The 72,089-nt window shown below is 35.3% G+C and overlaps 2 protein-coding genes and 1 long non-coding RNA gene across 4 annotated transcripts in view; 2 read left to right on the plus strand and 1 right to left on the minus strand.

Annotated features, from left to right (window-relative positions):
• Positions 1 to 14,053: 14,053 nt before the first annotated feature.
• On the plus strand, positions 14,054 to 44,506 carry LOC121415032 (CREB-regulated transcription coactivator 1-like). Of its 2 annotated transcripts, XM_041608090.1 has the most exons (10): positions 14,054 to 14,163; positions 24,817 to 24,902; positions 29,491 to 29,546; positions 34,562 to 34,614; positions 35,007 to 35,235; positions 37,346 to 37,471; positions 37,898 to 38,209; positions 40,019 to 40,375; positions 41,025 to 41,175; positions 41,803 to 44,506. In XM_041608090.1, exons 2-10 carry the CDS (start codon positions 24,851 to 24,853, stop codon positions 42,015 to 42,017), a joined length of 1,551 nt encoding a protein of 516 aa, XP_041464024.1. In that variant the 5' UTR covers positions 14,054 to 14,163; positions 24,817 to 24,850; the 3' UTR covers positions 42,018 to 44,506. The 2 variants fall into 2 exon arrangements, with proteins under 2 accessions (XP_041464024.1, XP_041464025.1); XM_041608091.1 differs by lacking the exon at positions 37,346 to 37,471.
• Positions 44,507 to 45,493: 987 nt separating this feature from the next.
• On the minus strand, positions 45,494 to 50,360 carry LOC121415033. Its single transcript, XR_005969945.1, has 2 exons — positions 47,913 to 50,360; positions 45,494 to 47,674 (listed from the first exon to the last, which is right to left on the minus strand). It is a non-coding gene; the product is annotated as an uncharacterized LOC121415033 (long non-coding RNA).
• A 17,906-nt stretch (positions 50,361 to 68,266) lies between these two features.
• The window catches only part of LOC121415034 (rho guanine nucleotide exchange factor 28-like), a 65,776-nt gene continuing 61,953 nt past the window's right edge, over positions 68,267 to 72,089 (plus strand). The window contains exon 1 of the mRNA XM_041608094.1: positions 68,267 to 68,723. Within this exon, the coding sequence (XP_041464028.1) occupies positions 68,699 to 68,723 (25 nt within the window). The 5' untranslated portion in view covers positions 68,267 to 68,698. The remainder of the gene's footprint in view (positions 68,724 to 72,089) is intronic.

Consider the following 72,089-nt stretch of genomic DNA (forward strand, 5'->3'; position numbering starts at 1 on the left):
ATTTTTTATTTGTGAAAAGTAACTTCATGCTATAAATTGCTTCACTAATGTGAAAGCTTTCCAGAAAAGTAATATTTGATGTGGCAATTTTCCAGGTGAATTCAAATTGTTATCGGAAGTAACCAACGGCAGGTGTCCTAAATGCATTGTTCCAATTGATATACATTATTTGAAAACAATGATATACTAAATTATTGTCAGAGAGAAATAAAAAGAGGTCATTGTACATTAGTACATGTACTGTAGGCCTATACTCTTAACATTTGAATTGGAATATTAATTTCCAGATGCTAATCAGCATTGATTAATGTTGGCACTCTACAGTTTTATAAAGATGGAATAAGAAATTTATATATGTATACAAATCGATTGAATAGAAATCGTAGAATTGGAAAACAGTATGAATGTATGCTTTCCCAAAATAACTGTGTGTGTTTTGTTTTTTATTCTATTCTAGCCTAAGAAATTGACTTAACGCATCCATTTTCTTACAAGAATGCTGTTCTCAAATAAGATTAGCCATTACTACCTGTCAGGAATCATACTTTGCCCTCATTGCCCCATCTTGTTTGTAAAGCAAAAATGTCTTCATTTAATGCATCAATGACACTGAAAGATCATAAATATGATTGGAACAATGCTACGTGCAGTAAGAGCTCTATCAATAGAAAGAGACTCTTTTGTTTGTTTAAGCTGAAAATAGCTCTTATCTAAATAGAGTAATAGGAATAGGGTACTTTGGTTGTAGAATGAAGTCAAGGGAGAAAGATAGAAAAGAAAGAAATGAATCTATACCCTGTATACAGTGTATACAGTGCGTATCGATAAAAAGTTTACACTTTGAGAAAGTCCTGGGAATAAAGAAAAACAAGATACAATATGGAGGAAAAAATGTTCTTGTAGTTAGATCTCATTTATCAGATGAAAGTAAAATTGACAGAATGTTACAGAATTTTGACAAAATTGTGTACTTACAGCTGTAAACTTCTCTAAACCTGAATTTGCACATACAGTTGGAACTTGTGCTCAATTTCTCTCAACCCACATGTTGATTCATGTGCCAGATAGAGCCTGTGCTCTTATACCCCTTTCAAACCGACCTCTTCATTTTTCCCTCACGCGAACTTCTCCGGCACGCATTCCTCACTTCCCCGGCGAGGAAAAAATGTACCCTTTCGCACTGACATCTCTTCCCCGGCGAAAGTTGAGGGGTGATTTGCCCGGGCAAAAGTAAGTGCAGACCTGGTGTCAATAAAATCGCACGCTTTTTTAGTTTGAATTTTAATCAGACTCTTTCCTTATTAATTGCAGATACCTAGTTGATTTTATCAGTGAAGTTTTGGAGATGACGGCTGGTAAACACTTTTCAGCTGATCAGCTCAATTGGCACGTGCATGCGGAATTAGAACAGACAAAAAGAAACTTGTAAACATTGCCTCTTACTGATTACAAAAATGTGTTAAAAATATTCTAAATTACAACATATTTTAGAAATATTAAAGCAATACAAATTCAATCAAAGTATTTTGGTATTTTAAGCAAATTTTCTGCATGTAAAATAACACTTTTATAATAAATATCATTAGTGATAAAAAATTAGGTTTGAGGGTTTTTAACTCTATGGAATGATCGAATCAGTCATATATAAAGCAAGGCCTTCCCATAGAGATATATTACTAGCTTGCTGGGCCTTCCACATTTAGCCACAGAAATAAAAGCTAGCTAGCGCGCAGAATCTCAGTTAAAGGGAATTTCGGGGAGAAAATTTTTTCCCTTTGACGTCATTAAAAAGGAGAAGTTCTCAGGTTAGATTTCATACTGGCCTTTTCACCGGCAAACTTCACCGGGGAAACAGTTTCACCGGGGAAGTTCTCCACTTCTCAAGGTGGAGAAGTTTGCCATCAAAGTTCTCTTGTATACCTTCCATACTGGACACTTTGCCCTTTGCTGGCAAACTTCACCGGGGAAAAGCCCAGTATGAAACTTATGAAAGGGGTATTAGACCAGCATCTAATTTGAAACGAGAGAAAGAGAGAGAAAGAATAGAAAAGTAAATGTTATTTCTGTCTATCAATTAGTCAGTGTGGTGTATATAACCAGACAGATATATACAATCACCAATGATTTCTACTTCAATGAATCTGTCAACATTAGGTGGTTTCAAACCGCCTCGATCACAAAAATCCGCGTTAAATTGCCAGAACTTTTTAGGCTACAAAATACCCATTAATTTTTCCTGCATTCACACCGCCCCGAAACATACCTTCGGGATAAGGTTCCTGAAGTTCTGATTAGCAGGCAAGGCACAAGATTCAAAATCACTAGCCCAGCAGCCACCCACAGCTCCTGCGCCCAACCACACGCTGGGCTAAAAGTTCCCGTAAATTGCTTTCACATTGCCAAAATACCTGCGACCTTGGAAAAATCCCAGCGAAAGTTCTCATAATTTGGCCAAGTACCTACTATTTAGCGGGTATTTTCTTTGGGGGAAATTACGCATAGTTTGCTTTCACATTACCAAAATACCTGGTATTTTCTGATCGGGGTAAATTTCCCGATCAGAGAATACCTGGATCTGACGAACTTCGAGGCGGTCTGAAACCACCTATTCAGAGCTTAACAAGTAATGCTTGATAAAAGTCAAGGAAATATTTTTTATACCTGGCTTGTGAAAAGTTGGTATTCTTCCATTTTATATGCATGCTTTTTGTGAGGTACATGGTCTGGATGTATGAGTCTGCTTAGATACTGTTTGTTTTTTATTTAGCTTTTAAACTGACTTTTTGTTTGTGATAAAGTAAAAATGGATATTGCAATCTTTCTTTCTTACTATGCTAATTATCCCCTTGCTGTTGATTGTAATGAAAGTTCAGGCAGTTAAACATCCTTTTTTATTACTTGTGATGTCAAAGCAAGGGCAAAATAGCCCTATTATGGTTCATTAGATCATAAAAACATTTTTTCATGAATTTACTGCTGACAGGAAAGTCCTTGGATACAGATGAATTTGAATACATTCCTGTTTGTAAAGTAGAAATAAAAACATGATCATAAATCTTAGTAGAATCAAGATGAATAGATAATACATGCATATTGCTCTGCTCTATCATTGGGCTTTGGAACTTCACTTCTTCTTGTAATCTCCCCCGGGGGGGGCTCAGTATATAATGCATAGTGGGTATGTGCCGCGGAGTGTAGTGTTGGGCGCGGACGCCTTGAGTGGCTGCTGAGCTAGTGATTTTGAATCTCGCACCTCACTTGCTTATCAGATCATTCTGCGCATGCTCGTAACTTCAGGAACTTATCCCAGAGGGTATGTTTCGGGGTGGTGTTAAAGCAGGAATAATTAATGGGTATTTTTTAGCCTCAAAAGTTCTCGTAATTTAACAAGGATTCTCATGATCGAGGCGGTTTGAAACCACCTATATTTACTTTTTCAGGATGCCCTCACAATGAAATTATGATTAGCTGAAATGAAGTGGGCCAGCAATTCCAGGTTGTACCATCTACACGTATTATATGTGCAGTCCCGTACATTCATTTCAGTGTGCAGTAGATGTGACTCACTTCAGAAAAATAGCTTCATCGGCATACGGTTAACAACCCAATTACATGGAGATATTTCCTTCAATCTTGTGACTTTTTGCTACACTCTGTGATATAGTCTAGCCAAAAACTCCTCATGGCACTGTCTCTAATGATGTCCTTGCCTATGTGATGTAGTCACTCATAATCGCATTATTAATATTGTATATGGGTGCTCCTAATTGCTTGTCTGTTACCATGGCAATGACAGAGTTTTGCATGAAAATAAGATGAAGGATTTTGTTGATGTGGAAAGTTTGATTCCAGAATGGCATTGTACGCCTACTTAGCATGTTATTTTGTTAAAGCCCTTATAGTCATGGCCATCAGCATACATGCTTTAGTTACTGTGTCGGTTAGTCTAGACCATTCACTGGAAAGCTAAGTTATTGACCTCATCAAATAATGTTTCAACGGCTTTAGAACTTCATTTATTCCTATTCCTTAACATTTTTTTTTGCCTTTTGATTCGGTCATTCATTTCAAGTTTGTCTTGTTGAAAATACTTAATAATATCAAATTGGACATCACAAATGCATTGGAAGTACAGTTGAAATTACTTTTTTATATTTATATTGAAAAAGATAACTAAAACTCATAACTGACCACCCTCTCAAAAAATATCTTTAAAAAATAGTAATTGTATGTGACAAGGAATGACTGCATTGAATATTACTTTACATTGTTAATGGTAAAACTTTGATATTAGAAAAGAAACAACTGCAATGAGAGGGAACAGTTACTATTTAGTATGATTATTGGGATAAATTGCATTTTTAAAAAAATGATGAATCCAGATTTGTGTGTTGCAGTTATTTACTTTGTGGACACTCCCTTTTCTTTTCTCATCTTTTTCACTCTTTTTATAAAATTCTTCCACCCTTGTCTTCTCTTTTTCCTTTCGTTCTTTCTTGTCAGAGTGGCAGGTGGGGAGTGGGGGAGGGGTAAGCCTGCAGTATTACATTTATACTTCCTGTGTTCATGGAACTCAGACATGCTTAATAGGCTATCTCCTCCCTCTTATAAAGATCAAACTATAATGTTTTGGATTAAACAGACATATATGCATTTCTGTCATCAATTCAAACATGAACATCAATTTACTTAGACACCATTCCCACTATCTTCCTAAAACTAGTTTACTGGAAAGTAGTTCAATGGAAACTACATGTAGTTGCACGTGTAATGAGAACGGCCGAAGCGATCTTCCAAACCAGTTCAGAAAACCACCTCGCATTGTAGTGTTCAAGATCGCTTTGCCTCGCTAAACTGGTTTTAGCGTAAGTGAGGACACTACCGTTCTTCAGGACGCGATCTTCGCACATTTTGAGCGTGCTACTCCACACGACAGGTGTAGAACGCTTACGCTGCGATTTCAAATTTCTTGTGAAATTTGTGTGATCAAATGGGAACACTAGCAAAGCGATTTTTCGAACTGGTTTCCTGAACTGCTTTCCAGTAAACTAGATTTAGAAAGCGTAATGAGAATGTTCAAGTTATCTCAAAAGGTATCTTTTAAGACCAGCTATTTATAACACACAGTCAATGAGAGGTCACACACAGTATTTGTCAGTTTGCTCCCCTTTAATACTATGTATACATTCAAATTATATGACATAAATATGATCAACATATTTGAAGTCTTCTATTCATGTGAATTATTCAATATGCTACAACATTTCTCTGATGTATCTATCCATCCCACAAATGGGATTTTTTTTTCTTTCAGCTGGGGAATCCTTGATCAGGATATGCTGTAATACAAAATAAAAACTCAGTGTTTTGTATGGCATCAGTCAATGGTAATGGTCTAATTATCACAATACACCGGCTGCTTCTTGGGTTTCTAATTCTCTGCTTGGTTCATGAATGTGACAGTTTATACCCTTTTTACACAGGATTTTCTTAACCCCGGACTATCGCTAACCCCGTACTATCCTTAACCCCGTACTATTTTTTTTTCCTTTTCACACATGCCAAATTGTTATTGCTAACCCCGGATAAGGAATGCTTGCTTTTTACACGCGAAACTCGCTAACCCCGGACTAGTGGTTTTTGTCGATCATTCGTAGTACAAGTACTTCACTCGTACACTTTTTACACATGCTAAAATTTCCTTAACCCCGTACTATAGGTGGGGCTAAATTGCCATTTAGCCCTACCTATAGTACAGGGTTAAGGTTAGCCCACTTTCGTTTTACACTAGCAATCTTAACCCCGTACTATCGCTCTTAGCACCGCAATTGCTGGGATAACTGTGCTTTTTTGCAGGGCCAAATAATCCTGTACTAAAGGTGGGGTTAGCCCACTTTGCAAAAATGCTGTGTAAAAAGAAAGTGGGCTAAGCTTAACCCCGTGCTATATAGGTGGGGCTAAATGGCAATTTAGCCCCACCTATAGTACGGGGTTAAGGAAATTTTAGCATGTGTAAAAAGGGTAATAGTGGCTCATTTCATTAATAAGGATCCCGTACACAAAGCTTAGCGATCGATTGTATGCTAGGTTGTTACAATCGATTGTACCTTGTAGTCTCTGCAATCTATAATACTTCTGTGATCATTGCTGATCTTTATGTTACAGGTTCCTTTAGATGCATTCAAACCCACCCCATCACAAGAAAAACTTGGAATTTAGGAGGAAAAAAAATTCAAGCCTCTATACCTTAGTCACATTTGCTCTACGCCGGCCAAACGGCAAGTCGAAAACAGACGTTTTATTAATTTTAATTCAAACCACCTATATGTAGTTGGTACAAAAAATGATAGAACCGCTGTTTTTGACTCGTCGTACGGTGGCCTTAGAGCAAATGTGACCAAGGTATAAAGGATTAGTTTTCCACATTTACGTCTGCCTGAACAGGATAATGTTCTAGCCTGCAACAGAACTTGTATTTCCTATAACAAATGATGCATATTTTTCTTTCCTCACCCTAAAAGTTTGCATCGATAAGCTTACAATTGGTAATGGGGAAAAACTCATGAAAGGGGTATAATTCTCAAGGGCTGTGTTTACCTTTTTTCAGCCCTAGAATCATGATATGAATCAGTTTGAAACATGTTTCTGGAGAAACAGTTGCATTCAGGTAAAAGTAAATGTGTTACAAATGACAAACATGAAAAACGGTGCGTTTTTAATGTTTCTTCAGAATCGTGTTTGAAAGAGGTTGATTATGAATCATGATTCTAAGGGTTTTGATAGGCCTACACATCCATGGAAAGTGGACTTAGGCCAGAGTCAGCTAAACTTGTGTGTAACTCACCCCTTTTTGCAAAAACGGACTGACGCGGGCCTCGCTCAGACTGAGTCCACCTCTGGATGTGGTTTGATGCTGGCATCACAGCGGCTTCAGTCCTCTAATCACCCCCCCCCCCCCCCGTGGAATCAGGCCTGCTTATAGCTTATGAACCGTGCAAGGACATTGAAATATCAGGTGACTTGTGTCATGTGACTAGGTGATTTGAAGTAGATGCACAATCACAGGTTCCGGACCATGGGTAGTAGGGGGTATCTTGAGGCAGCTTCAAATTGTGGAGAGGAAGGTGGCTCTAATGCTGGTTTTAGCTGGCTTCAAACCCAATGCATGTGTGTCAGAGCCAAGTAGCTCTCTAAAACTCATAATTTTCGCTACCTTGAGGGAGTGCATTGTAAGTTTGATCCTTTGATATCAGTCTTGATCAAAAATGCTGTTCAAAAAGAGAACTTCACCTGTATATTGATCCATAGGAATATTTCACATGATAATATTGGGATATGGTCGACTGTCAAGTACATGAAAGGGATGCTAAAATTTTTATCTAAATGAATAGAGTAAAATTCACTGAGCAAAATAATGAACATTTCATCAAGGTTAAGCAATATTTTGTGAAAACAGATATGCATGCCCTCCTGACTTATGGTAAGGTTGCAATAGGTGGGCGGATGACATCATATCCCCACTGTCCTTTTTCTTACGTTATTACTAGTATGTGGAATCAAAATTAGTTCACATTTTCATACATGTTTGTCTCGCCCAACAGAGTCAGAGATGAAGACGAGACTTACGGATCCAAATGTCGTCCGTCCGTCGTCTGTTGTCTGTCCATCGTCTGTTGTCTGTCCATCACAAACCTAATGACACATAACTCCACAACCGTAAGTCGCTTTTCAACCAAACTTGGATGGTAGATGGACTTGGGGACCTGCATGTTATGCTGCAGTTGGAGGTCACATGGTAAGGTCAAAGGTCATTTTCAGGTCAACTTTAAAGTTTACATGCAAGACTCTCCTATGACACTTAACTCCGCAACCGTAAGTCACTTTTCAACCAAACTTGGATGTTAGATAGACTTGGGGGACCTGCATGTTATGCTGCAGTCGGAGGTCACATGATAAGGTCAAAGGTCATTTTCAGGTCAACGTTTAAGTTTACATGCAAGACTCTTATGACAATTGTTATTCCATCCCAGTCATTTCACAAATTACAATGAAGTTTCGATATAATTCTCTTGCTTGCCCTCGCAAATCACGATATTTCTGGTTATTTTCATAAGTGGTTGAGACACAAAATCGCTTTTGCCTTGTTTATCATTAAAATGTGAAGTATAAGCCCACACCATTTTTTTTCTTATGTATTATGTTTACATCTTTTTTCTAATTATGTATTATGTTTATATTGTATACATTATGGATTATTTTGTATATTACAAACAATGTAAATATTTCTTATATTGTATTGTGAACACAAAATAAAAATAAAACAAAGATCATCTTTAGTCATGAACCATTGAAAATTGAAATTGATGCATTTTATATTACATAACATATGAGGCAGCTGCTCGTATACATGTATGACGTCACAAATTAAAAACTTAAAAGTTTAATAATATTATTAAATAGGTTCATTATTGCGGATTGAAATAATTGCTAGAGGGTATTCATTTGTCTCGCAATCTACTATGGTCAACAAGGAAATTTGTGATCACTCTCGCAAAAAGTGTTCACTGGCTTTCTAGGAAACTTGTGATCACTTTGCCCAAGTGCCCTTCCACATGCCGCCCGCGGGTGTGGAAGAGATACGTCGATGACACTTTCATAGTTGTAAAAAGTTCCGAAGAAGACAGCCTACTCGCATACATGAACAACCAGCAACCGTCCATCCAGTTCACTCTGGAGACTGAACAAGGAGGGAAATTAGCATTCCTTGACACGCTAGTCCAAAGACACGAGGGCGGGAAACTCGCCACCTCTGTCTACCGCAAGCCCACTCATACAGACCAATACATACCATATGATTCTCATCACGACAAATCAGTCAAGAAGGGTCTTGTTAAATGCCTGTTCAACAGAGCAGCACGTATTATAACTCACCCATCTGAACTCCCGAAAGAAAGAGCACACATACGTGGCGCCTTATACAGCAACGGCTACCCACGCCGTTTTATCAAGAATACTTTCAAGAAAAAACAACCACCAAGGGATCAGAAGGTTTTCAAGACTTGTACAGTCTTGCCATACATAGATGGCCTTTCACAACAACTTAAACGCCAATTAGAAGAAGGTCACGGTATCCGAACGGTTTTCCGCTCGGACACCACCTTACACAAACAGCTTGTACACACCAAAGACCCTATCCCTGATCACAGACGTGATGGCGTAGTATACAACATTCCTTGCCAGGGATGTGACGGGTCTTACATCGGAGAGACAGCCCGACCGATAGTTGAACGCATTTCTGAACACAAGCGCGATGTTCGGTTACAGCGAACCGACACATCCGCGGTGGCAGAACATGCTTGGGAGAAGCAACACCACCCAGATTGGGAGGGTGTACATTGCATTGCCAAAGAAAGACATCGGTATACACGCAGGATTAAGGAGGCTATTAGTATACGTCTTTGTCCTAACAACTTCAACAGAGACAGCGGGATCGACATCACCGATTTCTGGATGCGAACCATCCGACAGCACAATACCCCCTTACCTGGCAGTGCACGCCGACCCGATCGTTCCCGGCCCCGAACCAGGGACCGCTCAGCTAGTCAACCCCCGCCCACGGGAAACTAGCGAGCCCGCCAATTTTGGTCGCATTTGCATATTGCCGACCCACGGTGTACATGTATTTGCATATACCCCCGGCTTATTTGCATAAACTCCTGACCAATCACACAACTGATCAATGCCCACCTTTTGTTCTCGCGTTCGTGCGTACAGTCCTGGAGATTAGTATAAATAGAGTACGATATCAGACAATTTTCTTCACTTGATAAAGAGATAAAGAAAGCTCGTGAACTTGTAAGCTAGTGAACACTTTTTGCGAGAGTGATCACAAATTTCCTAGAAAGCCAGTGAACACTTTTTGCGAGAGTGATCACGAATTTCCTTGTTGACCATAGTAGATTGCGAGACAAATGAATACCCTCTAGCGATTTGATAATATTCTTTGTCTTTAATGGATATTCCTCAAACATTCTCCAATATTTCCCCTGTAAGGTATTTTTGGCAGGCCCAAAAATGTATGGAGATGATGAATGACCATTGTCATGTCATCTTGAAAAAATGATGGAGGGGGGACTCCCTCACATTTTGTATACAAATAAATTGTGAGGGAGTAACAAAACAAGTTAAAACGCTTTTGTACATTTTATTTGAATCTTAAAATATCTGAAAATGATTGTGGATAAAAGTTTCACTCAAATTGTAATCTTTTTCAAATAAATGACATACAGAGAGCGTTTTAGGAAAAGGGGAATTTAATTGACACTGAAAATACTGTCCCAGAAACATTGCATTTTCTAACCCCTTGAGCAGTGAGGGAAATGAAGCGATGTTCACGTATGTAGATTTATGCTTACATGTCTTGGAAAGTGGTTGCCAATAGCAACCACAGAGCTTGCCTGAGGATTATCCATGGTAACGCTGCACTACTAGTGGGTTACTTTCATGCAACCCTTGTTCACATAGAAAAGATAATCACATGGCAAAAAATGATATGAATTTATCACTGACATTGTGACCACTCTGACTTTGATTATTTAAAGGAACCCATACCCAAGAAATTTGCAATATATGTCTTGCACTTTATTGTTAAATTGTGATTGCTTACATGTATCTGCTCGTTGCAACAAACAATGTACACTGTTAAAAATAATTTAAACAAGTGTTTAAAACCTTAAACAACCTTGTTTACATTATTGATAATTAAATGTTTGAATTTAAACTTTGTTGTTTGAGATTTCAAACAATTGTTTAAACAAGTGTTTAAAACCTTAAACAACCTTGTTTAAATTATTAATAATTAAATACTTGAATTTTAACTTTGTTGTTTTGAGATTTTAAACAGTTGTTTAAATGACTACTGTGCAATTAACACAGAAAACAGTGTTGTTTAAATTATTTTTAACAGTGTAATCTCATTTGGTACAGCTAGAAATAATTTAACTGTTGTTGCAACAGAATATTTGCGATTGATAGCTTATATTCTGTTGGAAAATCCTCTGTGAAAGCCAAGAAAAAAAAGAAGGGACGTCATCTTTGTGCCATTAAAATCCACTAAATAGTGTTGGAGGATAAGGAATTCATTCCCCACCCCCTTTTTTTGGGGGGGGGGCTAGCAAACATGTACGTGTATAGTGATATCAAATTTTCCTGAAGTATGATTTTATTTCTGATTTTGAATGATTACTTGAATTCTGTTGAATACCCCTCTCCATCTTTGTGTTTTTCTCAGTCGGTTGGACAGGAGAAAGTCTTGTGGCCGATTTGTTAGTTAGCTCACGGGGACTTGCAGTATTCATGGCATCAAATTTTCATCCATGCATGACCGCCATAGAGCACAAGTGATCCACCAGTTTAGACACAACAAATCTAGTCTTCTTATCAACCCTGTTATATTTTTATAATCATATAGTAATCAGAGGGGTAGTGAATACATTGATAATTTCTAAAATCTTGAGTTATTATTATTGCCTGCTCAGAAGAATGCCATTATCTACCTTTCTCTATTTTCTTGCCATTTTTTATTGCAAAAATGGAGAAAAAAAATTATGTCATAAGTTTTCGTCTGGTTTATTTCTTTGACCTCAATGTGACATAATGACGTAATAAGGAAAAAAAGAAGAAAAACCTATATGACCCTGCATATGAATTTCAACAAGCTATGCACAAAGACAGATTCACTACATCATCTTTTCTCTGTATGGAAACTGGATTGCGCATTTTTGTTACCTGAAGAAAGGCATTTCTATATTAAGATCAGAAAATGTTCATTGTTTGAAATTTCACAAAATATCATTGAAGAAACGATCTTGCTCTCTCAGAAAGTTTGAGTGTCAGTGTGTAAAACCTAATATTACAAGTAAGGTCATATCTTCATGGGTCCGTATTCTGAAGTCGGGTTTAACTTAAACTCAGGTTTAAAGTTGTGGTTTAATTATGGACAGCCAATCGTTACATAATCACTGACAATAGAGATATCATACTTCAGCTCATTCTGCTATCAAATCATTCATAATTGTCTAGGAAGTATAAATAGATGATTGTCTTCACCATCGATGAACCAGAAAAGAGCACAGTGAAAAATTAGAAACATACAACTTACTAAAAATTTGACACTTTTGGCTTCCCATAATTTTAGCACAGAGTTAGACCGTGGTCTAAGTTAAACCTGACTTCAGAATACGACCCATTGGCCCGTATTCTGAAGTCGGGTTTAACTTAGACCATGGTCTAACTCTGTGCTAAAATTATGGGAAGCCAAGAATGTCAAAATTTTTATTAAGTTGTATGTTTCTTATGTTTACTCTGCTCTTTCCTGATTCATCGATGGTGAAGGCAATCATCTATTTATACTTCCTAGACAATTTATGAATGATTTGAGAGCTAAATGAGCTCAAATATTATATCTCTACAGTTAGTGACTTATGCAACAAGTGGCTATCCATACTTAAGCCACAACTTTAAACCTGAGTTTAAGTTAAACCCGACTTCAGAATACGGCAATATCTTCATTGTGTTTTTCTAAAAAATTAACCTTCTGTGCATATCTGCCATAGGGGCGTTTTTATGGTGAGACAACATAATCTACAAAAGAAAGCCACACTGTTGTGTTGAAAGTTCAACAAACTGCCTTTGTCCTAATAGGTTTTGTGTGTTCATCTTCATCTCTGACAAATAACCCCAACTTGGGGTAATTTTTGATAATTTCTTCTAAAAGGAAATGTCATTTAATCTGCTTGTTGCCATGTCAGACTAATTTTTGCTGGCATTTCTGAAAAGTTAAGTCTTACTAGATATATGCTGCTCCCAAAGCCTGCTTTTTTATAACTCTGTAAAACATTAAATGTATGTCACTTCATGCCACTTATTACAAGCTTCTTCAGGTATATTGTGTTTATTTTCTTCTTTTTTTAGTTCATTTTAATTCAGTTTTAATTATTGCTTTCTCAATATTCCATCATCCATGCAATTCACTTTATCATGGTATTTCATTCTTAATTACAATTTATTGATGTTGTGAAAATGTTCATGAGAAATATCAGAAAAGGAATATTAAGTGGGAAACTACATAAATAAAGCCCATGTCATATCATGGTTTCTTATCAGGTATGACATATTATCAATATCCTGTAAACAATAGATTAAAAGTTTATAGATAGAAAATAGTTGTAAAGCCAAAGAATAAATTTGTAACACAATTTAGAGAAAATAAGACGTTTTTCTTTTTTTTCTTCTCAAGTTTATGCGATAACTTACTGATCAGAACAAAATGGAATTCAAGAAGTGGAATTACTTCTATTCCATATGCAAAAAAAAAACAAATTCCTATACTCTGGAGTATCATAAAAAAAATCTTACAAAATGACAAGATGGTTCTGTATCCATCTTAAAATATGACAATAATAACAGATATTTAATTTATGAGTGCTTGATGTGAGGCTAGAGTGCCAGTGGCTTGAGGAAGTCTGTAGAAAGTCGTTTTTTCCCTCGAGTTTCTCGCCTCTGAAATATTCATGAAATTGACACGTACTGATAATAATGCCTGGCAAATAATGTATAGTGCAAAGGCAGATTTCAAACCTTCCATTTTACTGTTTTCTTGGCAAGGTCTTCTTGTCACCCCCTTAATAAGGAAAAAAAAAATACTTAATATCATTCTTCAATTACTGTAATTGTGAGAAAAACACATTATTTAGGGAGGGGGGGGAATGTTCAAGTGTGATTTGATTTGATTTTGCCATTTCAATGTTTTTTTCTTAGGTTAGAATTACAAACATAAATCACACATCAATACATAAACATGCATGAGCTGCAAGGACTTAAGAATTTTCCTCCACTTGAATTTCAAATTTTGAACAGCATAGCATATGGACTATGGAACAGTGTTACCTATTACCCTTTGCAATGGAGTTAGTTATTGCAGATTATTATGTGCATTAATTCATTATATTTATCTAAAAGAATTATTTTCAGAAAACTGCAAAATGTTTTGTGAGTCTCTCTATAATATCTGAATGTTTATTTATATTCCTTGACTGAATAACACGAAGCAGCGCCATACAGTGCACCCTACCTATCACCGCCAAGTGACACAAGTTGGAGAAGGTACGTAAAAATCATTTTTATATTTTCAAATTTTAAAACAGGACGTTCAACCTGACAATAAGTTGATTCTAATTAAAAGCAGCAAAATGAGAGAGAAAATATTAAAGGATTGGTGAAAATCAATCACAGAATAGGAAAATTGTAAATTGTTAAATTCATAAGTCTATGGGTGTGTTTATGCTTCCATTGCGAGGACAGAATCAGCATTTTCAAACGTCGATTCAAAACGCCGATCGTAAACGTGGTTCTGGGAGTGCTGTTTATGCTTAACTTTTCAGAGGCGAAATCACGATCTCCAGCTGGCTTCGCATTGTAATTTTCATTGAGCAGGAAAGCGAGGTAAAATTTGGCGCGCCTTTTTTCCGAGTGTTGTTATTACGTGGAGATAACATGAAGCAATGCGACTGTATTTGCCAGCGGATTTTCATCTCACCGGAAGCATGTACCAAATGACGTCATTCTGTTTATACTTCCCCAGAAAGCCTGATTCTGGTCAAATGACGTTTACGAACGCATCTTTTTGTGAGTTTACGATCGGCGTTTTAAAACAGCGTTTAAATGAAAGTAAGCATGGACGCAACCGTGTTTTGGACTAATCGCGTTTGGAAACGCTGATTCTGGCTTGTAAAGTGGAAGCATAAACACGGCCTTAGACATCATATGTGAGCAGCTACCCATATATCATATAACACAAATTATATTTTTTAATAGAACATGATGAATACGAATATTATTTTAGAAGAGGTATAAAGTAATCAGTTTCCTCATTTCCCTACTGTCCATATTGTGTGTATATAACTGTGAAATAGTTTAAAATGTTATATTTAAATCAATTTTTAATTAAAAATTTCTAATTATGCTTGTCTGATATTTCTCGGTATATTCAAATAGACACTTGGCCTTTAACACCAACAACAACAAATATCTTCATATACTTTTGTTTAATGCCCATCTTTAGTGTTTGGAAACGCTCCAAAACCATATGTCACCATTTCAGTGCATTTTTTTTATTTTATGAATTATTTGCCCTTAAATAGTTATGTGGAGGTATGAAATAAAAAAATGTGCTTTACTGGATAAATTCATGGTTTTAACATGAAGATGTGCTTTACTGGATGAATTTGTGGTTTCACATGAAAATTGCATTGTTTTAGATTTTATGAATTATATGCTCTGAAATAGTTATGTGGAGGTTGTGAAATAAAAAATGTGCTTTACTTGATAAATTTGTGGTTTTACATGAAAAATATTTTTTTCTTATCAAAATTTAATATCTGTATCTGCATTTATTTTATTTCATATTAAAGAAGTTTTTATTTTTTTTACAAATATTTTCAATACTTGTTATGAAATTGAAGTTCAGGCCTGTGAAATCTCCGCTATTTAGCGGAAATCCGATATTTTCATTTTTAAGACCGATTTCAATTTCCGCTTTTTTCCTGTGTTCCATTTCCGTTTTTTCTTAGTCAAAATTCCGCTATTTTATCCAAAACGGCTGGAAAACAAGTCTAGGTAAATGGATGCGAGCAGAATGTGTGTGTTGTGAATATACACGTTACGGGGCCTTGTATTTTGCCTTCGCGAAGTTTCGAATTTTTAGTATATGTAACTATATGAAACTGCTGCGGATCACACCGTGCACCGTTGCCGTTGTTGGCATACAAGCGCAAAGCAGCAGCTAAGATAGCGATATTTTGCGACTGGTAAATACGTCTGTACGGATGATGACGTCATCCAAGATGGCAACTTACGTTGACCAACGAAAGGATCGAAGATGACGATGTTTCAATCATTTTTTCAAAGGAATTAGCGGTAACTGCGGTCTAAGGTATGATATTTCTGAATTTTAAAATTTTTTTCGTAAATATGGATGTGATTTCTTTTTCATAATGTGACATTTTATGTACAAAAAAAAAGATCGGAAAATTGGGTTTCCACTGTTAGATCTAACGTTACTGCTAAAATACGTTGTCTGTACGTACGGGCCTCCAAGCTCTTCAGTCTATGCATTGGTGAGTGAGCCAACGCAGTTCAGCGGAACAACCAAAATACAGAGACTGAAGCTTTTGGTCTAGAATACACCGTGAATCGTGATGGGCAAATGCAGCGGCTTGGCGATAGTAAATAGGTAAATTTTCAGATTTTTCTGCTATTTTTTTGAAACCCCACTCACAGGCCTGGAAGTTGAATAATTCTCTGATAATTTTTATTTAGGATGAATAATTATTCTAAATTTTATTCCAATAAAACTTTTTTTTTTTTTGGTCAAGTCAAGCAATGTTAAAGCGATATATATTTCCTTTTATTAACGATGACTTTTCCATTCCTTGCAAATTTTTATAAACCATGGTTATGGTAAAGAAACAAAACTCAAATTATGTTCTATAAATTCAGGCTTACATTACAGTGTACCAAAGGTATTGAGTACGGTATTCAAACTACGGTTTTAGTAAAACACATGTCTTTGTATCGGTCCATTCACATGAATAAGTCCTAGATGAACAGATTAGGGTATTGAAATATTATATTCTATAAAAGACCCATTTGTGAAGACCAACAAAGTAATGCACTTATTAAAGAGCTTTCTTGATATCCCTGAAATATACATAATACAATACCATTCATATGCATTGTATGGTATAAACAAATCAAAATAGAGGAAAGAAAATCAATAAAAAACACACCATCCATTATTTTTCTCTGCTATTGATTAGTTAAGGTGATTCTGTGGGAAATTTGTTCAATGATTTTTGCTTGGATATTAGGCAGTATCAATAATTGGATAAATATTTACCAGTCTCTATGTTAAAATGAATTGAACACTATATTTGTGGTAGAATACGGAGTAAAACACAATGGATACAAATTGTGTACTTTAATCTACTTTATTGTAATAAGTGGTTTACTTTAAACTTGTTATAATATCGGTGTATCAGCAGAAACTTGAAACTTGATCTCTGTCAACACGGTGAAAGTTAACAAAATTGACAGATATACTGTATAGTTGGAGAATTACAAACAAGTGTAAGATTATCAAAGTGATGCAATGGAAATTATTTTGAAATGATATTGTTAAATGATCCTAAAAGATTGATCCTTCCAACAGCCATGTTCAAGGTTTTCTCATGATCAGAATATGTTCACAACTGTGCAGTTTGTGACCTGAATAACTTATTTCATTCATATTTTTTTTAATGTTTGAGCAATTATCATCTTGATTGGATATGTTTTGATATTATGTTTACAATGTTGATTCATGTCTTTAAGATAGTACTTTATTTTTTTCATTATGACGCTGTTTGTTTAAGTCACATTATTGTCATTATTATTATTAAATTTGAAACTCATCTTTTAGGGAAAATCCCTTCCATAACCAGCATCATAGATAGACATCAATTGTAAGTCAGTTCATCCATCCCTCTATCAGCGATGACAAATAGATCTTGAGGTTTGGAGTTGTGATTGCATCTCCGCTCGTCTGTTCTCAGAAAGTCAGGATGACATTTATAGAATGCTAAGCAGTGGTCGGTCAGAGCCCAGAAATAGCCAAGTCTATTATTATCATCAGCCAGAATACAGTACATACTGTACGCTAGAATACATGTATTCAACTCTGGCATCGTTAGTCTATGATGCGTTCAACTCAGTCCCCGTCTTTGATGGATTTATGTTGTTAGGCACTCTGCCAAAAAGCAAGAGCTGCATTGCACAAATCCTGGAAGCAGCTTTTCATTATAAATCATCAGAGTCACCATAGATAACCATAGGGACTGCAGGAAAGCTAGACCAATAGCATCATTATTGGAGGATTCCTGATATAATAGTCATTGAAATAGGAGGGAAAGAGATGTACATGTGTGGAGGGTGTAAAGACACGCAAAGTTTCAAACTATACATCGATTTTATAATCCAGTTTTGTACATTTTATCAGTTATTTTTACAAACTGTCCTAAACCCGGCTGGTCTCCAACACACGATTTTGAGATGATCGCGCAACGTCTAGGATGGGTTTATGATCCCTGCATACTATTTAGGAGGTTGCTATAGTGTAGCACTATTATGATATTGTAAATTTTGTGTACAAACACCTAAACAGTTTCAAAAATATATTCCTAGATTGGATTGAATATCTTGGAGGTTAGGGTTAGAGCCAAACTGAAATTGCATGGTCTTTATTATACCCTTTTCATAAACCTATCCTCCAATTAGCCGCCTAAGAGTAATGCGGATAATTCAATAAAAATTGCGTTCATAAACTCCGAAAATAAGCCGCATTATTTTTACGAGCGCCCGTCCTGAAAAAGGCGGATAATCGTCATGACAACTGGACACGCCCCCTCCGATGCGGTTGTGTTGGAAAAGGGTGACCTTGTGACCGCACCATGGCAATTATCCGCATTATTTGGAAATGCGTTCATAAACTCCAAATCTTATCCCGATGCTGCTATTATGCGGATAATAGCAGCATCAGAGTAATGCGGATAACTCTTGTCCTCCAATTTTACGACCAAATTATGCTGCTATTAGGCGCCTAATTCATAGTAATTGGGTTTATGAAAGGGGTATTAAAAAGTAGTATAATTTTGAAGACTAACACTTCAGATCTCTTAAGAAAATTAATATGATAGTAGAAGGAATATATGTTTGACCATGGCGTGCATACGACTTTTTAAACCTTTATGCAGGAGATCATAGGAGAATACAAAGAGAGAAGATCCACATGAAAATCTCAAACTGAATTTTAAAAATTATATGACTATGTACAGCCAAGTTGGTTACAGAAAGAAATGATTGTTGCTATTTTTATAGTAGAATTTCTTGTTTTTTGTAATTTTAGGTGTGTCTCCCATTGCTTCTTTGTGTGGGAAGGTGGGATTGTGAGAAGGATCTCCTATATTTATTGATATGATCAACTTGAAGCTTTGCATGGTTATAAAAAATATTGGGTGTTGACTGTGTGTGAAAGAGAGAGAGTTAATATCATCATGGTTATCAGTAGGTGAATAAAATGAACTATTACTATATCATGATTTGAACTTTGGAAGGTAAATAGAAACTCTGAACAATGAATGATAGTTGATATTGACATTTAAACAAACATGTTTCTAAGCTTAGCATGAAATCAACAGAAAAATATAACCCCTCTCCCCAAAATCTGATATCATTCTTCCTTACGCTATTAAGCAGTTTTCTAGCATTTTCTTCTACAGGACATGATTTTTCTCAATAAGTTAGAGAGAGGGTACCTGTAAAAACATGTAGGCCTATACATGTAGCTATTTCTATTTTTTTGTCATGAATAATGCTTCAAATTATTTTTATTTCATTGAAAAATATATCAAATAATTTAATCTATTTGTCATTTATAATTTGAATCTTTTCAAAAATAAGATAAATTGAATTGTATTTGTACTAGCTTTGAAATTTGTTCTATTATATTTAAAGGTAAAGTCCACCCCAGAAAAATGTTGATTTGAATAAATAGAGAAAAATCAAACTAGCATGATGCTAAAAAAATCGGATGTAAAATAAGAAAGTTATGACATCTTAAAGTTTTGCTTATTTTTCACATAACAGTGATATCCACAATTCAGTGACATGCAAATGAGACAGTCGAGATGTCCATCACTCAGTATTTCTTCGTTTTTTTATTATTTGAATTATACATTATTTCATTTTTTCCATATTTGACAATAAGGACAAACTTGTCAGAACCATATTATATTAAAGAATGCCAATTCCACATGTTCAGGGAGGAATTAATCGTTGTATCACTTGACAATGAGGAGAAAATTAGAATATTTCATATAATAAAATACAAAAGAAATAGTGAGTGGATGACATCATCAGTCTCCTCATTTCGCATACCGACCAGGATGTGCATATAACTGTTTTGTGAAATTAAGTAAAATTTAAAAATGTCATAACTTTCTTATTTTACATCCGATTTTGATGAAATTTTCAGTGTTATGCTAGTTTGAGTTTTCTCTATTTATTCAAATCAACATTTTGCTGGGGTGGACTTGACCTTTAAGGTTTGAGGCAGGCTTAACCATTTAATCATTAAAGTTTAATTGAAACCACTGTGTATTGGAGAAATGAAGACATGGATTTTACTATAATGAAAAAAAAACATGATAATTATGAATGTATGGTACTACTGTGTAAGTTTCTATATTCATTTGTGTATGCAAGGCCTGGCTAACACCTAATGCTGACTTTTATGTGAACCCGGGAGTCTGTTGTCTGATCAGGCGTACCTCAGGAAGGGCTTAGGGGAAGGGGAATGTTATCACATGACCACATCAGTCTGATTTTATAGCAGGATTTATCCCTTTGTTGTCCCACATTCAACACACCTTTTACATCAAATACTCAAGATATGTAAACATTTCTTATGCAAAATAACATGAAAATGTTTGATTGATTTGATATAAAAAGAAAAGTATGATTTTTGGGGGGTGATATGTAGGCCTTAAAAAAGCATTTCTTTATAGTTTGCTCTCATTTCAAAATAAAAAACCCAAATGTCCTAAAGTATATACACAATTTTAGTCTATTAATTGAAATAAAGAGCATGTGAGAAGCAAAGCATTTGCCCCCCCCCCCCCCCGGTTAAATGTTCTGCCATTCTCTCTTCATCTTTCCATCCTGAATTCGGTGTTCTCAAGTGGCATTGTGGGTGTGTTGCCATGGCAACTGTAGGAGCCTGGGCTCTGTGTCAAGCCTTCAGCAGACACCCATCTGAATGTTAAAAATGCTACTTATTGGATGCAGAGATACAACCTGTTGATTGATTACTCTATCCCTCCCCCCCCCCCCCCTCTCTCTCTTTCTCTGTCCCCTGGCCTGCTTATCATTTTTTTTCTCTCCACTTTTCCTTTTTTATTCTTTCTTTTCCTTTTTTTTCTTAAGACTCCCATAGCAGAGACTTTTCCTTCCCTCTCTTTTCTCTTCCCCTCTTTACGATATTCCATCCACTCTTGATTTTAATCCAACCTGATAAATATATTCATTTCTTGAGAGTATGAAAAAAATAATAATGGACTCATCATTTTTCTGCTACCCCACCTATATTACTTCCTCCATAAGTAATTCTCCAATGTGAATTCTTTCATCTTATACTTGTCTAAGAAAATTGGTAATGTATAAGTTACAATTTGATAAGTGACTTTAATAAAGGCCTTACTGAACCATATAGCTGTAATTTCCAAGAAATTTGTATAAACTAATAAATGAAACAAGCTGGACACCTAGATCTTTTGTTGAATTCACAAAAGGTGGTTTCAAACCGCCTCGATCACAAGAATCCCCGTTAAATTACGAGAACTTTTTTAGGCTGAAAATTACCCATTAATTATTCCTGCATTCACACCGCCCTGAAACATACCCTTCGGGATAAGTTCCTGAAGTTTTTCTGCTACCCCACCTATATTACTTCCTCCATAAGTAATTCTCCAATGTGAATTCTTTCATCTTATACTTGTCTAAGAAAATTGGTAATGTATAAGTTACAATTTGATAAGTGACTTTAATAAAGGCCTTACTGAACCATATAGCTGTAATTTCCAAGAAATTTGTATAAACTAATAAATGAAACAAGCTGGACACCTAGATCTTTTGTTGAATTCACAAAAGGTGGTTTCAAACCGCCTCGATCACAAGAATCCCTGTTAAATTACGAGAACTTTTTTAGGCTGAAAATTACCCATTAATTATTCCTGCATTCACACCGCCCTGAAACATACCCTTCGGGATAAGTTCCTGAAGTTACGAGCATGCGCATTATGGTCTGATAAGCAGGCAAGGCGCGAGATTCAAAATCACTAGCCCAGCAGCCACCCACAGCTCCCGCGCCCAACGACACCCAAAGACACACGGGGCGAAAAGTTCCCGTAATTTGCTTTCACATCGCCAAAATACCTGCGACCTTGGAAAAATCACCGCGAAAGTTCTTGTAATTTCACCAAGTACCTACTATTTAGAAGGTATTTTCTTTCGGGGAAATTACGTATAGTTTGCTTTCACATTACCAAAATACCTGGTATTTTCTGATTGGGGTAAATTTCCCGATCAGAGAATACCTGGAACTGGCGAACTTCGAGGCGGTCTGAAACCACCTAAAGAGGTGTCCTTTCCAATTTCCTTTTATTGCTTGTTACAAAGCAACCAAGCAGGGCTAAGAGGGTTGGTGCTATATTTAAAACGTTATTTCCAAGTTGCTTCTATTACATTGCTAGATTAGGGATTTCCCCTGCATTGTTTAGTCTTGTCAAGTTATCTCACTGCTCCGTTTCAGTTAAAGGTCTCTCATTAATCTATGTTTATTGTTGTTTTTCAGATTATGACATTTTTTGTAGATAGAGTGGAAAATGCATGTGCATTATCAACATAAGGCGGTTTCAAACCGCCTCGATCACAAGAATCCCCGTTAAATTACGAGAACTTTTTAAGGCTAAAAAATACCCGTTAATTATTCCTGCATTCACACCGCCCCGAAACACATCCTTCGGGATAAGTTCCCGAAGTTACGAGCATGCGCAGTATGGTCTGATAAGCAGGCAAGGCGTGAGATTCAAAATCACTAGCCCAGCAGCCACCCACGCCGCCGCGCCCAACGACACGCTGGGATAAAAGTTCCCGTAATTTGCTTTCACATCGCCAAAATACCTGCGACCTTGGAAAAATCCCCACGAAAGTTCTCGTAATTTCGCCAAGTACCTGCTATTTAGCGGGTATTTTCTTTCGGGGATATTACGCGTAGTTTGCTTTCACATTACCAAAATACCTGGTATTTTCTGATCGGGGTAAATTTCCCGATCAGAGAATACCTGGAACTGGCGAACTTCGAGGCGGTCTGAAACCACCTATAGAGGCCTGCATATTGATGATGATAACTGGATAGAAATATGTCGACTATATAGACTTGGATTTTCCATTTACTTGGTGTTCAAAATATTTGTTGGACATCAGTAGTGTCCTGTAATCCACATAACACAGTAGGGACTAAGAAGATGAAATAAGCTTATAACTACTAAAATCAAAACATTTAAACTTGATGGCATAAAATGAAGACTTTAGGCAGTGCTGCACCATCCCGAGATTGCTCAATCTCGAGATTTTAGCCCGATCGGTCCTCTTCGCGATTAATCTCAAGATTCAAGAAACCCGTCTCCACCATCGCAAGAAGAGCGATTCCTGCTCGAGCAAGGCATCGATGCATTATGCTCTGACGCCATGAATAAATAATCCTGAGTGCGTCTGCACCTACGAATTAGCGCGATAATTCGTGAAATAGCGCGCTATTTTGCAAATAATCCCAAGTTGACTTGGGATTGCAATCTCGAGATTAATCCTATGAACTAGCGCAATAATTGCATCTCCATTACAAATAATCTCGAGATTAGATCAGGATAATTTGCCGGATCAGAAATAGCGCGCTAATTTGAAATTGGGGATGTTGCAGACGGCCCTTATGTTTCCAACGATATCCACCTCTGTTACTCAAAACTCAAGGTCCCTCAATTATATTCTGATGTTGATCAATTATCTGATTTTTATCAAATGTGGATGTAGTCCATTATACAGTGCGTATCAAAAAAAAAGTTTACACTTTGAAAAAGCCCTGGGAATTTAAAAATATACAACATGTGGGTAATTTTTTCACATATTATGTTGGGTTTGGGTCTCATCTATCCAATGAAAGTAAAAATTTTGACGGAATGTTACACTTGAATGAGCACTGTCCATTTTTGTAAAGCTCGCAGAAATTTGTTTGCGCAGAAATGCCCGTTTGTACGTTGTGTCAAGGGGAAAGGGTGAAATCAAACTTACCCTGCGAAACATTTCTCATACATTTCCCTTGCACTTTTAGTCAATTGAAATGAAACGGATAGATTCAAGTATTTTCTAACAATTTTGCCACCCAAATTGAAATTTTAACACTTAGTATACACAACTTTTACCCTTTTTGTGCCTGCTGGATCTGAGGATATAACCGAATCTCAACCAAAGTTTATATCAGACATCTCTAGCATTTTTTCACTAAGTTTTTATCATTTAAAGTGGGTTAACATTTCATTTTTTATTCAATACTTGTTTCTCCACACTTTTCCCAAGCTTGACAATGATTAACAAAATGAAAATCAAGCCTAAGCCATTTCATGTAAATCACAGCTCAGTGTAAAGCAAATATCGTCCCGATGGCCTCGGTGTGAGGGGGAGGGGGGTGGGGCGCAATGCACTCCTCGAAGTGGTTTGGGCAATGAAACAAGTTAAATAGGTAAAAGATATCTTCAGATCAATTTTACTAGCTAAATTCCACGTATTATTCATGATTAAGGTCTACTTTTATTCGCATAACTATTTCAAAGTTCTGCGCAAATCATTTTTCACTAACTTTTCAAAAGTAAGTGTTGCTCACTCAAGCGGAAATATTTTTCGACAGTTTTATCGTCATTTGCTTAAATGGACCTGTACCAATGTTGAAATGTGGAAAAACCATCAGGATATTACAAATGTATAATTTTACAGGATTTTTTCTAAGTGTAAACTTTTTTTTGATACGCACTGTAGAATTGAGCTGACACCGCATAAAATGTTGATTCTGTGAATATTACCAGTTCTCATCAATAATTTTTCCTTCTGTTTCAGAACAAACTCTGACTCGGCGCTTCATACCAGTGCAATGGTTCCTGATGTTTTTTCGGGGCCTGCATCAGTTCCCCCTCATAGGAGAGGTAAGATTACATCTTATCTAATATAGTTTATAAAATCAGATAAATGCTAACGTTGGAACACTACTATTTCCTAGTTTACTTTTGAGAAGATTATCGTACAATGAATTATGCAACAATTTTAATAGAAATCACAGGATACTGCAGACTGCAAATTTTATGATTTTACATTTTACATGCGGTCATCTTATAATGCGTTTAGTGATCATTGATGGCTAAATACAAATCTGTACAGAGACCGGGGGGGGGGGCACTTATATTGAGTGGATACCAGGCACGACCAAAGAAACGCATAAAAAGGATCTCTTTTCAAGATTGGGTATGTTACGTACATAATGTAAGAAGGGTGTCAAAAACACTGAAATACTGAAAAGAGGGTATATATTTCGCTCGGATGGCTACGTGTTTACGGTTAAATTTGCGAAGGATGCTTGAAAGTAAAACATGATATTATACTTATGTATTTGTATATGGGTTTATTAATATTTAGGTATACATGTGTATGTATATTGTATGCATTTATGTATCTCGCATCTAACATTGCATCCAAGATTGGTATTTTTCTTCTGTTTTTTTTTTTTTACTTTTTTTTTCTTTTTTTTTAATACCTCGTTGTCACTATGTTATGTTTATGTTGTATTATTATTTTTTCTTATGTTTCTTTGTTTTTGATGATGATCCTTATATGTCAGGATTTTATATTAATAAACTTTTGAATTTGAATTTGAATTGTATGTACTTTTTGCCCCAACACTGTTTAGGGTCCGATTTGAGCGAGGTGGGGTGGTACTAAACCCAATGTAATTAGCCCAAAGTAAAGCCGACGTCAGATCACGTCCATGAGATAACAATTAAAATATCACTGTAGGCCTACTTGTTTAGAGGGTCAATTCAGGGAATACTTGCTGAGGGTACCATTTTGTTTCCAATACTTGTTAAGGGTAGGGTTTCACACGCCAGTACTTATTAAGGGGTGCATTTTCAGAATATAGAAAAAACTTGTTTGGGGTGCTTTTCGAAACCCCATGGTCGCGTCTGGTATCTACTCGTCAATGGAAATGCCCCCCCCCTTGGACTGCGCTGAATGTTTGATGATCCTTAGGGTGTGTTTTGTGTTGATATTCAAATTTAAACAGCAACATGAATCATTAAAGGTCAAGTCCACCCCAGTAAAATGTTGATTTGAATCAATAGAGAAAAATCTAACAAGATAACACTGAAAATTTCATAAAAATCGGATTGAAAATTAGAAAGCAATGACACTTTCAAGTTTCACTTATTTTTCACAAAACAGTTGTATGCAGAACTCAGTGACATACAAATGAGAGAGTTAGTGAAGTCCATCACTCACTATTCATTTTGTTGTTTATTGTTTGAATTAATATTTCAAATTTCACTGTAAGGAACAACTTTACTGAACCACAATAGTTTATAACAATGGTAATACCACATGTTCAGGGAGGAATAAAACTTTGTTCCACATGACAAAGAGGAAGAAATTGGAATATATGATATTTCCTATAATAAAATACATACAAAATAACATACAAAATAGTGATTGGATGACGTCATCGGTCCCCTCATTTGCATACTGACCTGGATGTGCATATAACTGTTTTGCAAAATTAGGCAATATGTCATAACTTTCTTATTTTACATCCGATTTTAATGAAATTTTCAGTGCTTTGCTTTTTATTCAAATCAATTTTTTGTTGGGTTGGACTTGTCCTTTAAATGTGCAATTACACTACTCATTTTAATACATTTGGCATGCTGTTAGTCTTACAAAGCGTACCCTTTTCAGCATATAAATTTTCCTCTGAATCACAATCTGAAAAGCGTTTACTGTTCCAACCAGGAATGGGCGACATTGAACACATGCTTTGTTTCTCTTTATATTTTATCTGCATTTTGTTATTGGGTTTTGAATCACGATCCATGTTGCCATATGAAATAAACAGTGAACATTGCACATATCCCTTTGTTGATTGTATGATGCCTGTATGATATTTTAAGGGATATGATCTTATAATTTTGAAGAAATTATATAACTCTACACTAAACAAAGACTGTGATCATGAAATCGTAGAGTAATCATGGTGCGCCAGGATAGTAAGGCTGGTGAAATTCATACTGAAATATTGTATTTGTAATCAGACTGGGATATCTTCAGTAATGAGTCTGTTATTTTTTATGTAAATAAATGCATACCCACTTAGAATCCCTTTTCACCACCAGACCTTGCTTTTGACTTTGTTCATAATTAATAATTGTCCAAGTAATTTGCAAATTATAATGAACCAATATTAGTGACATTTAACAGTATAAAAAGCTCTCTTTTTCCTGGATCTTAATTTCCATTTCAAGTAGATTTGAAGAAAAAAATAATTTCCCCAGGGGATAATACTCTTTGGTCCAATTTATTAAAGTCAATTATTGTGGGAAGAGGTCCCTTCAATTCAATTACAATTTTTCGTCTCTTGATTACGGATTTGGAATACAATCTCACTGGAGATTTACCAAAAGTGAAGATTTCTGGACTTTTGGGGAGTCAAAGAAAGAGTGTGAATGAAGAAATGTCTTAGGAAGGTGAAATTCTGAATTGAATAGCCAGTGCAACATCAAAAGACACCAGTTCATAAAATTGTATGAAATCTATACTTTTCTATTGTAATATTTTTGTCTCGCCTGCAAAGGAGAGCGATACTATAGGCACCGCTTTTCCGATAGCGATGGCGGCGGCGTCAACATTGAGTTTCTGAAATGTCATCATAACTTAGAAAAGTATATGGACCTAGTGCATGAAATTTGGACATAAAGGTAATCAAGTATCACTGAACATTGTGTGAATGGTTCCGGTCACATGACCAAGGTCAAAGGTCATGTAGGGTCAATGAACTATGACCAAGTTGGGTGTATCTGTTGAATTACCATCATAACTTCGAAAGTTTATGGATCTGATTCATATAACTTGGATATAAGAGTAATCAAGTATCACTGAACATGTTTTGCGAGTTTCAGGTAACATGACCAAGGTCATTTAAGGTCAATGAACTTTTGCTAAGTTGGGGGTATTTGTTGAAATACCATCATAACTTCGAAAGTGATTTTTAAATCTTGGAACATAATAGTAATCGAGTATCACTGAACATCGTGTGCAAGTTTTCGGTCACATGATGAAGGTCAAAGCCTGAGACTGAAAACCTACCAGACTGATAGTCTGTGAGACTGACAGCCTAAGACACTGAAAACCCACCAGGCTGACAGTCCGCGAGACCGACAGCCTACGATACTGACGACCCACCTGACCGATAGCCCGCAAAGCCTGGGAGCGTAGGAGACTGGCAACCTTCCAGACCAACAGCCCACAAATCAGACAGCCATACGGCTTACAAGATCGACACTGTCAAAGACACCGTCCTACTACTGTCCTAAAACTAGTTTCCTGGGAACTAGTACGTGTGATGAGAACAGTCAAAGTGGTCTTTGAAGCGATCTTCCAAACTGGTTCAGAAAACCACCTTGCCATGTAGTTTTGAAGATCGCTTTGCCTTGTTAAACTGGTTTTAGCATAAGTGAGGAAATGACCATTCTTCGGGAAACAATCTTTAAACATTTCAAGCGTGCTGCTCCACACACTGTGTGTGGAATGCCTACGCTGCGGTTTCAAATTTTGCGCAAAACATGTCACCCCACTGAGAGTGTTCGCAAAGCAACAAGACCACTATACAAAAAGTGGTTTTGAAAACCAATTTCGGGTGATCGAATGGGAACGCCAGCAATGCAATCTTCCACACTGGTTTACTGAACCGGTTTCCAGTAAACCAGTTTTAGAAAGAATAATGAGAACGGTGTTTTATAGGCCAATGAGATAGACAATGAACAAAAAAAGCCCATGAATCTAATAGCCTACAAGAGATATTAAGCAATAAAGGTCCATCAGACAGACATTAGATAAAAACCGACAGAATAAACAGCACCATCTTGTCTTGTTATCAATTTAACTAATCGTACCTTTCAGAATTTTCAGTTTTCATTTCGGTTTGGTAGGCTTCTTTTGTGTGGTGTTTATCTCGATTCGGGGGGGGGGGGGGTTACTCAGTAAAATGTATGATGCTTATGTGCCATGGTCGAGATCCCCATTTTGAGTCTAAATTTCTGTTCCTGAGCATTACCAATTTAGAAAGCCATAGAAATTCCTATTTTTCCCCCGTTCCAGAGACCCTCAAGTTTTCCAGCGCACGCCCATCATGAACTACTCAGCCGGTCGAGGAGGTGAGCTCGATCAACGAAGAGTCATTTGAGTTTCGGAGACCCCCATTTTCTATGTGTTTAGTTCCGATGCAATTCATTTTCAGCAATGGTTGGTTCCAGGGCCATCCAGAGACCACCATTTATAAGAATATTTATATTTTGTCTATTGTCAATCTCGTGGGTTAAGGCTTAGACCCAAGTAATTGACAACAAGTTGGTCTTGAGACAAGTCCAGCGAAAGTTTTCAGTACTTCAGACCATGTTAGTGTGTCTGGGGATTGTACCAAGAAACAGTCTAAAGGGTTATCTTTGATTTACTTCTTTTTTTTTTCCATAGACACGATAGACAACATGGGTGACCGGTTGAAGCCTGGTCATTGGGACCCAAAGAAGGTAAGTTTTATTACTATCATGAAGAATCAACATCTTTTTCTCTTGAATTGAATCTATGAATGATTATTCTTGATTTATTTTCTGCACATATATTTAGTACACATTGGAATGACCACCATTGAACACATGGTCTTCCATCCAAGTACTGATCAAACTCTATACCAATTGACTTTTGCAGTAACTTAGTGCTTCACTTTGCCATGTTGCAAAACTTCTGCACTCCTTAAGCCCCTTTTACAGTCTTCACGGGACCAACACGGATCATCACGGATTGTCAATCCGGGGTCATCCCTGTACAATCCGGGATTACTTTGTACACACCGGCTACTCATCCGGCACCATCCTTGATGTAGCGGCATATCCGGGAGAATAATTAAACATGTTCAATTTTTCATCCCTGAGTACACAGACAGATAATCATCAGTGTTTATCATCGTAGCCACCTTGTATATCCGTGTAGCTACCACTATCCGGGAGGCTCCTTGTAAGAACCGGGCGCTCCTTGTTAATACCGGCTTTATCCAGGGTCAAAAATTTTCCATTGTTTGCGCACATAAACAATAGTCCGTGTTCATGGCCATGTCTGTGTATGGTTCAGACGTTGCCAAGATGAAAGAAACTTCGATCTTGGCCAAAGCTCTAGAGATATCCCAGTAGAGACCATAAAGTTCTGTGTAACATCCGTGTATTCCGTGTTGATTCCGGGTAACTTGTCAAGCAGGTCCCTAGTGCTACCTTGTCTATCCTTGTAAAAACCGCACTTTTTTGTTCACTTCCGTGTAAATACCCAGTTAAATACGTATTGACTCCGGCAATGGTTGAAAAATACCAATTTGGCACCCCGGAGTACCACCGACTGAGATTCATGATGATCTGTTTTGCATCCTTGAAGGTGTAAAAGGGGCTTTAGTGTGGAGGCCAGTGTGTGGTCCACCGCAGAGGCTGTGCTGAATAAGTCAATTCTTATATTCACAATGTGTGGATTCAGTAATCATAGCATGTTTGTGGCCATGCTCACTACACATAAATAACAATGATCACTATGGCAGTTGATGATCCTTAAATTTGCCTTAAAAGTGCTGCAAACGATGTACAGTGTATGAGGCTTGGACAGACTCGATCATATAACCATGCTGTGAATATTCTTGTAGCAATGTGTTGAAATTTATTTCTTCCTCCAATTCCAGCGCCTATTCATAAATTAATGTACTAATATGAATATCTAAACAATATTCCAAAGAATTCATATTTCTCTGAACAAGACTCTTCAAAAGAATATCTTACATTAGTATAGATATTTTATTAGAAAAAGCATTATTTTGGACACAAAGAAATAAATAAGAAAGTTATGAAATTTTAAAGTTTCACTTATTTTTCACAAAATAGTGATATACACAACTCAGTGACATGCAAATGAGACAGACAATGTCCCTCACTCACTATTTCTTTTGTTTTTATTGTTTGAATTATACAATATTTCAGTCTTTACATATTTGACAATGAGGCACAACTTGACTGACCCATATAGTATTAAACAATACTAATTCAACATGTTCAGGGTGGAATTAATTGTTGTTTCTCTTGACAATGAAGAGGAAATCAGAATATTTCATATAATAAAATACAAAAGAAATAGTGAGTGATGATGTCATCAGTCTCCCCATTTGCATACCAACCAGGATGTACATATAGCTGTTTTGTGAAATTAAGCGAAACTTTTAAATGTCATAACTGTCTTATTTTGCATCCGATTTTGATGAAATTTTTAGTATTATGCTTGTTGGATTTTTCTCTTTTTATTCAAATCAGCTTTTGTTGGAGTGGACTTGTCCTTTAATTATATGCCATCACTGTTCATGTATTCCTATAAAAGTCAACAATTCTGTCAGATATATGCCTAAATATTTCCAGAGAGACATTCTTGTTTTGAATGCGTCCTCATTCTGATCTGAACTCTTGTCATTTATCCATCCTTCCTTCCTTCGCCTTCAAAAGGATAAGTGAGAGGGATCATTTTTTTTCTCTCCAGGGCAGCTTATATCTCATTGCATATTCACAACCAGTACTATTAACAAGGATTTCTCCATGCATAACACTCCAAGAAAACATTTCATTCCATCTCTATACTTTAGACAACAACATGACATCTATCCAATGAAAGGGATTTTTTTTACAATTGATTTTTATTATCCAGAGTTAGCCCTTGATTTTATTATATTGGGTCAGATGCATAAAAATTTAAGTAGCAATTGCTTTTGCTTGATTCATCATGTCTAAGGAAAAGATGTTACAGGAGAGCAGTATTTTGCACTGCCACACTTTGCATTTGAGTCCCGCTTTTGTTCTGTGATTCGTGTTCGCACAAGCGTGACATTGCTATTGTTCAAACAACTAGCAATTGCTTTTTGAAGGCAAGGAAAGGGTTAAGCATGAGCAAAGGGTTGTACATACAAAATAAAGTCATTTCTAAGGCATGTTCTTTTGCTTGGCTAGCTATTGCTACTTTTTATGCATCTGACTCAATGTCTAAGGAAAAAATGTTACATAAGAGAAGCGGTATTATATCTTTCACTGCCATGTCAGGAACCCCTTTGCATATGAGTCCTACCTTCTGTGAGTGGTGTTCACACCAGTGTGATGTCGCTATTGTTCAAACAGCTAGCATTTGCTTTTTGAAGGCAGGGAAAGGGTTAAGCAATTGCTTGGGTTTTGTCAAGCTCCGTTAGAGCAGCTTTAGCATTTGCTTAATAAAGGCATTCACGTTTTGTAATCATATTTATAAATGTGAAAGAGAACCCCATGGCAAGGCTCCACATTAACTTTTTTTGGTGGTGGCCCATTCGGGCCACCAAAACCTTCAAATAATTTTTTTTGATGGCCCACTAATAAAGTTTGGTGGCCCGAAAAATATAAAGAAAAACATTAATTAAAAATGAATAAAACAAACTGAAATATATTCTGCAATCACTAACACGTACCACTATTCTTTGCACATCTTGTATATAAATCGTGCTTGCTGTTATTTTACTTTGCATAAAACAAAACAAAAAGTGAAGAAAGAAAAAAACAAAGAACAGGTCATAAAAAAAATTGTGAGAAAAACAGAAGAAAATTTAAGAAAAATAAATAAAACAAAATTATCAAAAAATGGGGAAAATTATTATTATTCAGTAGAAACATGTTCTTTAATCAGGTATTTTAAATGGGAAGGGGTATAAATGGTTTAATCACTGAAAAAAAATGAAAGAAAAAAATAAAATGGCAAAAGTTATCTGGAAAAAACAGTGAGACAATTCCTTCCATATATTTGACAAAATGATGGAAAAAAAATCACATGTCATATCAATGAAATGCATTCCCAAAGTATTTACTTCCTTAAGAATGGTTTAAGAAGTCATTTGTAAACAAGAAAGAAAGAGCGGCCTATTTATTTTTGGCTCAAAGAGACACAGCTTCGAAATAAACCAAATATCAACATACATACAAATGCACATATGGGACTGTGATGTACTCACCTATGTGTATTAATGCATTTGGAAATCGGTCTTTTTGAGTCAAAAGAGAGGTCATAATTCCTCCTTTTAATGCTTGCAATTAATCAGGTTTCAGTAATATGGACTGTAGAAGGGCATTTCATTGGTGTAAAATGTGACTTTGACGTAGATTTCCAAAGTTCTGGGGAAGATTTCTTAGCAGTAACATTTCGTATCGCAGCTCCCTGGGTCTGAATAGTCTGCTCGTGCACAGCTAGCTGCATTGGTTTCATGCATGCAAAGCTCAGCCAGACAGCCGGCGTGGCCGGCTGAATAATAGGTACTGTATGCTAGCGGTAGGCCTACATACTGTCATGACTATGCACTCTTTGTGTGTGTGTAGATTAACAAAAAAGGCGCATGACGAATTGGCTTGCAATTTTAACTGTAGAAGGTTGATAAATGCATGCAAAATCGGGAGAAAAATTGCGCTACTTTGAAAATTATTGGTTGCCCGATTCGGGCCACCAAAACTTAACATTTTTTCAATAATGGTTGCCCGAGATGAATTTTTGGTGGCCCCGGGCCACCGCTAATGTCGAGCCTTGCCCAAGGTGTACAGTAGCGTATATGAACATCTTTTCTTCCTAGTAATTGCAAACATAATGTCAAGTATAACAATTTATTAATTAGAAACAAGTTTGAGGAATAGTTAGACACCACGTCTAAGAAATTTTTTACTTGAGAGAAGCGATCTATTTTGCACTGACATGTTAGGAAACCTTTGCATATGGGTCTCACCTTTGTTCGATGAGTCGTGTTTGCACCAGCAATTACTTGCTGAAGACAAAAAAAGGTTTAAGCACAAGCAAAAGGTATATGAAATAAAGCAATTGCAGAGGAATGATTGCTTGGCTAGCAATTGCTTGCCACCAATATGCATCTGACCTTTTGTTTGAACTAGTAAGAATTTTCTTAACCCCCGCGCATGTTTCTTAGGGATATTATAATATGCCTTATTTTTATTGGCCTTATTAGTAACTATAAACCAAATGTTAACTCCATTTCTAGGTAAGATATTTCAAGAACAACATAATATCGATTTAAAATATTGACTCAGATTAAACAATTTAAGAATACTTTCTTTTGATCTCAAAGAATGAGACTTTCAGATTATTATTTTTGAATTAGGATTCATATGTTTATACCACTTTCAGGTATCGGAATGGATTTTTTTTTTAAATCTTATCTTAATGTGACGATTAATTTTTCATAGCTCACAACAATAAATGGTGGCAGCAGTGGGATGTTTTTAGGAGCTACTCAAGGATTTATCATGTCAGCTACGCAAAGATAATTAATGTAGTACTAGAAACAGTCACCAGTCGTGTGCAAATATAGGAAACCTACAAACAACTTTAAATGAAAAAAACCCACCTGGTTGGATTTATCATGAGTGCATCGATCATCTTGTGCTCATTGAATCTATAAATAAACATTACACTAATAAATGTAAACCATTGATTTGTGTTTTAAACCCAGGGCCATCAGTCGCTTCAATCCAGACCTAGGTCATGTGAGGTACCTGGTATTAAGTAAGTTTTTTCTTCATGCATTTCTAACCTACAATTTCTTAAGTTCAGGGATCATACTATTAATACTATACATAGATATTATGCCTGGGAATGTTTTTCAAGTGATTGGGGAAAAAAATATGAATAGTTCTTCTTTGAATATCTTCCAATTTCAATACTGATGTTAGTATATAAGATATGTTGCCAGTCATGACAAAGTATATTCATTAGGTCTACACAAAAACTTTTATATCACAGAAAATATGTAAACTCAAAAACCTTATCCTTTCAAAGTATTTGAGGCATTGTCTAATTTTAGTTATATCAAATTAACTATAAATCTTTTCCAAAGAGGAGTCATTACAACAATACTTCAATAATATTTGTTTCTTATTTTTCTCTCTCTCTTTTAGTATTTGTCCATCAGCGGAGCAACCATCGGAGGCAAGCAACCCGATACCTATTTCAAGTAACACCGGATCTTTACCAGACCTTACCAACCTTCACATCCCCTCTCCGCTCCCAACGCCTTTAGATCCTGAGGATCAGGCGTATAATCACAGCGGTAGTGCCACAAACCTCTCACAAAGCATGCCATCGGGAGGCCATCTTGGTGTCGTTGGTAACCATACATTACCACAGGTGAGTTGAAGGATGTGCTTATACTTGAAATGTGAAATTTGTTAGAACCTGCTAAAATTGTACAATCTGGATAGGAAGGTGTTAGATAAGGAATTAAGAGAGCCAACATTGCGTATCATCATAGATGACATGTGCAAGCTGTCAAATTATAGGTCTTGTTGCTCACTTGTGCATTTTTACGGTTTATTTCAAATTCGTCTAATTTGCCAACTTGTCTACTACTATCATATGGTCTACCACCAGTTCATCCATTATCCACATGGTCTAATTGCCAATTCATCCACTCACGATTTCGTATAATAACCAGTTGGTCCAATTGCCATTTAGGCCATAAACCATTTGGTCTAATTCGATAAGTGTTAATTGGGCAAAATGGATAAAAAGAAAGTGGGTATTAGACCAACTGGTTTTAAACGAAATGGTCATAGACGAACTTGTGATTAGACGAAGTGATGATTGGACCAGATGGTTGTTAGACAAAACGTTGATGGACAGAATAACATAAGAGTTGGTGGTGAGTTGACGAGTTACCAGTAGACAAATTGGTATTTTACCCATTTTTGCTACCATATGAATTGTGTTTGATGGGTACATGTTTCAAATCACCTTTCCTATCTCAACCCCACCCATTAATGGATTTGCAACATACCCATTCTGTCTCCTGTTGTGGTTGGTTTATCGTGACAAACCTCTTTCACTTGTGCCAAGATCTGAGGGCATTTGTGGTATACATGAGTCAGTCCAAAGCTGTTCATTTGATGCATGGCTTGTTCTGCTAATCTACGCAAGTTAAAGCTCCATTTTGAATCTTGGTAAATTTCCTGAAAGTATGTGTCACTCTTCTAGTTCATTGCTACATTATATAAATGCATTTGTTCTAAAAATGTGGATGACATGAACTAAAATAAAAGCATGTTTCATTAGACGTATTTCATGATTTTTACAGGAACAGTTATGTAGTATTTTTTATGCCTGATAAAAATAAAGTTAGTGTATCCAGGTATTTTGGGGTTTGTTATATAAATATGTTTCTCAATTATGGAATGGGCTGAAATTTTTAGGTAGGCCCCTATTATCTTTGTGTGAGGTTTTCTGATATTTGATTACTAACTTTGTAAAATAAGTGCTGAAATGTCCTTTCAAGAACTAATATAGTGAAGGAAAAAAATCAAATTCACATTTGTACAAAGAATAAATGGCTATGAGAAAGATTGGAATTGGATAAGATTAGAATGTTAGGTGGTATGCATATATAATTCACTTTAACAAAGCCTTAAACAGGCTTAATGGTGCAATTCATTAGTACCATTAGTTCCTTTTAAAAATCAATGAAACATAATATGTTTGATAAAAAAAAAATTGTTAAATAAGCCAAAAGATCACTTTGGTCAGCCAAAATATATTTCATCCGGGTCTTTCTACTGCCAAGATTTTGGCTTGGCAAAGGTTTCTCACCACCATCATAATTTGGGCGGGCTAAAACACATTGTGTCATGTATGTGTGATCTTGGATTTAGGTTTCCAAAATGCTTGTGCCCTTTCCCACCATATTAAGTCTGGTCCTGGTCTAACATGAAACACATTGCATATGGTCCATATTCTGGACCAGTCCTAATGATCTTGATGGAAAACGGTTAATAAATCACAATGTGCAATCTAACATGGTCGAAATCAGGGAAAATTATTTTACTTTTTTCCAGTCAGGGAAAAATCAGATAAATTTGATAGCAAACACCTCAAATCAAGGAAAAATGCCTCAAATGAGGGAAAAATCAGGGAATTGTTATCATCTCAAAAGTTGAAAGCACGGTAGTCAGTCTGACTCTTATATTTTGTTGCATATCAATCTCTTTCTGTATAAGGTGAGGAAAGGGTGGCTGTATGGGGAGAAGGGAGGCCATTACATACTAGTACCAACTTAGTTTTACATTATTGTTTTTATACTGAAAATACATGTAATTCACGGCAACAACTTAGAAAACATGCGAACCTGGGAATGGGTTTGAATAATTATTAGAAATTTTTAAACTTCAGGGAAAAAGCAGGGAATTTTGTTTTCTTGAAAAGCTGGGAACCCTGTCACTGATGAGCATTCTTGTTTGTGTATCAGGTTACTACACACAGTCCACAGGTCAGTCCTCAGATGAGCCCTCAACCCCAAAGAAGACAAGTGATGAGTAATCCGGGTAGTCCTGTTGTCCTTAATCAAAGAAGACATTTAGCACCTAGTCCACAGGTATGGAGCATTCTTACCAAAAGCCCATCCCCGCACTAACTAAATCACTAGTCCACAGCGATGCAGCATTCTAAACCAACATCCATTCCCACACTAACTAAGTCACCTAGTCCACAGCGACGCAGCATTTTTACCAAAAGCCCATCTCACAAACTAAAGAAATCACTTAATCCACAGGGATGTATAGCACTGTAACCAAAATCTCATCCAATACTAACTCTTGATTAAGTTAACAAGTTGCAAGTTATGGTAACAGGGAGATAATAGAGGAAAATATTACAGCAACTATTGTAGGAAGAGATGAAATGGTGTTTATTTTGCAACATGATATAGAAAGTTGGAGTTATAGCCTGGAGGGGTTTCAAGAAGTGTATGAGTAGAAGTTTTGATGGAAATGTCAATTTTGATTGACCATCTTTTTAACAGGGTATCCCATTAGACCAGACCCCTAGCATAGTAGTTGATCATCATCAAGAGCAACCTAATCACCATTCACAACAGCAAGTTACGCAGGTAGCCCAACAGGTTGCCCAGCAACAACAGCAGCAACAACAACAACAGCAGCAGCAATCACAACAACAACAAATGGCAAACCAAGGTAATATATTCCATCAACAACAATCACAGCAACAGCAGCAACAACAACAGCAATCCCAACAGCAGCCACATCATCATTCAAATCCAGCGAGTCCGCAGCACAACGTTCCTCCTAGCCTCACATTAGACATGTCACAAATGGTAAGTCACCAACTACAATTTCAAACATGTATTTGAAAATGCAGGTTTAAAATTTGTCAGCATTTTTACGTGCTTTCAAAGACACCAGATCAATTATTCAAACCATTTTTTTTCACAATTTGAAATTATTTATGAAGCACAGGTATGCATTTTAGAAACTTTTTATTTTTAAGAAAAAAAAGTGATTTAGATCACTTCGTAAACCACGAGTATCTTGCGCATAGACTTTAGTGACATAGTTGCAGTTTGTAAAATAATTTACTGCATACATCAGCATCCAGGTCTTTTTTCTGCGGACCATTCCAGAGGGTTGTTCTGGAGAACTGGTGCTGTAGTGAGAGAATGGTTTATGCCACTCTTGAAATCCAAGGAGGGGGTTGTGCCGGTTCATGTGAAATTAAGATATGCACCTATTCTTTAGATATCAAGAACTTTGATCTGAAATTTGGTAATTCTGTATAGATAATGATGGGCTTTTAGATTATGCAATAAAAAAACTATGTTTACACTGGATTATAAAAATCACTGATGAAGTTTGACCCAAAGTATTACCATAATTGCTCAGATTTTTATTGTAATTTGTTGTAAATGTCATTTTATTTCATTAGACTTAACTTCCATTTAATCTCAACAGCATGTGTTTACCAAGTATAAAAACCAAAAGACATCACCCCCCCCCCAAAAAAAAATAGTTGGGTCTCCTTTTAAGAGCTTTTATTTGATATGATAAAAAAGAAGTAATTCTAGAGTGTACAAAAGAGGAAGGAAGTACATGTAGTAGGCTATTCACATGTGGTGCTTGTAAAACAATAATACAAACAGTCAGTTTCATCATTGAGGTTGATATTTGATGAACAGTCTTTCTGAATAAATTTCGAAAATTAATGTTTTGAGATAGTACATGTAGATAGGAAGTTGTTTTGGTTTTGACTCTACCCAAAATGTAATAAATGATAAGTGATTATGAAGAACAGGAAACAAGCGATGTTGACTTTCATTTCTCATTTAATTCAAGGACATGTATACCTCAGTAGTTTACAAACAGTTTGAATTTGAGATTCATTTCCTATACTAATTAAACAAGAATGGACAACATTGAATTTTTTAAGGATATAAAGAAAAAAACCTTCATAACAATTATGCTATTGACTAGGTATTGACATATAAGGGCTATATTACTTAATATAGTTGTTAATGTACTTCGAGTGACCATCCACCTTTGAATTAAGATAAATGCACATAAAAGGCTCAACGGTCCTTCCTGATGAGTCTTAACTACATTTAGTTCTTCTTTTGGGAGGTATCCTGGGGTGTGTATTACAAAGGCTAATGATCAATAATACATATATATATGTTTGATGTATTGCACATAGTTATCAATGTAATTGATCATAAAAATCTGCCTTATAATGATTTGTTCTGCTTTGTGATACCTGCCCTTTGAAACACATCCTCTTAACATAAGATTCGCTGAGTATATTTCACTAAACTTGTTTTTATTTTTCATCCAGCTAATTTATCTCACATGCAGCTTTCACATGAACTTTTTTAAATATTTGGTTTTCATCTCTCCTCTTCTATGCATTTCTGCATTCTTAAAATAATATTTTTATGACTTGCTTGGACTAACATCGCATAACACAACATGATCCTATTTTATTAACTCCTGTTGTCAAATACTTTGTATTATTTTTCAATGATAAGAAATTATTGTATAGCAGTGAGATTTGGTAATAAATTCACTTCAAATTGAAATTAAGATTGTAATATTATTGGTATTAATGATGTATATGTTCCTTGTCTTTTTAGGCTGTATTACAGGCTCAGATGCAGCATTATAGAGACAAAGGACAGTTTATGGGTTCTAACGTATCCTGTTCCTCACCGACTTCACCTGTATCCAATCCTAACAATTCTCCTCTACCATCTCCTGGTGGCTCCATGCCAGTTGGATCTTGTTCTCCTGGCTCCACATCACCGGTTCCAGGTAACATGGGTTTATTCAGTGATGCTTATTACCAACAGCAGCAGACCAATGCTCTACAGTACAAGTTTGAGCAGTTCAACATGATGCAGAACTCAGAACAGAAGCAGAGAACGACGTCAACGCCGACGTCACCGACGTTTGTTCTCTCGCAGAATGAACACGACATGCAATCGGGTTTGGTGAGTTTACTTCACATTTTTATCATGACCCAAGTCTTTTGGTCTTCATATGAATGAGTAAAGAAGTAGAAAAACACAGTAATTTCAATGATTAAAGACAGCCTAATTGTCTACCTTTGAAGTATATTGTCAGTTTTAGTAAATGCCCATATTGAGTACTTGTTATTTAAAAAAAAATGAGATGATAAAGTATTTATGGTGGCAGTGGTGGGATAATATCACAATGGATTAATAATGAATATGATTTCATCAACAGGGTTTCAACCCAGCCTGTGATGTCAAGCCAAGTACTCTATATCAGAGATATACTGCAAGATAAATCAAGATTATTTTTTGTAGTACTGTTACCCAAATAACCTGTTATTGTAATTTCTCAATGTTCATGTATTTTATGCTTTCATTTTCAATTCAGAATAAAGAGTATGGTTTTATCTGAAGAGATGTTGAGTAGTCATGCTAGTTACTCAAACAACATGAAGATTTACAGAGGTTTGAGAAATTCAGCTTTTGGGCAAACTTTCATTCCCTTGCTTATTTCCTGACTGCTTGATGATATAATACTATACCATAATCATAAATAGAATATCTTTCCTGTCTGAGATGTGTGTGTGGGTGTGTGTATGATATTGTCTAATCTTTTGTCTTACAGGGTCTTTCATATGGTGCTGTGTACAGCCACAATCTAGGGGGTAGCCAAGAATTAATTCATCATGGGAGACCACCTCCATCTTATCAGCAAACTCTTATGCAAATCCCTCAACACTCGCATCCCAGCAATATTCCAGATATTATATTCACAGGTAAAAAGCACAAAACAACTTCATACAGATCTCGCAATTTCTTTAATTTTTTTTCTCAGGATGTAAAGAGCCAGGGATCATCATGTAATGTGTCAACTTCTTATGAAAAGCCATAGCAAATAATTATCACAACACAATGTTGTGTACCAAAATATAAAAAGAAATACCATGTGGTTATAATTGTTTGCATGGTCAGCCCCCTCCCCCTTTCCCCTATCTTTCATCATTTTCGTAAAAAAAACATGTTGAGATATACGTTTGTTTCATTGTTCTGCAAGGGCAGTGTGCATTTTGTTGTAGAATATAGCTTGGGGGATATGGTTTGGAGTATCAAAGAATACCATTTTTAATTCCCAGAGGCTGATACATCCATCTTACTGTCACAGGTAATTAAAACAAGGAAAATATATTTGAATTCTCAGTTGACCACTTGAAATCAGTAAGAAGGTCCTTTATGCTCAATATGACCAAATGAAGTTTATGGAAGAATAAAAAAAATAAGATACGGAGAAGTTTGAATGACTTGACCAATATTATGTTGATCATCCTGAAAAATGTATTTGACCAAATTGAAAAAGCTTGAGATGCTCCTTTTGTTATTTGTGTTTTTTTTTAAATCTTTGCCAGGTGCAGGAGAGTCACCGCCAAGACAAGAGTTAGCTCGTGAAATCAGCAACGCAATGGCAAGTGTAGACAGTAACTTTGAGCATGATCTTTTGTTTTCGACGGACTCATTGAACGTTGATCCTCTTGACCTTGAACACCTTCAGATGCTCTCAGACAATGACATAGTAGCTGACCAAGCCACAGAGGATTCTTTCAGGCAGGATCACCGGCTCTAGCCATCAACGACCCGATGAACGATCCAATCCTTCCCTCACGGGATGCCGTTCCGCTATGAGTGTCATTGTTGGGTCGCTGGTGGTGTGTCTGACAAGGAATGCGAGTGCCAGGCTCGCGTGTGTGTGCATAGAAATGACTTCATTGGTTGTATCCAAGCTACTGAGCCAGTGCTGTGATGCACAGATTGATTTATTGAGCAATGGATGCTGCAGAGCTATGGGAGAGTGCTGATTTCATTTATGATTAATAGATGCTGGTGTGTGAAAATCATCAAGGAGACATTGGATGTGCTGCTTATCCTCATACAGAAGGCGACAAAAATGGGGCAACGTGGAACGGAGCAATTCGTCACACTAACATGTTGGTACTTGTCAAGCTGTTTGGAGAAAAGAATTAATGGAAAGTTTCTTAAATCTTCAGAAGGTAGAACCCTGAAATGGATATTAAGTGATGTTGTATCTTGAATGCCATATTCTATTGTTTGTAGGAATCAATTAAGAATAAAATAACATATTTGGTAGACTGTGCGGGAAAAATACAGCTCTTTGTGATGTAAAAATATTGTCCCAAACTTAGGTACCATATGGGGGCAGGAGTTTTTCATGAAGCTGCTTGTTGAATTACGAATAGCCTTTTAGAACAACTGGAATGACATGAGAAAGCATTCTTTTATCACAATCACCTGTTTTCATTTGCAAGGCTTCAAGCTTCATCAAACCGACGTAGTTGCTGCTGCACAGCGAGGCATTAGAATGAGATCGTACTTCGGTCTCTATGTAAAGGGGGTTCTCTATTGCCGTGGGTAACCTCTGTAATCCATCTGGAGCAAGTATGGAACTTTCATTCCAATAAGAGCAACATGACCTCTAATAGCAGTCTTGCAAGTGAAAGCTTGTCACAAAACAAGTTGATTGTGACCGTTTTTTGTGCTAGATGGAATACCAAAATTATCTCTTTTTTATGTCATGGGAGTAATGAGAATTCCACGTATAATCTTTACAAACAACAACCTGCTTTAAAATGTACGGAAGCAAAAAAAGTGCCATTGACTTGACAAGATCACAAGGTATTTCATCTCGCTATGTCATCACAACAGGATACGCAGTGGATATATCTTGCCATGTCAATGTAAAAGTTTTTATCAACCATGTTGGCAAGACAACTATCTCACCATGTCAGCATACAATTACTGTTCATATGTCAACATGGCGCAACAAAATGTCTTGCCATCTCATCAAATTGATGGTACTTAAAAGCTTCCGTACAATTTAATCCAAATTATTAACAGCTTTATAAACCAGAATTCTGGTCAGACCTATCTTCAAGTTTAGTCCCAAAGTAAAATGACCATTTGGGTATACGGTAATGTAAATCAAATTCATTTTCTCAGACTAATAACATAACAGATCATCACATATACATCTTATATACTTTTATACTTTTTTGTGTGAATTTCAAAAGTGTTACTCAACTTGGTTGTAGTGTATATGATGGGATAATAAATTCTTTATAGATATTGCAAATGAACTTTTCCAATGTTTTCATCACATTTAGTTCATAATAGTGTACAACAGGTTCAACAACAATTCGGTCTGTTTGTATCGTTGGGAATACTTTCATCCGATTTTGTTGACAGAAAGAGCAGATTTCAGAGAAAGCGTCTAATAGAAGAGCCCTTTCTGTTGTGGAAAGTCCAACCGGGATCTGAGTGTGGCATTCTGATTGTAAAGAGTTTGTGATGGTCCATACTGTTTAAATCATTCTATTCAAACTCTTTGATTAATGTTTGTTTATTGTTTTGTTTATTGTGAGTATTGTATGAAACCGAAGGTTGGCGGGTAATGTTATCTATTATGTAAAGAGATGAGTGCAATTGTACATTCCAGAAGCACATGTGTAAAACATAAAAATAAGCTGTGGAAGCGATATTTCCCGACCTTGCTGCATTTTTTAGTTGATTTTTATTTGAGCTGCATTTCCAGTATTGCTACATTATCAATCAATTTCAATGTGCCACCATAAATAGATATTCACTAGTTATTAACACAACACAATCAAATGAAGGTATTTTATATATAGAGAGAAGCACTTTTAAAGTTGTATATCCTAATTCCACTTTCCTGGTTTGTTCATAAATCTCAGCATTAAGCATGTATCAATTTGATCTGATACAAATCCAATGGTTGAACTATGAAACAAGCAAGTTTAACATATTTGTTTTTATCGAATTGAAGTTGTTTTTAAGCAATCTAAGCATGGATAGTTGTTCATCGATGAAAACAAGAGATATCGACTGTGAAAATTTATCCCAGTAAATTTGAAAGAATAAAGACAATTTAAGAAAAGAAATCAAGGTGTTCTATCGTCTAATTGGGATTAAGCGATGATATCATCAGTTTACTTTTATAACACTCAAGCCTGTTTTCTGAACTTTGGTTCAATTTAAACCCTGGTTTAAAGTTGTGGTTTAACTATGGAAAGCCAATTGTGGCAAGAAGAATTTTAAAAGACTGTAGATCAATAGAACCTTTCAATGCCAGTTTGAAAGCTTGTTTATGCAAGGATAAATAAGAATGTCACGAATTGAAGGTCAAATATTTAATTTGACTGTATGATTAGTCAAGGCTCCACACTAACTTTTTTTCTTGGTGGCCCAAACAATCTACCAAAATCATCAATTTCATATTTTTGGTGGTCCTAAAACAATAGAAAACATTACAATTTATCAAAACTTTGGTAGCCCAACCAGGCCACCAAGTGTTGGCTTTTACAAAATTTTGGTGGCCCGACTCTCATTTTTGGTTGCCCCGGGCCACTGCTAATGTCGAGCCCTGGATTAGTCTTTATACTTTTTCTCTATCATATGTTTAACTGCATTGACATAGGTATATCAGTGTGTAGTCTATATAAAAGTTGGCAGGTGTGTTAGCTTAAATGACCAGAGGATAGAAATGTCATCAAAACTTTCTGCATTCAGCAACACAAAAGTATCTATTACTTGTAACTTATAGGAGACAAGCATGATCATTGTTGTATGCACACATTCAAATGCCTGACCAGTAAACCATTGAGAACTATTTAAATTTGTAATTGATCTTAAACCCCTCACACAATGCTCAGTGTTTAATCGTACAGTTGATTTTTATGATGGATTGCACATTATGATCAATGCAATCATTCATAACATCAGCCTTGTGATCAACCACAGGCTTTGTGTTAAGAGGCCCTTGAAATTTACACCCCCCCCCCACCGTAAAGATAAATATTTTGATCAGATATACCGGTATGTATTAATATACTAAATCTTCTAAAATTACTTGTTAGTTCGTGATAATTATGACAGGACTGATGCAGTTGGTGAAAGAGCAAATCATATGTCAATTCAGAAAAAAAAATGAAATGTTAAATTTTCGCTTATATTTTTCACAAAACAGTTATATGTACAACACAGTGATTTTTTTATTACCGGTACATATGAAATATAGTATATTTCATTTTTTGTAGATTTAACATTAAGGAAATGTCTTGACGAATCACAATAGGTTGCAACATTCATTTCGGCGTTCCCACTTTTTAAAACAGGGTTCAAGCCTTGTTTTACATTTTAATGAGGACAAAATTAAAAGAATATTTTATATAATAAGATACAAAAAAGTGAATTTTTATCTTCATCAGTTCCTTATTTTTAATACCAACGAGGTTGTGAAATAGCTGTTTTGTGAAATTAAAAGAAACCTTCAAACTGTCATAACTTTGTAAGTTTGCATCTGATTTTTATTAATTTATCACCATTATGCGAGTGTGATTTTCCTATTTTCATTTAAATCAACCGTTTGAATATGTAGACTTGCCCTTTAATTCTGTTTTGTTTTTGTTATCTTACCCTACCCCCTTCCCTTAAACATGTAACAGTGTTGTCTTTTCTCTTCTTTTAGAATGGAGTCTGTGCGTAAAGAATATTTTAAAGACATACCATGAGTAGAGTGAAACTATTCTTATCTAATCTCTATTGGTTTTTGCTGCAAAGAAATGTTTGTCCCAGTCAGGAATGATGCTTTGTTTTTACATGTTCGTGTATTACCCGCACAGAAATTTACAGCAACCCACTAGCAAGTCACTAATTACTTGCTAGCTAGTGACTAGCAAGCAGATGATTTGATAAGCTTGTGTTAGGCATGCTGAGAAATAATTAATCAATGTTGTCAAGACTATGTAATTTTCATTTTCAAATAAAGTGAACCATCAGCTAGTTACAAGCTTGGAGCATGCCTAGATTTCTGTCAGGGTAAGATCCATACAGATGAATGAAACAATGTGTAGTCATGCTATCAGACATCCATCCCTGAGCAATTGGGATACGTGTCACATAGAAAATTCATGGTGTTGTATTTCCGTGAACATCATTTAGAATGGTTCTCATTTATATGAGCACGCAACAATTCCCTCAATCATGCAGAATTTGAAGACATCTCAAACGAGTTATATCATGTAGAAAATGTTCCAATGTGAGCTCTAGAAAAAGCTCAAAGCTCATGCTTTCCGTTGAAATAATTTGAATAACAAACTATTACAAGCCTCTGTGTTGTAATTCATAGTATGTTTTACTGCGCTGTGATATGTCTGTCAAACACTTAGAGTCAAGCATACCGAGTGCTACAGAATTTGCAGTCTACATCTAGCTTTACATATATTTTGCCAGTCAACTAAAATTAACAAGTTATTGGTTCTGTCTTAAAACAATCTAAAAACACATTTGCACTGTAGAAACATTTGATAAGTCATTTGTAAACAAAACTTTTTTAGTAATTAATTTACTTGTAGGCATTATTTACATCACCTTTTTTTTAGAAGTTTGACACTCTACAGGTGTGTAGTAAGAAAGGGTTTTTTTTGATGGTTTGCATTAAATTTGATTGTTGGAAACTCAACCCGTCAGGGTTCTAATGAATGCCTTGCCTTTGATTATATTGATTAGATCTTAACTATAGATCAATTTGAATTTTGAGACGATATGAATACTCTATGTTAAGATGTCGGTTAGTGCCGTACTAATGGCTGACGGGCTGTAGAGAAAGAATTGAATTTTGTGTACAGAATTTTATTGTCCTGAGCAGACACCACTGACCCAAGTGATTTGGGTTGTATGTAATATAGAGAAGTTTACACATTTGTATAAAATGTACAAATCACACAACTGTATATTAATGTTCTAATTGATATATTACCATTGGCCACCTGTAATCTATTCTATAAGTTTCTTTTTTATCACAAAAGTATGTGTATAGTAATCTTAACTTGGAGGATTTGTTTGCATGAAATATCTCAAACAGATTGAGGTGGATGAGAAGAATGTCTATGGTGTGTTTTTTTTACTCTATTTAGGGCTGCTGTGTAATAGGGGTAAGACTATTGAGTTTTATTTGAGTTTCTGAATAAAAAGTAATTAATATACGGTTATGAATGGCAGAAATGAGTTGTATTGCCTCGTAATAACCAACTTCGCCTTTACAACCAGTGGATATCTTTCTTACCTAAAAAATGTAACAGGTTTTTGTATGTCAAAGTCAGAATTATTTCTTTATAAATGAAACAAAGCGATAACTCTATGCAGCTTATAAAATAGAATCATTTGAAATGGTATTCATTGGGATATTAACTAGTCGTCGGCCTTATGCCAAAAGGGCCTTAACCCGATTTTAGGGGTTCTGAATTTTTTATAATAAATTTAACACATTTCATATAAAACTTAATAACTTAACACGTTTATCGAAATTGGCTTCAAAAGCAAAAAAACGACCACAAACTTTTGATTATTAGAGAGGCCAAAACCTTTATAAACGCCATTATCTCGGAATGGCCAAAAGCAGTTAAGGCCCTTTTGGCATAAGGCCTACGTAGTGGTCTTTTTGACTACTTTTTAATCTAAATTTTAATTGTAATTGAAAGGGATTCTTTTCATTTCCTCTTTTCATGCCAATGATGTATTCAAAATTAAAGGAAGGATTGTTTTGGTTAAAGCTTATCACTGAGAATATATATATATTGCCATCAACAGATCATGCTATTTACATGTGGCAAAAGCAGTGATTTAAATGGTTTGAAATATATTTTCACATGCAACATTGATGTGATCAACACTTCATTCAGAAACTGAAATATGTCAGACAAAGGGAGCATGAAAAAAAATACACAAATACTTGAGTGTACATATCAGTGATCATATACACTTTTTGTAGTTAGATGCATAACAGAGAAGTGTACCGATGGGGTAACAAAAATCATTTATATTTTTAACTATTTCACCTACAATGAACTCATTATTCTACTCAATGTTCATGTGCATGTATATTATAGTATCTCTGTAGGAATATATTCCTATTCTATCATTCAACCTGCATTCCTTTAATTTGATTTTCCTTCTTTTTTGTAGAATGAGTTTATTTGTATTTTTTCACTGAATGTGTTGTTCATGCTGGCATGCAAACTTCTCCTCTTATTATTTCTCTAGAATGTGCAAATGAGTGATACATTTTGCCATCTCTAATCTCTTGTGTGTTATTTATTTGATTGAGATACATATAGTGTATTAGCATCCTAAAGATGAAAAAGTGCCACTTTACATCATAGTTGTATGTAAAATGGTTTGTCAATCTGCAGGGGGGGGTATCTCTGATAGAAGCTTAAAGTACATTTTCTAGTCTGTAATACTAAAATCTGACTGAGTTCACTATTAATTACATATTACAGTAAATTGATTTCAAATAAATATTTTAGATTCTTGTTATATGTCCTCATAATAATACATCATATTCCCAAATTCTGGTACAATAAAAATCTTTAATACTCTTCATTGACAGATAAGTTATTTCCTGTATACCCTGTTGACTACCATCTGTCCACTTTGCAGTGTTTTTTTTTTTTTTTGGGGGGGGTTCTTTTTTTTTTTGCCTCATTGCTATACATGTATTTCAGGATTTAAGAAAGATCTCACAGAGGAAAAGTTCAGTGAGTCCAGGTTTTTATTACCATTAGTCGATGGTAAATATGTTGTAGAAGTTTTGTATTTTGGTATTTTTTTAAGAAGTCTTTATATGATGGGCCATGATGGTTAAAGAGAAAACCATTCTTACTATTTGGAACACAATCTCCCTCCCTCAGCATAAGCTCTTTTTTTCTTCAGATTATCCATTTACTCTTTAATGTCTCCCTTTAGACACCTTACTTTCTTGGATGAAACATTTATTAGAAGTTATTTCTCATTCTGTCATCAGTATTTGCAAACATCATGTCAATTAATATGGTGGTTACTTCTCGTTATCACTATGCCTTCCAATTATTATTTTTCCATCAATGCAAAAATTGTTTTCTGCATCTAGATTATTTACTTTGTCTTTCTACTTTTTAAGTTGCTTGATTCTATGTTGCTGATTATTCAGTGTGGTATGTCAATTGTTATGAAAACAAGTGTTTCAATCGAAAATATTCTGCACATTTCTTGTCCCCTTTTATCGCGTAATTTGTTTTTCAACAGTTTTTTACCACCCATTTTTGGTGAAATGACTCAAGATTTGCAATATTGGAGCGAAAGAAAAATCGAAAAACAATTTTTCTAAATCATGCCTCCAAGCATATCAGGCATTAGCTTATTTGATTTTTCCAGGATTCTCATCAACTTCATTATTATTATCATTAATTACAGATAAAGGCCATGACAAGTATTACCAAATGCCCTTTTTCAATACCATACAAACATATTATCTTGGGAAGCCATATAATTATGATAATACTCGTAGCATAAAAGACAAAATAGATCATAATATAGTAATTTTTTTCATAATTCTTGCATGTCTTCACCATGTTGAATGTTTCATGTCAAACTCAGTTGTGTCACTTCTATTTCTTATTCACCTGCCCAGCAAGATCTCTGTATCAACTATTTTTGCTATTTCTTTTTTTCATCAAGAGTCATTTTCAGAAAATGATCTCATCCTATTTGAGCTGAATTATGAATCACATTTCTCTGTTTAAGCACTCATTGTATTTGCTCCTTTTCTCTCTGTTATCACATGATCTTAATTTGAATCTATTAGAAAATAGAAAAGTATGTGCTACAAAGACAAAACCAGATGATTAATAGTAGTTATTGTAGTATACCAGATTTTGATATGTGAGTATTGTACATTGAGATTTTTTTTCCTTTTTAAGATGTTTGCTTTATCTACATTCTATGTGTAATTAACTTTTTATGTTCTGTATAATTATATGTCTGGTATTAAATGCAAACGAGTGTAAAACTTTAATTGATTTGTGTCTCCTTTTTTTACTGTTAAGTTTGTTTGATGGGATAATGTCTGAATTTCAAGGTCAGCATTCAGTCTTTTTATAGTGACCAATAAGGGACTAGCCCCAGCTAAGTTTCTGATGAATTCAGTTTCAAATTCTAATGAATAAACATAATAATAATAGGCATCTATGTAGCACCATCTATCTAGAAATAAGCTATTCCAAGGTGCACTATTACAGGGTTTCCACAGAAATTTGAAAACAGAATTCCATGACTAAATTGCTGCTTTCCATGACTTGCTTTCTGGCACGGTTTCCAAAATCAGACACATGATTTCCTCCATAACCTCGCCTCACAGCCATCCATTCCATCCACTACCTTACTCATGACATGTACATCTACATGTATTCTGTTTCTGACCAGGGTACAGTACCATTTTCGTTTCACCAACATCAAGATTCAAAATTGTCTTGAACACGAACTCATGTAATTTCTTGAACTGACAGATATCCATGAACTATTTCCAAATTTTCAGAGCATAGCATGCAGATCTTGTCACAAAAGTGGACTATACAATAGATGTAAATGTCAAATTATCCAGGCATATTCTTGAAATTAGGATCCTGAATTCACCTTTACTACAAAACTTCCACATAAAAGTCATGGAATTCTGTTTTCAAATTTCTGGGGGAACCCTGAATTATATGAAGATGAAACACTTCAAATATGTCACACATGAGCCAATTATTACAAAAGAGTGACATTTAAGTTTTACAATAAGGTGACATGAAAAAAAGGCTAACAAAGACATCTTCATCCTAAAATTCTCAACATAGTGCTGCATTTCACTCTACATTACAAAAAAATGAGGCCATTTGTGATACAACTTGAGGACACCAGCTAAATCAACAAGTGTATTTCTCTATATGCTCCAAAAATAATGAGGATATCTTGAAAATTGGACATTTGATGCTTATTTTGGTATTTCATTAGACTTCATTTTCAAGTAACTTTTCCAGTGAGGACACATTATTTAACGCTAAAATAGCAATTGAAACATCTTGTGTAACAGATATTCAGAGCCTTTTGAATGTATTGTGTTTTGATAGCCATGCTGGTAGTGCTTGATCAGTTGTGACTTGATATGTCAATTAATTGCCATGAATGAATGTAAAATTGTACAAAACTTTAAATTTAATTTCTCTAAGAACAACTAAGAATGTAAAACTGGTTACAAAATGTGACATATTAAAAATACATTGACTGATTGGCATCTTATATCATTGCAAATAAGCATAACATTTTCTGTAGTCTGGTTGTCCGAATTTAATGTCAGGAGCAATCAATTTATTCATGGCCATGAGTATTTTGAGTGAGAATGTGGATTGTGGCTTTGTTATACATTTATTCACAAAAACCTTTTTCATTAAATGTTATTTCAACCTTGCTAGCCCTAACACTAAGTCATCTTGGATTTTTGAACATACAGACAACTGACTGGTCTTGTAACTAACCCTAGTGTATCACTTGACCCTTTAAACCATGGTTTAGACATCAAAACCATGGTTTAGACATCAAAATCATATTACCCAGACAGGTATTGAACAAACAATATCCTTTTATTAAAAAAAAGTAACTTCAGACATTTTGTATTCCATTTTTGGAAGCCATCTTGGAATTTTGAACATACTATATAGACCAATGAGTGTCATTGTAACTTGTCCTTATATATAATTTGACCCTTGAAACCATAGTTTAGACACCAAAATCATATATCACCGTTGGATATAATTAAGTATGAGAGAACTTTGTGAGACACGACAAAAACGGAAAGCTGCCATAGCCATGAGGTAAATGCAATCCCATGACTTTTCACAAATTTTCCAAAGTCCTTGATTTTTCCCTGACTTTCCAGGACCACAAATTTTTCCAGGATTTTCCATGACCATGGGAACCCTGTATTACGATTACCCCGGCTTGAGCCGGGGGGGGGGGTCGGCTGCTAGGACACTTTAAACAGAGATTTTGTGCCTGATTCTGGGAAAATGTCCCAAATGCGAAAATTACATATGGTACCCTATATTATTTAGGTTTTTTTCCTCATTATTTACACTATTCATCTGTGCCAACAGCGAAAATGCTCTTTTTTCCATGTTTTTTTCCTTTCTTTTCACGGATGCTTTCCATTGTCCAAAGGTAGTGACGCCCCCGGGGAGCTTGAGCTAGCCATTTCCAGTGCTCAGTGCATTCATGGAATTCTGCCAGCTATCCATTTTCTTCACCTTGGTCAACTGAAAAAATAAAATAATTCTTCATTTCATTTTGCTCATGATATTTTGAACAAGACTTTTAAGGGACTCCTTGATTAAATCATTGTTTTCTTAATAGCAAACTTCCTGATTTCAGATAAATTGGGATGTAACTATGGTTTACCCTTGCCAAATAAAAACCCTGTTGAATAAATAAATTATTTTAAAAGGCTGAAATATAATATAACATGCATAAATTCTGTGAAGAAAACCTCCGAAATTAAATCAGTATTATTTTAACAATGATTGAGCTAACGGCTAGGTTTCAAATGTATTAAATCAAATTTTGGATGAAAGTTAATGTTTGCATATCTAATAATTAATCTTTCTTTGTAAGATTCGAATGCCAGTACAAAATACTTTGAAAGAATGAGGTTTTATTGAACCAAGGTTGATATAACCATGTATTACTTAAAAATAAATAAAATGAATCTTGTGGTAATAATCTAAAATGCGTTCATACAGATTCCAATCAAATTACCACCTAGGTGTACGTATGTATAGAGAAAAAATATGTGGCAAATAATCTTAGTAGGAAATGTGTAATTTGCTGAGAAATTTACAAAAAGAGCTTGGCATTCCAGAGAGTGGTTAACCAGATCTACCATAGTGTAATGAAAATTAACCTTGATTTTTAATAATTGAGTTTGGAGCATGTTCCTTTTGCTTTTTATATTTCTCTTTATCTGTTGATTTGAAAAAAATTTCCATCTTCTGCTTTTATGAATTTCAATATTTTATATTTCAAACAAAAGTGCAAACTAAGATGTTTCTGGGTGGATGATCAATGTGTAAAAATTATTGATTACACCAATTTTAAATTGCCGAATTTCATATCATTCACATTACAAAATCAGATGCCGAAGGAATTTCATAAATACAATGCTTAGAAATATGACAAGCATAAACTTACAATGCAATAAAACAATTCATACATTTATAAACCATTATTTCAATATTTCAACAGTTTTGATGACAGTGATGATGGTGATGATGATGATGATTATTATTATTATTGTGATAATCATATTTTTTATGGGAAATTTATCTTGACAAAAGCTGTCTAAAGTAGTGATATTAAGCAAAATAATTTTCATCGATTAAAGTAAAAGAAACAACGGTCTCATCTGACTGCCCATATTAAACAATTAATTTAAGCCTTCCTAGATATTTCATTAAGTCAAATGAATTGTAATGAAGATACCCAAGATTATATTATTCAGTTGAATATCCATATATTAAGGGACTTGTTTGTACATCTTTTATTTCTTCCTCTTAATATGATTTTACAATTTCAAAAATTACAAAACAAGATATATTAACAAAGTATCGCATATAGAAAATTCCATATTGTTTTTTTTGTTGTTGTTGTTTTAAATTATATCTTATTTCTTCCTCTTAATATGATTTTACAATTTCAAAAATCACAACACAAGATATTCACAAACATTTTTTTTTTAAACAAGTGCACACCTAGTTACCAATAATGCATATAGCATTGCCATTTATTTGAAAGCAGGATAAAAGAGCATTGTAGATTAAATGCCTTGCTCACGGGCATAGCTGCCGCGGCCGGGGATCGAACCCCGGACTTTCCATGTATAGGCAGGCCACTTAGACCACTCGGCCACGGCACCTCCACAATAATAATTGTTCATTTGTATTTTGAGTGAATAGCGCCAGCTTTAGCCAACTCGTTGAAAATTTGCCCAGACACATCCCTTTCTTCTACTGAATGATGTAATAACTCTCCAGCGAAATGTGTTTTTTTTTTATCATTCATTGGCGAGCTTCTGTGTACCAAAAAAAAATCTCATTGATATTTTAAGTCATGCATAGGTCAGCATGCATTTAAAGTCGACCGTCATTTTTCCAAAAACAAGGGCCATTTATTGTAAACATCAGTCAAATAATGGTATCGTTTAGATAGTTGGATGTCACCCCCTTTGCCATCCGAGTCTGTGATGACCTTACTATTCTTAAACACATTGGTTAAGATCCATTTGATTAAACAAATCTAAGTTGTAAGATTTTGAGGGAGCTTGATATGGTGTATTGCATAAAATTTATTTTTAAAAATTGTGAATGAGCAAAAATTTCAACATTTTTATTCCAAAAATCCAATTCAGAAATAATATCATATTTCACCATTCTCTCTTTTATTTTCTTTCCTTTTCTGTTTTTTTTTCTTGGCAGTGAAAATAAGCCCCCCTCCCTTATCTGTACGCCAGGGCTGTAAGATTAAGTTTGTCTAGGATATGCTGCTAAGATTATGAAGCCCTAATAAAATCTACTCCAAACGGTGAACAAAAAGCAAAATATTATATATAAATATAATCACAGGAGATATACAATAATATTTTTAAATTCATAGAATTCTGATCAGATCTGTGCACGAAAATAGTTTATTCTTTAACCTATATAATTGAGCATTATTGCCCCGATTGGTAGTTTGACAATAATAGAAAAGAAAATGTGAATTGGAAGCCTTTTTTCCCGTATCTGGAGCCCTTCAGATAAAAGGTTCCCATTTTTCTAAGAGAACTAAATGGTTTTGAAAAGAACCTAAAACATTTCCCCAAATAGGCCGTTTAACGTAATTTGTAACATTTTCGGGAACTTTGCAATCTTCCAAACCTTGAACTACTCTCCCATAATGTGTACACGCTGTCCTGGAGAAGGTTGTGCTTTGTCAGGTGCTGCCAGTGCTTCAGGTGATGTGGTGATCCCCGCCCCCGGTGATCCTGTGATGGTATTCTTGGTGCACTATATACAGTGTGCTAATATAGCATACAACCATCTAAGAACCCTTTTTTAAGAGTGGAGAGTCACAACTAATTTATAATAATTAAAGGACACATTCTGAAATTCTTTTCACAACACTAATATAAACTGATCATAGCAAAAACTGATGAGGTAATAAAAAATATCTGTAGTGTTCAGTAGTTTTGTCACAGAGATACGATCTTACGTTTTGTATGCATTAGCGCCACCTAGCGACAAAGCAAACATAATGGGTTGGTACAGTGAATAAAATCGAACAATTCAGTCGTGAACAATAGAACACAGTTGTTGTTTTTTTTTTATAAAGTTTAATTTCTTCAACTATGTGAATTCCAAAAGTTATTAATGAAAATTTGATTGTTGTCCCTTCTATTTTTAAATAATGCTTTCTCTTTCGGAGATAGTAATTTGTTAAAAAATTACAAAATGATACACTTTTTTTATTGGAAGTTTCTTTGAAAATAATTTCTGCAGTAAATAATATATAACATGAACAATGGTGATTGTACGAACCCCATTATGAACAGAAGTGAATCTATTCTTGACCAATGAGGGGCGGGGGATATTTTCATTCACTTTTTGCCCGATTGGTAGCCAAATGCAGATTTTTTTTGTTGTTGTTGTTTTTGTTGTTGTTTTAGGGAGTAACTAAAGACTTAAGTGTTTTGTATACATCTTAGATTTATTCAACAAGACAGGATATCTCATATGGCCTTAATGAATAATGCAAGCAAAAAGCGAGGCTCCAGATATGAGATATTTCATCTTTCTAGACATGAAAAGTTAAAATTCTAAATAGTTTGTGTAATTATGAACAAAATAATGTGTAACTTACTAAACACGGGTGCGTAGTGCGAACTCCTGAAGACGGACAGTCAACCTGTCCGAAACGTCGAGTCTCTCTACTACTCATCATCTCTACTCGCTGACTCAAGCCAGCATCTCCTCATCAGCTTTACTACTCAAGCTGTTCTCACTCATCAATTCCTTCTGGTTTACAGTCCTTTTCAGGACTACTTTCAAGAAAGAATACTCTACTCTCAATCTCCACTTTCTCGCCTATCCATTTCTTCTCTTCTTCTATCCACTGTTTCTATAACACTCCACATGGTGTACCTTAAACCACATCAGCAACAGCAAGAGCTTCAATTTGTTGGCAATCTTAGACCTAAAAAGGAATATTTATATAAGCACATTTTGTTTAATCATGAACACGATGCGTATTAACAATTAATGCAAATGCAAAGCTCAAGTTCAAAATATTCATTTCCCTTTACTGACCTTAAAGGTCATTCCATCCAAGAAAACTGTAGATTATAATCAATAGAGAAAAATCAAACAAGCATAGCATTGAAAATTTCATCAAAATCAGATGTAAAATAAGAAAGTCAAATAAAGCATCGCTGATTTTTCACAAAACAGAGAGTCGATGATGTCCCCCACTCACTATTTCCTTTGTTTTTATCGTTTGAATTATATAACATTTCAATTTTTACAATAAGGACCAATTTGACTGAACCATAAAATGTTAAAACAATGGTAATACCACTTGCTCAGGGATGGTAGAACTTTGTTTCACAGGACAACGGGAAGAAAAGTTAGAGAATATTTCATGTAATAAAATACAAAAGAAATAGTGAATGAGTGATGTCACCAGTCCTTCGTTTGCAAACCGACCAGGATGTGAATTGAATTGAATTGAATTTATTACAGAACGTCACCGGCAATTGCCAACATTTTGTTCAAAAGAAGAAAATATATACATAAACAGATAAACAAAGACAAAATAGTATTTTTTGTCAAACAAAAACAAAATCAAAACAAAATATAACAAAGCAACTTATATATAAAAATATACACTATAAACATAGGCATTATTCGGGTACTCATTTTAACAATGAGTAAAAAAGAAAAAAAAAAAAGCTGATGTCCAAGAGAGGACAAGGAAAACACAAGGAAAGTGGGAGAGGAGAGGGAAATAAAGAGGAAAGAAGTTCGAAAATAGAGAGGGCGGGAGAGAGGAAGAGTGAGAAGAATGGCATCACATGTAAACTTATTGTGTAAGAATATTGCGAGTGTATAAATTCAAAGTGTTTGCCGGTTGATATTTTTAGTACTCAGAATTCCCCCCTAATATTAATTATGTTTTGGACAAAAGAACAAAATAATTTAATCAATGCATCAGTTTCCAATTTCATGATGTAAATAAATTTTTCCTGGTACTCCATTTCAGAAAACCTAATATTAAGGGTACTTATCTTTTCAAAAAAATCTTTGCGCAAATCATTATATTTGTTACATTTCATTATAATGTGAAACTCATCCCCCACCAAATTCAAATTACAATCCTCACAAAATCTCAGGTTAGATGGTATCTTCTCCGGTCTTTTGTACCTCCCTGTTTCTATTGGTAGATTATGAGCGCTCAGTCGGAGCTTGGTTATATTTTTTCTCAAATTGACATTGTGTATTGAACATAAATAATTTTCTTGCCTTATATTGAGTTTGAATTGCCTAAAAGTTCTTAGTTTATTTCCTTCCCTACTGTCCCTGTCGTTAAATAAATCTAATTTAAACTGTTCATCAAATCTCCGTTCCAAGGATGTTTTGCATATATTGTAATAAATTCTTTTTGGGAAATTGGTATATTTTCTGGATCGAGTATGGGGGTGTAATTTTTCCGACAAATATCTAATATGTTAAAAATATCCTGGATTGTCTTAAGCCAGCAATTGTTTCCGTTATTCAATAGACTTACATTTTCTACAAAAGCTTTGTAAACCAAACTATCTTCGTCCATATTACGTATTCGAATCCAATATTTAAGTATATTTATTGCATTTTGGATGACTTTTGGATATCTACCAATTTCAGCTGTCGCTGCTAAGTTACTGCATTTGCGGTTTACCCCAAGAATATATTTACAAAATTGAATGTTCACCTTTTCAGATTCATGTTTAAAATATAGCCCTGTTTTCCCATCAATTAATTGTAGATTTTTTTCCATGTCTATAACATTTGTACCCCATATTTCAGATCCATAAAGTAATATCGGCTGTATCGTTGCATCGAAAAGATGCAACAGGTTTTAGTGCTAGGAGTATATGAACCAAAAGATTTGTACAATTTGAATGTACAATTTGAATGTACAATGTGAATATATAACTGTTTAACGAAATTAAGCGAAATTTAGAATGACATGACTTTCTTATTTTACATCCGTTTTTGATGAACTTATCAGTGTCAGTCTGGTTGGATTTTTCTCTTTTTTATTCAAAACAATTTTTTGTTGGGGGTGGACTTGTCTTTTAAAAAGAAACATTGCAAGGACTGTTTATTGGAGTTCATAATGAGGATACGTATCTCGGTAATCAAATAATTAAAAGCGCGTAGCGCGAGCTGATTTTTTTTTTTAGATATTCAGCACTTTTTATGTAATCTCGCTAAAACAAAGTAATGAAAAAAATTATTTTCAAACGGTGTATTTGCAATTGATGTATTGCCAATCCGTCCAATTACCAACTCGTCTACTATCATTTGGTATACCATCAGTTTGTCCTCTCTCCACATGGTCCAATTTCCGTTTAGTCTACTCACCATTTCGTCTAATCAGTTGGTCCAATAACAATTTAGTTGGTACCATTGGACTAACTGTTAATTGGGCGAAATGAATGAAAATATATTGATATAAGACCAACTGGTTATGAGAAGAAATGGTCATAGACGAAGTGATGATTGGATTAGACCAAATGCATGTCAGACGAAATGTTGATGGACGGAATGGCATTAGACTAAATGAATGGATGTGGTGAGTGGACAACGTTGGCATGTAGACGAATTGGCAATTGACCTTTCAAACAGAATATATTATGTTTATATTTGAGCAGATTAATGGGAGAGATTTTTTGGATTAATTTTTATTATAGGCCTAATGACATGAGAATTATCATTTTTTTCAACTATATGTTCCCCTCTCATTTTAACAGGCAGTAAAATTACTTATATTGGAGGAATATTGTGTTCTAAAAAAAGGTCTGACTTGGTCGCTTTTCTCACTCGTTTTAGTTAGGAATGTATTTTGTCCCTGACGATTTTCATATGGCTTCGTTTCAAAGTCACGAGAGTATCCTAACCGGTGTAATGAATTATTGTTGAATAGAAATTTTATAATAAGTTTAATCGAAAATTTGATCACAAAACATGCTCATCTGACCCTAGTAGGCCTACCCTACATATTCAATTTTATTTTATTCATATATATATATATATATATATATATATATATTTTATTATCATTTTTTTGGAGGGGGCTGTAAATTTGCTTCAAGTATGAATTACTAATGAAATGTCAAAAGCCGAAAACAAAAAGAGCTGAGAAATTGAGAACTCCGTATGGCACCATTGATCAGATTTTGTCTCTCCCCCTCTGTTTTGTTCGCTTCCCCAAAAAATCTTTAAGACCAAATTTTCTTCATCATTGGTGTTGGCATAAAAAAGTCCCGATCATATTTTTGTTTCTTCGGCCTGCATTCTTCAAAGAAATACAAGAGGGGTCTAAATAGTCCTTTAAAACCGCTTTTTAGTTCTCGGGGGAAGTAAGATAACTCATACAATAACACCTCGGTCACATTTGCTCTACGGCGGCCGTACGGCGAGTCTAAAACTGCCGTTTTATCAATTTTTATTCAGACCGACCACGTATTATTATGTAGCTTTTACCCCAAAATGTTAAAACGGGCTGTCTTCGACTCACCGTATACGGCCGCCGGAGAGCAAATATGACCGAGGTATAGGGGATTCTTGATGCTGAAAAGAATGTTTAAAGGTCAAGTCCATAATGCTGAAAATGTCATCAAAATAGGATGTTAAATCAAAAAAGTTCTGACATTTTAAAGTTTCGGTTATTTTTCACAATTAAATAGTTATATGAACAATTTAGTCACATTCAAATGAGAGAATAGATGATCTCCTTCACTCACTACTTCCTTTGTTTTTTATTGTTTCAATTATACAATATTTCATTTCATTTGACAATAAGTACCAACATGACTGAAACCATAAATTGTTAAACAATTGTAATTCGATATGTTCAGGGCGAAATAAAACTTTTTTTCGCAGGACAATGAGGAGAAAATTAGACTATTTTATATCTCACATGCTAAAAAACAAAAGAGATAGTCAGTGCATGACGTCATAAGTCCCATTAGCACATCGACCGGGATGTGCATAAAACTATTTTGTGAAATGAAGGGAAACTTTAGAATGTCATAACTTTCTTGTTTTATATCTGATTCATGAATTTTTCAGTGTTGTGCTTTTTTATTTTTCCTCTTTTTATTCAAATCAACTTTTGGTTGGGGTGGACTTCTCCTTTAAATAACAATTTGGCAGGGTTCCTGCCACACATCAGTCCCAGAGTAAGACTTTTCAAAACTATTTTAAACATTTCTGCTTCATTGAATCCAGGCATTCTAAAGGGGGGGGGAGGGGGTCCAATAAGCATCTTTCTTTGTGTAGTCATGCATAAAATTAGTGGGTCATATGGTTCCCAATTAACCCTTTCAAGTATATTTCTTGTTCATCGGGAAATGTACTATCCAATGATATCTAGTGAATACGTTCTGTAAGTTCACTCTCAAATTACTCCAAATAGAGTGATCCTTGAAGTTGACGTCACCGGAAAGGGGAGAGAAACTTTTACTTTTTAGAATATTTTTGGAGTATCTCGTATCATGTTAATGAAAATGTTTCGACTAAGACTTTGATCTAATTACCTGTAAGATCAACTCTGGATATTGTGTCTAATCGCTAGACGCGGACCAAAACAACTTGGAGGAGGAGCAAACAATAAAATGTAACCACAAACTTTGTAAACAGCACCAGAAACCTTCACCAGCAATTTCGAAAACCCAATCTCTAAAGATGTACACAAAAGAGTTTTGAGTGACGTCAACTTTCAAAAGACCAGTCTCTGTGCGAAGTAATGGCGTCGCGGAATACCATTGCAGTAGTACACGGAAACTGACTGGACGTGTTTCGCTGTATTTGTGGATTTGATAAATAAAGGATAATTTTTACCATTAAGTCAACGAAGATAATAATTATTATAATAGATCACCAGACATTACAGTATCAGTTCGGAGGTAAGTTGGATGCCAAGAAATTGAGATGTGCTCGAGTGGTGTGTAAGTTTTTACGACCGTCTTGTGGATATTGGATGGTGGTGGTATTTGGTTCATGAACTTTTTGGTAGAAAGAATTGATACCACCGTGTATTGACTGGGAGTCAATTGGTGAGTCGTGCCACGCCGCATCCCCGGGCGTGCGTGGTCGAGGCCCTTGACTTGTACCTGTATTGGCATGCCAGTCCATTGCGGGGGAATGACTAACTGCATTGAGTACAGGCGAATTGCAATCCAATGTGTGTAGGATGGTTTTGGAACCTGTTGCTCTCTTCTAGTACAACTATACTGCAGAGCTACCAAGTCTCACGCATTATGCGTGAGACTCAAGCATTTTGGACTCTTGTTCATCCCTTCAAATCTCTGTCTCGTGCAACTATCACAGTCTATCCCCATATACATTGTACACAATGTCTGTGATCTCACTCAGATTCACAGAAAATCTCACGCAGAACTGGTCTTTGAACTTAGCATCTCTGCTAATCCCGTCTATAGGTCGGTCCTAAGATAGTCTTAGAAGAGTGCACATTTGGCACTCATCCTACGAACGAGGTTACTTATATTTTGGGTATTTAAGACATGTAATCCCTGTTATTGTTTTTTTATTTTATTTTACCCGATCATTCCTTCAAAAATTGAATTCAATTGCAATTCTCATTTCAGTTCTTTGTGTGTGTAGTGAATTATTGCCTTAGAGGGGGAAGGAAGTTCACTCTGACAAAATATTTACTGTAAAAAGAAAGAAATTATTAAAAATATTTGTAGATGTTTTAGGAATATCTATCATTTTTCAATTACAATTACCAATTACTTTTACAATTCTTTCTAAAAAGTCATAATATTCATTTATATTTTGTGTAGCACCACTCATTCAATGAACAAGGTTATGATATAACCACCCATTTCAACATTATTTCAAGTTAGAGAGAAACTGACAAAAGGAAGAGAGCATTGATCATTATTGACATTCTCAATAATATGTACATGTACCTGTATATCTGCTTGCTTGTTGTTGTTTTTCGTTTGTTGTTCGTTTGCTTGCTTCATTTGTAGAAATCATGATGTATGACATGTAAACTGAAGGGAAAAGAGAAATAAGCAATCCAGAATTTTACTGTAATTAATTAGTAATCAATGTTATGTAATTAAGAATAGTTGATAGAATTAGAATTATTTTCTTTATATACCTTTATACCGCATCTACTGGAAAAATACAGTTGTGTCTGCAGTCAAGTTTCCAGGTCTATCTTGTACTGTACGTTGTCTTCCTAGCTTGGATAAATCGCTATCTGTGCTATTTGTCCTTTTTGCTATTTTCCCTTTAACAATTTCGATTACAAATTACAATTACATATTCTACTTTAAAAAAAATGTAATTATATTTGATCAATTGCTTTGTAATTGAGCATAAGTGCCATAACCCTGATGAGAGTAATAAAAAACTTAAAAATTATAAGAACTTCTGAATAGGTATACGATGCAGGGCCCTCCTGGGCATAAACGCATCTGGTATTTGACCTGGATTTTGCCGGGGACCGGCAACTTTCTTTAACTTTGATGTATTTTCCTCAAAATCTTCTCCAATATTTGTTTAAATATTTTTTCTGTTATTTTTACAAAAACTTTTTGTCAGGGTGAACTTCCCCTTTAAATAGTAGACACAGATCTATTAAAACAGGAGGGTACATGTATGCCCTTCCCTGTCCCATTTTAACAATGTTGCTTGTGCAACTCCCTACCATACTTATGAAAGTAACTAAAGGTGACTATTATGGTTACTTTGAATACTGGGTCTTGTTCTTTCTAACAAAATGTTTTTAACAATGAATTTGATTTCATTTATGATATGTTAAAATAAACCCTATTTCCCCTGTTATTAATACTCTATTTGTGTTTGATAATTCATCTCACTATATTTTACATGTAATCAAACTTTTAATGATATTAAAAAAAACATTCCAATTAGTTTTGAGTGAATAAAGAGGGTCCCTTGACAAGTTGAAAACAGACCTTCTAATTATACGTGTACAGGTTTTTTCCTTTTGCTTCACCAGTGTACATTGTACTACTATACTGACTTGCACAATTTATAAAAGGTAAATTAAATCAAGAATACACATTTGTTTACAAATCTCTAAAACTTACATAAACTACTGTAGGCTTACATTGCAATGAAAAGTCTTGTATATTGGAATGGTGACATGCATTTTTGAAAATAATTAAAACTCGAAAAATAATGCAAGTTTGAAGTCAAACTAACCTAAAAAGACCAAAGCCATGTACAAGTATTGTAATGTTTGCTACTCTTTCAATCATTTCTTGTTTTCACAGTCACACAATTCATGTAAATTGATTTTTTTTGAAATGTGAGATTATGATGTGCCTTCATTTGAAATTTTTGACACCATTCAGATATTTGTTAGAACAAGATTTATGACCAGCAGTCATTATTTAATGCCACTGGATATTCTCAACTGTCTCCAACATCAGTAACCCTACGGTTTTGGCTTAGGAATATTTCGGTTGTACACTGGGTTCACCCCCCCAGTCTGTCTCTGTTACAGGTATTTCCAATGCTTTTCAGCTTTCACAAAATCTTGGGGGGGGGGGGGGGGGGTCAACAAATAAAAATAGCAGGGCCTGCTGGGAGAACAGTTTTTGTCTCACCTACATAGCAGAGTGAGACTATAGGCGTTGCTTTTCCGACGGCGGCGGCGTCAACATCAAATCTTAACCTAAGGTTAAGTTTTTGAAATGACATCATAACTTACAAAGTATATGGACCTAGTTCATGAAACTTGAAAATAAGTTTAATCAAGTATCAACAAACATCATGCATGAGTTTCACGTCACATGACCAAGGTCAAAGGTCATTTAGGGTCAATGAACTTTGGCAGAATTGGGGGTATCTGTTGAATTACCATCATAACTTTGAAAGTTTATGGATCTGATTCATGAAACTTGGACATAATAATCAAGTATTACTGAACATCCTGTGCAAGATTCAGGTCACATGATCAAGGTCAAAGGTCATTTTGGGTCAATGAACTTTGGCCGAATTGGGGTATTTGTTGAATTACCATCATAACTTTGAAAGTATGTTGGTCTAGTTCATAAAACTTGGACATATGAGTAATCAAGTATCACTGAACATCCTGTGCGCATTTTAGGTCACATGACCAAGGTCAAAGGTCAATGAACTTTGGCCATAATGGGGGTATCTGTTGAATTACCATCATAACTTGGCAAGTTTATTGATCTGACTTTTGAAACTTGGACATAAGAGTAATCAAGTATCACTGAATATCCTGTGCAAGTTTCAGGTCACATGATCAAGGTCAAAGGTCATGTGAGGTCAATGAACTTTGGCCACATTGGGGGTATTTGTTGAATTACCATCCTATTTCTGTAAAGTGTATTGGTCTAGTTCATAAAACGTGGAAATAAGAGTAACCAAGTATCACTGAACATCTTGTGCGAGTTATAGTAGTTTTCAAAGTCAGCACTGCTGCTATGTTGAATCGCGTGATGCAGGTGAGACGGCCAGAGGCATTCCACATGTTGGAACTGAAGTGGCTACACTCGATAAATAAACTGTTATTATAATTATTATTATTACAAATAATTATCGACTTGCCATATGGAAACTGACACATGACTTCAAAGACAAAGCTGTATTAGAGATTTGACTAATGCATTGTTAGCTGTAGGCCGACATGTACATGGGTATGCACATTTTTAGTTGAACATACAGTATGTCAATTTCTGACGTTCAGCATTTCAAATTCTGTTTCATTAAGCATTGAATGGCAATGATCAATTCAGATTAAACCAGTCAATATCTACATTGTGTACTGCATGAATTGAAGTCAGTGGGACCAAGGTCACTCCATCACAATAGGAGCACAGTCTGTTTCATAGAACCATGGACAGAAGCCATGCATAACATCTAATTTGAGGTTAAGAACCCCCTGCTATTGAACTCTATGATAAACTTGTAAGCAAACAGCATGGGTCCTGAATACATGTATAGTTTCTTTTCTCTCACATTTTTTCTGTCTGTAGGATAGTTGCACCGCCCCGCAACATTGTAAACTACATGTAAATTCCATTTTGTCTGTCCCTCCCTGCTCCCTTTTATCTGCTCTCTCTCTCTCTTAAAAAAATTCTTCCAGGTGTTCTTACAAAGCCAAGGGGGGTTGCATTTGATCATTCAACTGTATATTTTGTGAATCACACTGTTATTCAGCTCTTTAGAAGGTCAACAGTAGATTTTGTATATATACATGTAATATAGCTTTTCCATGTGTTTGGTGCAGTTTCCATCGTGCTTTAAGAAAAATCAGTTTCCCTTGACCCTTCAGGGCTCATATGAGAATTACAGACCCCCTTTCACTCATGTGTTAAATCATAGCTCATCATAAAATCATCATAAATCAATCCCACAATAGATTTTGCTTTAATTCACTGACATTAGTCACAATTAACAGTACATCAGAACTAGATACTTTAATCGGGAACTTGTCCAGCTCAATGAAAAGTTAAATGGCCTGAAATAAAACTTACCATAATTTTGGTTAGTTCATTGCGTGAAAAACCGGAACTGCATTGTGGATAATGATAATTGAAATGAAATACAAAAATGCATTCCAGCCTCCCCAAAGGCCTTAATTATGAAAGAGTATGAGCATGACATTGTTTCTATCATTTACATTTTGATATACAAACATTTTGTCTATTTTTAATGAATTATTTTAATCCATTAAGTCATGTGATCTTTACTTACACCTGTCCGGCATCATGTATAACTTTCCTGGTAAACTCCAAACAAGATGCCATAGATTTTCTTTTCTCTTTGGGATTCCCAGTTTCCCCAAATATTTAAAATGCAGAAAAAAGTATGATATTCTTGTACTACAAATCTTGTTCTTGTAACGTACATGTTGTACAGGCATGCGTCTATCCCACATGTACACCTACATTGTTGGTATTTTTACTGCTCTATGGTTCATGGGTTTTAAAATGTTAATATGTATTATCAGCTTACCATGAAAAATCTGGGAAAATAGAAAAATAGGAATTTAGTATATTTGAAGACATTCATGGTGAAGTTGAACAGTCAAGTGTTTTCATGTAAGTGTGAGACGTAACTTTCGATATCCTTTAAACTGAGCTTCTCTGATTTCATCTTGTGAAGGGTTCAAAATGAGAGGATTGTCAGAGAAAATCTATCTTGTTAAAAATCATAGATGTACATGGTATTTGAGGCTAACTGCCATTAAAAATGAAAGTAGGCAGTATATTATATCTATCATGCAGTGTACATGTGGATAGTGAGTGTGCATGTTTGGTACGTGTAGGGAACGCTGTTAAAGGACAAGTCCGCCCGCACAAGAAGTTGATTTGAATAAAAAGAGAAAAATCCAAGCATAATGCTGAAAACTTTAATATCAAAATCAGATTTTCTTACAATTGCATGTATGGCCATGTGTTATGAGGTCGCCTACTTTTTGCGTTACATTACATGGTGGTTTTTGCTTTTGGACAGCCTTTTTAACTTCATAAGTCTTTATCTCACTATACATCCTTTGATAGTAAAAGTATATATTTTCTGAAAGGATATTGCTCACCTATCCCAAATATGCATTAAAAATAGCATTAGGTGTAAGGCATTAGTGTTATATTTTGTTGAAAAGAAAAATATTAATATTTATTGGGTTTATAGTAAAAAAAAATTACTTCAAAATTTACGAAAAATGTTCTGGCTTCAATTCAATCCAAATTGCAATTCCGCATAGTGCATAATGCAGAGTCTGAAGTAGTGAGACCACTGGCAGATCCAGGGGGGGGGGGCACTGCCCCCCTTTTGATAGGCACAATTAAAATGTGTAATGTAAAAATGCCATTAAAACACTTGTATGCCCCCCTCAGAAACAAGCCCGGTAAAAGTTGTTGTAATTTTCTCAAAGTTTTAGTAAATATCTTATTTTCAGGGATATTTAAATCAGAAAATAAAGTATTTTCTGATTTAGGTAAATGTTGCTAAAGTAAATTCCCGATCGGAGAATACAACGAGTCTGGTATTCTTCAACATTCAGTCTGTTTGATATATGCCCATCAGTCTTTTGCATCTTAATATGTTGTGGTCTATGGAACAGCAACCAGGACATAGATTCAAGAGGATTCTAGTTTATTTCCTGGTAATGTTAAAGATACTTTCTCACTATTCAGACTTTGATGCATCAGATCAGGAATACAAAATCATTGATGTTATTATTATGTTTTATTCTTCAGAATTAAAGTACATTACTGTTTAATAGATACAGTATGTTGTGCAAATTTCCGATTAGTATTATTGCAATTGCAGTGTACATGTATTTCATTTTGTGAGTAGAAAGAGAGAGATAGACAGACAGAACGAGTGCGTTTTATGAAAATAATTTAGTTCTTTAATTTGATGTTGGAGGAAATGCAATGCAATAAAGATTGATAAAAATGAATGAGAGAGAGAGAGTGAGAGAGTGAGAATATGAGAGGGAGAGAAAATAGAAGAAAGGAAAAAAAAGAGAAAGAAGAATTACCCAACAGAGTCATTTAACAATACAGAAACCTACCATCATGTTTATAAGCTTGTAAATGAATACTCTTTTTATACCCACACTTCACTACTACGTGTCATAGACTTCAATACATCTCTGTGTCATTTATAGGAAGAAATACTAACTGGCGTTGCATTTTTAAACCAAAGGACTCTCTGAGAAATGCTTTGTACTTTGTTTTGAGACAATTTAAATTTGTCACTCTTAAAAGGAGCAAATGAGCTCTGAATGGTTCCATCCATTAGGCTTCAAACTAGTCCAGTTAATCAACAATAGCCATCTTCTTGTGGATTTATAAAAAAGGAGAGTGACTTCCATTTTCTTTTGAGATTATTTCTGTGGATTATTGATCATGACCCAGTCATTTAGAGAAATAACTTGTGTAGAATGGTGTTGAAGTGGTATTGACATGCTTGGATGGGTGATCTTTTACCCCCCTCCATTTCCGTCCTGCCTGTTATACCTACGTCAAGTATGGATTTTGAAGGAAATCAATAATGCTTTGACAATTATTTGTGAGGAATGGTAGTCAAAATGAACTTCCAAGGTAAGTGGTAATGAAGATTCTTAGGAAAGTGAAGATATTCCATCATTGTACTAACAATGTCATGAAAGTAATGTATAATATAGTGAATTAATGTGTTCATGCTATTCAAATATATTAAAATTTCTCTGGTTACATAGAATTGGAAATAAGAATACATTGGTGGATTATTTTCACTTTATAAATTTATCTATTAATTTGTTTGTTTATTTATTAATTAATTTATTAATTTATTATTAATTAATGAATTTCATTCAGCCATTCACTCACTCACTCCAACCTTCATTTAAGGTTCTCAAGAGGTTTACTCTGAAAATTTTGGACAGAAGTATTAATATCTGATAATTCACATAATTAAAATGAAACTTTATGTTTTGATTTTAGTAGACAAGGCCTCATCACCTAATTTCTAGTATTTCATTCATTACCAAGGTAGTTACAAAGAAGAAAAAGGATAGAAGAAAAACAACTATTTACAAATAATATTAATTTTTCACAACCCTGTTTCTGCTCTATCAGTATTTTGTTTAATTTATTTAAAAATTAACATAATGTAATTTACTCAACAATGTACATGAACCATACATCTACTTTACCAATCTCTATTGTTTTTGTTTTTTTTTTAATATACACATAGTTTTAGTTATTTGATTATATGTTTGTTATAAATGTCCATTGCAAAATTTGCAATGTATTTAAATGATATTTATAAAAGTAGACAACACGTCCCTATTATTTTGATTAAAAATTGATATCTTTAAATAGAATCTCAAATAATGTGCTCTAGTGATACCAAAGTGATTTATTGCAGGCTTCATTCTGTTTATGACACTTGAGGTACATGTTATAGCTAAGATAAATGAAGATTGAAAAATATTAATGTGTAAAGCCTCTTTTATTGTGACAGAATGATTTATTGTTGCGTTGTACTGGTACTTATGCCAGCCCATATATAGAACAATGATGTACATTGTAGCTTGATATGTGTAGAGTAATTTTGAAGAGGTTAAGGGGTACAAATTGATAAATGTTGTGGCAAAAATTACAGATTATTTTAATCTCAGTACATTTACCTTGAGTGCAGTGTTTTAGGATTTTACCAGTAAGAGTTTTTTAATATGGGACTTTGTTCATCAATACATTCAGTAGTTTTACCCCCATTACACCAGAGCCCCCGTATTACAAAGAGTTATGATTTATCCAATCAATTATAACTCTATGGAAATCCATCAGTGTCATAAATTTTTCTTTAGGAAATTTGCACAATGTCCTTTGAAAACAAAGAGAAGCGTACTGAATTGTCAAGAAAACAGTTAATGTATGAATATACACTGTACATGTACCTCAAAACTAGAAAATATTTTTATGAAACCTGTATTTTAGATGTTGACGGTGCTGGCTTTCCATAGTTGTGATTGATTGGATCAAATCGATCTGTAAGATGGGGCCCAGATGAGGTTCCCGCTATGTTCTTGAAGTTCAGAAGAAACCCGAGGATGTGGCACCAACTTTGTTTGATATTCTAGAAAGATGTGAAATGTTCATGTGTGTGTTCTGTCCGCGCCACATACTTGTGAAGTTGATGCTGCATGTGTAATGTGTCCACTAAGTTTATTCTGCATGCAGAAGCGGTTCATACTACGTTGAAACGGTTCCTGCTACGTTCTGACTACATCCAGCAGCTTATGGGACTTGCTGTACCTCATCTAATAGGACTTAGTGCCAACTAATACGCCCATTACGCCAACGCTACGTTCAGGCAGTTCTCGCTGCATCAAAGGAAAATGGCCATGGCGCAGTGGGAACTGCTACAGTGTACTGAGAGCGTAGCGAGAACCTTTCAACGTGGCATAGTCTGTATGATCCCACGCAGACTCAATTTCCACTACGTGGACTTTGAACATGTCGAAAGTCTATGTAGCGAGAGGGCTACATGTATCTCAATAGTGGGTAGTAATGATGCAGCATCGGACTTACAACTCCATCAAAGTAGCATGGACGTAGCGGACACAGTAAGAATGTGGCAACTACTTTGTCCATGTCTACTGTACTGCTACTACTACTGCACACTCAGTTGGAGCTACGTCCAAATAGACGAAGGTACAAAAAGTTGTGCAATCCGCTGGATGTAGGCCAGAAGTTCTCGAACGTACTGTAGCAGGAACCGTTTTAACGCAGCATGGACCGCTTTTGCACGCATAATAAACCTAGCGGGAAGTGGGAACTACGCAAGGAGTAACCCAGGGAGCGCCGGCCCGCGTAGCGGTCCGGCGCCCAGGAGCTTACCGTGTATTTACCCATACTCACGGGACAAGGGTAGATTATGGCAAAAATATCTAGAAAGATGAATTGTGAAAAGAGAAATTATGCACTTACCACGATTATATGGATGGTCTAACGAGTGGTAGAATCCTGACGTCGAAGCACAGACTGGAACCTCAAAAAATCGAAAAGTTCTCTCCCCAGTCTCGATCGGCCATTTTGTTATGAATCATAACAAAATGGCCGATCGAGACTAGGTCCGGCGCTCCCTGGGTTACGCAAGGAGGTGGTGTGGTAGTAGCATGCACTTGACTATTTTGAGAAATCAAATGAAGTAGGCGCTGCATCCTAGGTTTTCTTCTGAATGTCAACAATGAAGCTTCATCTGGTTTGTAGGATGTAGCTACAACTGAATATGAGTGGCAGCCTGCTTTGCTAGAAAATATTAGTCAAAAAATGGTAGAGCCCTCCCCCCAAAAAAAATTACAGACAACAACAAAAACCTAGGGATAGATCATATCTGTCATAATAACCTAGAACCTGTGATTTTTTTGGGGTACTTTCAATTACAAATTATACCCTACTTTTATTCTTTGAAAATGAAATGGAATATATTTGTAAATCAAAATATCTTATCAAATTTCTTAGTATTTTACACATTTCCTTTATCTTTTTAAGTATTTTTCCTTCTTAGCATGTGGATACATGTATCCAAGGCAACGGGGTATGAAAAGTGCACTTTTTAGAGCCATTTCCCTTTCCACAATACACCCTGTTTGCAATTTTCATTGGTCAAGCTACACTACACAATAGAAAGTGTAAACAAGTTTGATTGAAATGAAATGTATCAGGGAGCCCCAGTTCTATTTTACTAATGTAATCCTTGGGTGATTTGATAATATGGCACGTAATTGGCTACATTCTGAAGAACTAAACTACATTCCATTTGCTGCTGAAGGAGCCCCCTACCCAAAGGAAATCGCAATGAATGTTGTGAAAATTGATCTCACCTATGCTGTAACATATCATGGTTGGATTGTAAATCTGCATGTAGCTTTACCTGTATAAATCATACAAAATACAAAAATGCAATATGCATTGTGGAGG

This window comes from Lytechinus variegatus, chromosome 5, assembly GCF_018143015.1.
Source record: "Lytechinus variegatus isolate NC3 chromosome 5, Lvar_3.0, whole genome shotgun sequence".
Lineage (NCBI taxonomy): Eukaryota > Metazoa > Echinodermata > Echinoidea > Temnopleuroida > Toxopneustidae > Lytechinus > Lytechinus variegatus.

Bases quoted from the DNA above. Each gene is read 5' to 3' on its own strand.
- LOC121415032 (XM_041608090.1), top strand. From the start codon at position 24,851: ATGGTTCCTGATGTTTTTTCGGGGCCTGCATCAGTTCCCCCTCATAGG. The intron at 29,547-34,561 runs GTAAGTTTTATT...TTTTAAACCCAG, and splicing joins GTCATTGGGACCCAAAGAAG to GGCCATCAGTCGCTTCAATC. The intron at 38,210-40,018 runs GTAAGTCACCAA...TTGTCTTTTTAG, and splicing joins CATTAGACATGTCACAAATG to GCTGTATTACAGGCTCAGAT.